The sequence below is a fragment of the Anastrepha ludens genome, chromosome 2, assembly GCF_028408465.1.
Source record: "Anastrepha ludens isolate Willacy chromosome 2, idAnaLude1.1, whole genome shotgun sequence".
NCBI lineage: Eukaryota > Metazoa > Arthropoda > Insecta > Diptera > Tephritidae > Anastrepha > Anastrepha ludens.
The window spans coordinates 31,964,147-32,025,094 of record NC_071498.1 but is presented as its reverse complement, the minus strand read 5'-3'; the positions used below and the strand labels follow the sequence as shown (position 1 = coordinate 32,025,094).

Here is a 60,948-nt window from a genome sequence, read left to right as displayed (position 1 = left end):
TCCTCTTAGAGCTCTGGCGGCGGCATTATAAAAGACAAGAGTGTTAGCTGTTTTGAATAATTAGTATAGTTCTTTTTCTTGTTTGGCGCGAGAACCGCGTACGCGATTTTGGACGAGTTTAACAAAGTTGGGAACACCAAGTGAAGCAAAGTTTAGCTTCACCTCATCTTTCCAACGCAGAGGAGGCCTTCCTTTTCCTTTGCTGGTAACGCACCGAATACTATCAGAATACTACGCTTTTGTGGTATGGTGGCGACGGAACATGGTTAAATCCACAATCCGGGAACTAAACAGGCTACAAAGAAGTGTACGTTTATGCATCACGGGTGCCATGAGTACAACCTCTGGTGATGCCCTAAATGCGATGCTTGATTTGCTCCCCCTGGATCTTAAGATACAACAGGAAGCAATAAAAGCAATGTGGAGACTCCATAAATATGGTTTCTGGCACGAAGACGGAACTTCTAGACACAGAGAAATCTTTAGGTTGCTATCTGAGCAGTATCCACTGTTTTTGGCACCTAAAGACGACCGGACACCCACAGTTTCATTTGGAAGGAAATTTGATGTCAGATTGAGCAATGTCATTGCGAGTAAATACATGTTTGGGCATCATTTGTGCACCTTTAGGCGCATTACTCTGATATTTTAGTGATATAGCGTTGTCGCGTTGCGTTGGTGGTTCAAATGGGAGTTTTTTTTTAATTTTTGATATTTTTCCTTTTTTTCTGAAAAATTATACAAAGTTTTTCAGCGTAAATTATTTTGAAAATTCCAAATTTCAAGTTCATCTCCCTTGTAAACTCTCAATTTATAAATGTATGCACACACATGCAAACATATTTGCATATGCTATTAACTATTTATCTACATATAAGTCACTTAAATGACCCACTGTTGCACTGTTGTTTCATCACAAAATTCCCGAACCCACATAGTCATAAATAAAGAAATACTACAAGAATTTCACAAGTTCACCCTTAAAATAAAAGAAGAAAATAAGCAAAAAACAAAAAACAACAAAAACAAAATATAAACAAACAAATTCACCTATTGTACGAAAAGTGTTATTTGTAATATTAAACTCTCTTATACGTATTTGTGTATATACAATATAAAAGAGTATTAGCAGATAAATAAGACCATAGAATTAAGTAAATTGAATTTAATGGAGAAAATTATAACTAATGATGTTTATATTATGTGCGTAAGAGACAAAGTGAGAAATAAAAATTAAAAAAACTGGTGTAAAAGACAATTTCATGCTGAATTAATCATGAAGTAAAATCGATAGCGTATAAAAACAAGAGAACGAATAATAATTACAGTGTGAGAAATTAAATAAAAGAAAAACAAAAAACACAAAAAATTATAAAAAATTTACAAAACAGAAATAAAAAAAATAAAAAATATTATTTAGAAAATAATACTTGGAATTTTCTTACATATATTTTTTCTATATTGAAAGGTATGTATACTTATTTATAATTGAATGATGACTGAGAAATTTTAAATTTCATATATGTACATATCTCATCTCAATACCTTATCGGAAGATTCCATTTGTGGAAAAACATCAAGACGCGCGCCACAAATAGGAGGAGGATCTCGGTCAAACATCTGAAAGAAGTTTACGCGCCAATTATTTATTTTTATTTATTCTTCTAGGAAGATTTGTAACTTTTGCAAAAGGCGTCGAACGCAAATCATATTTGGCACTTGATTTTTATTGCAAAAATAGCAACTTATAGCACATTTCATTGGAATAGCTATCAACATATGGATATCAGAGGAAATGTTAAAAAATGGTTTAATAAAAAATATTTTTTGTTGGCAATGCCTCGTGTTTTTTATTACAAACATAGCATCTTATGAGCAACTTAATGAAGCCCATTTGGATAGTTACTGAAACACGGATATCAGATGAAATGTTCAAACAAAGGTTTGGTAAAAAATATGTGTAGTTGGTGTTGCCAATTGGTATTTTTTGTTTTATGCAAATTAGCAACTTGTAGCAGATTTCATTGGAATAGGTAGTAAAATGTGGATATCAGAGGAAATGTAAAAAATTTGGCTCTTAAAAAATAGTTTTAGCTGGTGTTGCAAAAATAGCAACTTATGATGCATTTTATTTGAATAGGTACTAAAATTTGGATATCAGATGAAATTTAAAATAAACGGTTTATTAAAAAATATTTTTAGTTGACGTTGCCACATTTTTTTCAGCAAAAATTGCTATTTATCACGCATTCCATTTGAATGGGTACTAAAATCGAAATGTCAGATGAAGGGTATTGAAACAAAGGTATAAAAAAAAATGATGTTGCCACGTGATTTTTTTTTTTGCAAATATAGCAACTTATGACACATTTCATTTGAATAGGTATATTACAAAATGTGGGTGTCATATAAAATGTTAAAAAAGTGGATTAATAAAAAATATTTTTAGTTGGCGTTGCCATATGTTTATTTTTTTGGCAAAAATAGCTATTTATGATGCATTTCATTTGAATAGGTACCAAGAACGTAAATTCATAGAGAAGGCGCAGTCCCGGCCCGTTCCTCCTAACAAAATACGGGTAGGAAAATGAAGTCAGCACACGTTAACAGTAGGAAATTAATTAATATGGCTGCCAGAGAGAAATGAGAGGGAGAGAGTGATACGCAAGTGTGAAAAAATGTAGTTTACATTAGCTTACATTTGCTTGCGTACAGAACAGAGTTGTTCATTTGATATGTCCATATGATTTGTATGCATGTTTACAGATTTGTTCTTTTTGGTTTTTTTATGAAAATTGCGCGTAATTGTATGTATGATTGTTTATATACATATATTAGCAAAGGAAATATGTATATTAGCTTTACATATATGAAAATTGCGCCAAATATTGGAAAAAATGTATGATTGCATTAGATTTGATTTTGATTGGATAAATGTATATACATATGTACATATATGAAAATTGCGCCAAATTAATGAAAAGCTCTTATGATTGCTTGTAACCAATTGAACTTTGGTTTCAATGTAATTCGAAAAGAAATGCATGTATGCATGCATGTTTATATACATATTATATATTAGCATAGCATATGTATTAGGTTATGAAAATTGCGCGAAATTGTATGTATGCATGTTTATATACTTATATTATTCGAAATGTCGTGTTCGCGAGTGTTGTAGTGAACAAAATGTTCGATCGTTTGCATTTCCCAAAAATCGGGAATTATTAAAATTGTGGAAGGAGAATTTGAGGATCTCACCCTCAATGCAAATGCCAATGCACAATTCATTTGTATGCATTAAGCATTTTGAGGAGGATGCCGTGGGACCAAAATATCTCAAGAATGGAGCGGTTCCAACTTTAAACTTGGGTAAGTAAATTAATTTATTATTATGTCTCCATATATGTATGTACAGTGAAAAAAAATAAACGTCAATATTATTATTTCTTATAAATCTGTGAATATTTTTTTAAATATTAGTGTCTCAGTTTCTTTTTGGTTCACTGTACATACATAAACTGATAATCGTATGCCTGGATGTCGTTTTCAATACTTCGTGCCTATTGAAAAGCTTAATATACACATCCATGCATGCATGCAAGAAATAGAAAGCAGAGAAGGGATTTATTTATTTAGAATGCGCACTTTCTCATTATTTTATTTACATATTTATAAAAAACTTTTGAATTTAAAAGATCGGGCTTAGGATAATGCCGTATGGGCAATTTTAGGCCAAGTATAATGAAGTCGCTCGCCTAGTGCTGGCTCTGATTGGGTTTGCCCGCCCGTCACTGCAACTTATAGTAAGGTAGTTAAGCAAGTAGAAGAAGATTTAACTCTGGAAGAGTTTGAGAAATATTCGATATTAGAGGAAAACAGGCAGGCTAGTTATAGTAATCAGATCTGCGTGGACTTAGAAACCACAACCACTCGCGAACGGTTTGCTCAGTCTGCTCGCTATTATCAGAGCAACGCGGTCAAATTAAATAAACGTATTGAGGAGCTTGAAAAAGAAAATAATGACCTAAAAAATAAATATTCTGAGTTGTTGAAACGTGCAATAATTGCGGAAGAAAGTTGTAGCAGCGATGCTTTAACTTTTGCAAAAATGATCGTCAGTACCAAAAAAGGTTGGTATAATGAGGACGAAAAGGCAATGGCACAAAATTTGAACTATATGTCCACTAAAGCATATTCTTTTATGCGTGACGATCTAGGTTTTTGTTTACCACACAAATCATCTCTTTTGCGTTGGCGCCCCATCAGGTATGTTGTTCCAGGTTTCGATGCCAATGTCGTTAACAATTTAAGCAAAATTGCTAGCAAAATGTCCGGCACAGAACGCATATGCATTTTATTATTTGATGAAATTAGCATCAAGCCGGATCTTACTTATAATAAAAGTAGGGATATAATTGATGGGTTTGTGGACCATGGGGAAGGCCAACGTCAAAGCAGAATAGGGAACAGATGTTGTTTTTTTATGGTTAAAGGGTTGTGCTCTAAGTGGAAGTATGTATTTTCCTACTATATTTCCAAAAATGGTTTTAATGGTACAGAGTTACATCAAATTGTGATGAGTAACATTTCCGCAATTACGAAAGTTGGACTCAATATAAAAGTTATGATTTGCGATCAAGGGCCCGCGAATATAACTTTATTTAATCAATTGAAGATTTCAGAAATTAACACTTTTTTCATGCACGAAAACAATAAAATTTTTTGTATGTTTGACTATTGCCATCTCATAAAGTCCATCCGTAATGTATTTATGAAATATGATATTCCAACCGCCCATGGCACTGCAAGCTTTAAGGTCATTAGGAAGTTATTTGATATTGATCAAAAGAATTCAAATTTTAAAATTTGCCCAAAATTGACGGAGGCTCATATTTATCCAAGCATTTTCGAAAAAATGTGCGTTTCACGCGCTACACAAGTATTGAGCAATTCGGTAGCGTCAGGTATTGACATGATGTGTAGTCAAAATTTATTTGGTAATGACGAAAACTTGATAAATTTTGCCAAGCCCACGCAGATATTTGTTAAAGAAATGAACGATCTTTTTGATGAACTCGATGCAAAGCATTTCCAGTCAACAAATCCATTAAGGTCTCCCCTGAAGCGGGATGATAGGGGCAAAGTTGAAAGACTATTAAGTTACTTCGAGTTCTTTAGTCCGATGTCTACAATGCGTGCATATTCCACTATTAAATGTATCCAAGGCTTTCGTACTACCATAAAATCGATGCTGGAATTGTGCGAGGAACTTTTTCAACAGCATCAAAATTTAAAATTTATTTTCCTTGGAAAGTTAAACCAAGATTGTCTAGAAAATTTCTTTTATCGGGTCCGAGCTAGTCAGGGTATTAATACTCATCCCATAGCACACGAAGTACAGTACATAGTAGCGCGATTGATATCTATGAAAATTTTACGACAGCGGTTCGAAAACAAAGGCAATAATTGCGAAGATGATGATGATATTAATTTAGACTGGAATTTAGGGACTGAGGATCATCATCTGGAGGAAGAAGTAGGAGAACCGCTAAATGAGCAACTCGTTTTAGAAAATATAGAGGTAGCAGACGAGAATTTTGCCGAAGAACAAAATATAGCTGAGGTACAGGTGCAGCGTTATTACACTGGCTATGGTATTTACCAAAAATTACTGTGTAAGCTAAAATGCGACAAATGCGCCCACATTATGATGAAAACACAAGGAGACTTAAAATTGCATTCCGAAGCCCTGATAAGGTCTAAAAATTTCACGGATGACACCGATTTGAGACTGGCGAATCCTGAAGACAGGGTATTCGAAGTGTGTCGCCTTCAGATGATGTGGTACCGTCAGCTTTTTGCAAAATATGCTCACGTAGGTAATATTCGCAATCTAATGTTGCCGGTTATAAAACAAAAAACCGAAGAAGTATTTCCCCATTGGTTCCCAATATCTGGCGAATGTCAGGATCATCGCATCAAGCTACTCGATTTTTTGATATATGTACTTCTATTCAAAAATGCGAAATGGCTTTTACGGCAAGAAAATACCCAAGTCAGGTGTCAGAAGCGCAACGATAAACTAAAAAAGTTGTCGTACGTTGTAGGTCAGGGTCCAACAAGGTGAGTTGCGCAGGTCCTTAGGGTAAGTAAAACCAGCGTTTATTTATTGTTTATTCTTATATGTAGTCATTTATATTTATTTTTCCTATTTTCCAGATTTTTTTATTTTTCAGGGTTTTCTGCATCTTTCAGATTTTTCTCTATCTTTCAGGTTTTCCTTTTATCTTCTTTTTCAGGTAGCTCCTGAGCCTAGATTTTTAAACCACTACAATTTTCACTTAATCACGATGGATTGAGAGTAGTGTTTTAAAAATCAGGTAAATCGCATTGACTTAATCGATGTCAATATCGAAGTCGTGTGAGAAATTGTTATAGTATGAGAACAATTTCGTAATTCGTGCTTTCACAATTTTATATATTTTTTTTTCATTTCAGTAAATGTAAATACCTATTATTTATAGTATTGTAATATACAGTGAAATTCCCCATTACGGACAGTCCTTATAACCGGACAGCTCCAATAACCGGACAAATTTTGGGCACACTGGTTTTTCATTCATTTTTTCATACAAATATCATCCTAATAAACGGACACTCTAATAACCGGACGCGGACAAAGTATTTCAAACCATTTTCATAAAAAAATTTCTCATAAACGGACAAAATTCAAAAATATCACAAGCAAGCTTTGTTGTTCATTATAAAAATGAAATAGGTGATTCCCCTTTTAAAATGTATGCACACATTCAAACCCTGTGTTTTAAATTAAGAGTAGTTTTTAATTCAGTTTGTTAAGTCAGTTGCATGCGAATGGTTGCGTTCAAAGTTCGTAATAATATGGCGCCGAAAAAGAAGGTACTTTCTATTAAAGAAAAAATGGAAATTATTAATGTTGTCGAAAAAGATAAATTATCAGTACGTGGAATTGCAAAAAGGTAAAGTATATTGAGCCCAAAAATTTAATGGTAGGTACACGTTTCTTTTGCTTTGAAAGGTTCAATATTGGCAAAACGGCTCTGAAGGCGGCTCTGAAATAGTCAAGATGTGTTTTAATTGTTTCGCGGGTGTACCTAATTTTAATGCTTCAGATGGATGGTTAAACAAATGGCGAATAAGGAATAATGTTGCTTTCAAATGCGTATATGGTGAAGCTGCAGATGTAAACCAGGATGGTGTCGAACAGTTTAGGACAAAACTGCCATCTCTGTTGACCGGTTACAAGCCTCAAGACATTTACAACGCAGACGAAAGTGGGCTTTTTTCGTGTCTTACCTGACAAAACCCTCGCTCTTAAATCGGAAAAATGCGTGGGCGGTTAATACTAAGGAATGCAAATATTCTTTACTTCCAAAAATTTCTTTGTGTGGTATATATTTTGTGACTTCATCCCTTATAAGCGGACATCTCCCATAGCCGGACAAAAACACTGCGACGGTGAGTGTCCGGTTATAAGGAATTTCACTGTATATACATACATATACATATAAGAGTACTTATTACTTGTGAATAAAAATAAAAAATTAAAATTAAAAAAACTAGTATTTCATTTTCTTAAGGATAATAATATTTATTTGGTAAGAAGAACTTAAATGACCATATACCAATAATTTAATTCGACAGGATTTCCTTACAAAATCAATATATTCGTTCAGCTAAATCAAATGAACATCTGCATATGAAAAATCGTTCATATGGACGTGCAAAAGCAAACACGCATACACATAAATACATGCCTACAAACTTCCATAGACATACATACATATGAGGTTGCGAGCACTTGCGACAGAAATCAAGAAATCCAGCGCGCATTCATAGGCGCAGCGCACATTCATTGGCACAGCATTGTACATATACACATATTTACATACATATATTGATGCATACATATATACGGAGCCGCGGCCACTCGACTTGACAAAAATTCAAGATTTACCAAATATTGGCAAATAATTCAACGCGAAATATTCCAATATTGACTATTTTCGAATGGTCGTGAAAATTGGCATATGGACGGCTCGTTTTATGAATGAAAGTACTTTGCTCGTAGAAATATGAGCTCGAACTTATCAATGAATTTGTTTTTATTGTGCTTTTTAATATTTGAAACTGTTCAGCGCCGTCGCGGCTAAATAATCATGGCCGCAGCAGCTACTCCTAGGAATGCATTTTGTTCTTGTAGTCGCTAGGCTTAGAATTTTAGTTTTGGAAGCATACACATGTGAGGCATAAAGTAAGTATGTGCGGTTATATGTAGGTATATACGAATATTCATTGTTTTGCTTAGAATAGAAACCTTTACGTACATATGTACGTTGTCCCAACATATGTATTCATATGTATATGCATACATACATACATATGTATATGTACGCGAATACCGTTTAGATGAGTTTTTTTGCATATGTTAGGAATATGTTTGCATACGTTTGTCTATTTGCTTTTAAATTTTTATATGTAGATACATATGAGCTATGTTTTGAGGCAGGTCAAGATTTTTTTCTGCCCACATGAAATGGATGGTAGATGTTATATCTATTTAGTATATGAATATATGTATGTACATACATATGGATATAAAAATTTAAAAAGGACACATATTGTTGAATAATAACCGTTGATGCAAATGAATGGTTTACAAGCCAATTTTTTATGTGAATATTTTGAAATTATTTTGATAATGCACTTAATATCAATACAATTTAGTTAATTAGATACTTAAAATTTCACATTCATGCATGCATCTACTTAGAATTAATTTATTCATCTCACAAGAAATAATCCATTTGCGCATGCAAAATGCCTACGGGAAATAAGCATGAAAAATAAATGTGATTTTTGCATACATACATACATACATATGTATATTAGAAATATGTTTGCATACGTTTGTCTATTTGCTTTGAATTCTTTATATGCAGATGTGTATGAGAGGTGTATGAGCTGGCTTTTGAGGCAAGTCATGTTTTTTTCTGCCCACATGAATATGGATGGTAGATGTTATATTAATTCAACACTTTACTGAATAATAAACCTTGATGTAAATGAATGGTTTACAAAGTTATTTTTTGTGTTATGATATTTGAATAATTTTGATAATAGACCTAAATTCAATACAATTTAGTCAATGAGATACTTAAAATTTCATATTCGTGCATGCATATATGTACTTAGAATTATTATTATTATTATTTATTAGAGAAATATGAAATATAACACTAACTGATAGAGCACTCTAGCTACTTAGGCCTACGGTGCTATTGCGTTACTTAGAATTAATTTATTCATCTCACAAGAAATAATCCATTTGCGCATGCAAAATGCTGACGGCAAATAAGCATGAAAGAAAAATGTACAAGTCTGCTGTTATTTTCTTTTCCCTAACATCAAATCATGGCATTTTACATTTCAATGCAAACGCTCCGCTATGTTGACTACGCTCCGCTATGTTAACTCTCTACTGTTAACTACCTACCCTCGTTTTGATGTGTTTTGACATTTAACCTGCCCATTCGTTCCTGAGCCTTCTCTATGAATTTACGTTCTCTGTAGGTACTAGAATCAGAATGTCAGATGAAGAGTATTTAAACACAGGCATAATAAATAATGATGTGGCCACCTGATTTTTTTTTTTTTTGTGCACTAATAACAACTTATGACCCAGCTCATTTATTTGAATAGGTACAAAATGTGGATGTCAGATGATATGTTAAAAACAATGGTTTAATAAAAAATATGTTTAGCAGTGGTACCACCTGTGTTTTTTTTTTTTTTTGAGAAAAAGAAATTTATTAGAAAAATGTATTAATTGTAAAAAACTATACAAACATATGTCAATGCAAAGGTAAATATAGCATTTATCCAATAATATTTTTAAATGGCGTTGCAACCTAATTTTAAAGAAAACATTTTCAGTCGAGGTTGAGATATGACTATGGATTAATAAATGCTAAAAAGGGTCGCGATAATACAGAAAAAGGATTAATAGAATTACAACTATTTCTTATGGCGTTGCCACATACGTGGGTAAAGTTAGAAATAAAGATTTCTATCACTCAGAATAGTTTTTTATTTAGTAAAAAAATTATTCATAAACAAAATTGGATGTTGTACTATTTATTTCATGGATATTTATTAATTTATTTATACAAATAATAATCTAGAAATACACAACATTTCTTCCATATTATATTATGGTCTTGAATTCCTCAACCATCTGTATGATCCTACTGCTAGAAAAATGTGGCACACAGATGGCGCTTCAAGCAGTAAGAAGGCGTTGTTCCTAAGCAACGAGAGGTGGGTTAATCACCTACCCTGTCAGAAATCAAATAGATTAACGAAACCAACACAAGACTGAGTCTTGTCGAGGCCCTGTGCTCTCGAGTGGAGTGAACAAGGAAAACAAAAACCCAAAGAGTTTCTTATAGTGTAATTACTTTAGACTAAAACGTAACTTTGTACCCTAAAGAGCAACCAGCGAAAGCGGAAACATTTATAAATTATTATTCAAGCCTTAAGAAACTGAGAAAGCTATTTGGATCCCTCAGTTGCGAAAATTGAGATCACTCAGTTATGTAAATTGAGAGCGATGAGAGAATCGTGCCGCCATATGCTTAGTTTCTTTTTAATTCAGTAAACCTCCAAAATTTTTGTATGTGACATACATTTATTTGAGGTGTCATCTTAAAGGCCGTAGTTCTTTTTATCTGTCAAAAAACAAAATGTGTTATATACTTATAGTAACTATAGGAAACATATGTACAGCACAAAACAAAAATCAAATGTTGCCCGCGAAATTTGAAGTCACCTTGCCTTTTGAACACACCTCGTACATATATGTCCATATCTTAAAAGGAATTATAATTTAATTAAGTAATGTTTAATTATTTCTAAAAAAAAGTAAACTTTTTCTAGTCGCAACAAAATACGTAAGAAATCGCAAAAATTTTTTCATAAGCCATAACCCAAGAAAATCCTTTTTAATACAAGTAAGTATGATACAATTTTTAGTGAGCCGACAGCCAAGCGGCAAGTGAGTAAGCAATTAAGGCCCCTGCATCGATTAGTATGCGTTCGAAACTAGTCTGGAAATGCCAAAACTCCCTTTAGACCACAACCGAATACTTTGAAATTCAGTTCAGACCACAGGGATATCACTGGGTCAGACCACAGGGATATCACTGGATATCAATTGCTGGGCGAATGAACTAGACAGGAGGTCCGTGAGCTAGTTTGCCCGCTAAATGAGAAAATTGGGTTCATCTTAACTACCTATGGTTTGCTCCTGAAAAAATGTGCATAACCTCAACTCAGCAAGCGCTGGTCAAGGGCACCAACTTGTAAAGTCGCAAGATCGTTCTGGCGTTCAAGGGAGCTTCAAATCTCGAATTTTGTGCTTATCTTTGGCGGATACTGCCCCTTGGGCGTCCGTGCGTTTGGACTTGACATTAGCAGCAGCTGTCTAGAGGATGAGGTGGAATCATCGCAGCACCTTCGCCGGGCTAAGATTTCCGCATCTTGGCCATAACTTTTGCATTACACCCACGAATATAGCAGGTTTTGATATGACCCACTGTAAATAGTCATCAATCGGACGTTTTCATAAGCTTTCAACCCTCATTCGCCCTACTCACCAATTACCTGCTTCTTCTCTCTTTCCATTGCGTGTTTATTGTCCAAGTGGGCACTCTTTGGTAGCCAAATAACCTAACCTAATCTAGGTAATTCGACAAATTTTCTTCATAGTTGTTATTTCTGTCGAAAATACTGGTGAGCTTCCTGCTTGCCTTATTTCGTTTTTTTTTTAAGTACACCTACAAGTTAAGATCCATATTGCAACAAAACTAAGTACGTATATTAATGCTGGTATCAGGGTGTTTGAGATACATAAAAATGAAAATTTGAAATGTATATAAACGAAATAGTTTTATTAAAAGAAGTGAAAATTTTTATGACATTTGTACAAAGGATGATTTTAACGAAATGAATACGATTTTGGGTTCATATTCTTTACTTGATGGTGGTCCGCTATCCTGTTATTGATTATGTGTTGTTGTTTTAAATGTTTTTAGAAAGGACTACACAGTGTTATTTTAAAAGCAAAGATAATCGATGGCCTACGAAGGCTTAAAATTTTGTTTCCTTTTAATTTTTTTATTTAAAATTGTTCTTTTTTTAATTTGATTTAAAAAAAAAATATTTTTTTTTTTTAATTTTCTCTTTTATTCTAATTTTCTTTTTACTTTTTGTTTATTTAAAAATTGTCTTTTTATTTTTATTTAATTTTTTTTAATTTTTTGTTATTTAAAAAATGTTTTTCTTTAAATTTTTTTTTTTTTGTATTTTTTTAAATTAAAAATTATTTTTCATTCAATTTTATTTTTTTAAATTTACTGTTTTTCTAATTTTTTTTCATACATTTTTTTGTTTTTTAATATTTCTATTTTTGGTTTTTCCATAGACAATCTCCAATGTGTGTATAAAATTTGGTAGATTGCACTCCAGTTTTAGAAAAACACAAAATTGTCCGATTTATTTATACTTGCAGAAAGCTCTAATTCATCGTTTGAGAGTTGTAAAATCGCTTCTTCCACACGGCTTTCGTGGATCAACTCATTACTATCTATGTTCAAAAGGGTGGTAATAGTTTCGTCTTCATCGTCATCTCCAACAAAATCAAAACTACCCACATCTGCGGGGGTTTTTATTAGCACTTCGTTATTAATGAGTTGTTGCTGCAACATTTGCGATTGAGACTCCCATTGCGGTTCTGTTTTCAATGGCTGATATTGTTGTTGTTGAGTCGACGACAAATGCTGCTCATGGTGTTGTGGCTGTTGCTGTTGTTGCTCATGCTGAGTTATACCTGACGCAGTGGCCGCCAAAAAATTTCGCATATTGGACTCAGTGCTGTTACCGTTAAGATTGCTTAGCGCTGATGCTGCAAACAAAACAACTTTGGCGAATTGTTGCTCCCAACTGGTCTTATTTGTGCTGTTAGTGGCATTGGGTTGAGTTTGGTTCTGTGGCTGCGGTTGCTGATAGTGTTGTTGTACGATTGGCATATTTTGAGGCGGCGGCTGTTGAGTCTCCTGGAGGGCTAAGTATTGAAGCCTTGTTTGTTGTTGCTGCTGTTGTAGTTGCGGCTGTGGATTCGGCCTTCGATAGTGTTGTTGCTCGGTTGGCATATTTTGAGGCGGTGTTGCCTTTTGAGTCTCCGATACTTCTAAGTACTGAAGCCTTGTTTGGTGTTGCTGCAGTTGAAACTGCGGCTGAGGCCGCGGCTGCTGATAGTGCTGTTGTACGATTGGCATATTTTGAGGCGGTGTTGCCTGTTGAGTGTTTGAGAGTGCGAAATATTGCAGCTTTGTTTGGTGCTGTTGCTGTTGCAGCTGCGGCTGTGGCTGTGGCTGCGGCTTCCGATAGTGTTGTTGTTCGTCAAGTATATTTTGAGGCGGTGTTATCTGTTGAGCCTCCCGGAGTGCGAAATATTGCGACTTTTCGCGTTGATTCTGCTTTTGTAGCTGCGGCTGTGGCCGCGACTGCTGATAGTATTGTTGTACAATTGGCATATTTTGGGGCGGTGTTGCCTGTTGAGTATTCGAGAGTGCGAAATATTGCTGCTTTGTTTGGTGCTGCTGCTGTTGTAGCTGTGGCTGTGGCCGCGGCTGCAAATAGTGTTGTTGTACGATTGGCATATTTTGAGCCGGAGCATGTTGAGACTCCTGCGGTGATAAATATTGCAGCATTGTTTGCTGCTGTGGCTGCGGCTGCTGATAGTGTTGTTGCCCGTTTGGCATAGCCTGTGGCGGTATTGACTGTTGAAACTCCTGGAGCTCTAAATATTGCGGCTTTATTTGGTGATGTAGCTGTTGTTGCTGAAGCTGCTGGCAAGCTCCAGCCATCCCATTTGCATTAGGTCTATTCGCTGCTATAGGAACTTGTTTAGTTTCTGGTGGATCACCACCACCTCTTGCCGCGATGAAGGCGGGAATCGATGATGTATTTCTGCCCGTAACCATTGTGTGGAGTGAGGGTGAGGGTGAAGACGAAGGTAAGTATAAAGTTGAGGATGAGGATGAAGGTGAGGATGGGGCTGAGGGTGAGGATGACGATGTATTTGACGGTGACACGACTTCTGCAGGTGGAGTAAGCTGAGAGTTATTGAAATTAAAAAGTGGAAATGATACTCCGCTTGGTGCATTCCCTAATTTGAGCGGAATATTAACTTGAGGATTGAGGCCAATCCGTTCACATTTACGTCTTAATAGCATTAGATTCGATTCGGGCTCGACTGGCTTATACGTGAATTGCACAGGATCACTAGCAATACCATCCGAAACTCGTACCAGCTGTACGAATACCGTTACTGGTTTGGTGATATTGATGTTATGATACCTGGGCGTTCTCAAACGTATCGAAGATTGTTTGTGTACATCATAAATCTCAAAGGAACCAAAAGCTTCCCAAGTCCTGACGCCATTCTGGACTTCATAAAATCGCACCGAAACATCCTCTTTAACTACCCTATTGCAGAGCAATATAATTTCAGTGCAGCCCAACACTGAACCCGAGCAACAAATTTCGTGTATGGCTAGACGAAACAGAGACCTTTTGTCATAGATTGGCTTGGTAACGGCAGGCTTCAGTGGCACCGTTAAATGCCCATTCTCGTCTGCAATGAACACTTGAAAGCACAATCGCACCACGTTTAAATCTATGCAATGCGGGGACAAACGGTGCGAAAAGCCCGTTTTAAAAGGATCAACATGTATAGACTCTCGTTTTTTAAGGGCCATATCAACATCACTCCGCTTTGTACTCTTGATACCTAAACTTTGGAATTCGGCACGATGTGGTATCTGTAAGATACAAACACCGTGTATGTAACCCTCCTTGTTTAATATAGTGTGTGGATGAGGTTTATATGGAGCATCTTCTGTCACACAGGAGATTATTACCACTGCGCGCCCTTTGTAGTTGAGAATTTCGATGGCGGGGTAGGTTTCTCTTGATGGAGACCAATTCTCGCCCAACAACATGGAGGACGTCTGACTGTCGCTACTGTAACGGAATTTGAACCCTTTGGCCGCGGGATGCTCCACAATTCGAACATATAGCTTTGAGATTTCCTCATTAGTATTGCGATTTGGCGTTTGCTGTTCGCCGGGATCACAATTAGAATTTGTATTTTGCTGTGTTTGGTGCTTTAGCGTTTCGCGTAGTAGTCGTCGCGGACTTACACTCGACTTTTTGCTCATGAAAGCGGAAGCACTTCTTTTTTTGGAACTCATAGTAATGTCTATTAGAAGGGTTCCTCAAAAACCCCCTAAAGTTACTTAAATGTGGAGATTCACAATTTTCACCGAATCAAATTAGTTTTCTAATTAAACTGAACGAGAGAAATCGCACATAAAACACACGAAATTTTATAACAGGAATCAATAGTTGTGCGTCCAGTGCAGATACCAGCGCATTAAGTTTTACTTAAAATCCTACGATTCTCTCTCTCTTTTATATTCAAACTGCTCGGCATATTCTAATCGCCAATGTCGGAAGACACAGCTGCTCTTTGACAAATACTCGAAGAAGAATGCCGTTCCGAGCAACTAACAACAAAGATATTGCTTTTGTTTTTCTTCTCTATGCACTACTTTGCCTTCGCTTTTATTTTATTCGCATTCAAAGCAGGAAAAGGAATGCTCGCTAAATCGTTGAAACAGGTAGGAAGGAACTCAGTAAAGTGTGTTAAAAGCAAGCCACATTAAACAGATGGATCGAGTAAAGCAAAGTCATAAAGGGCGATGCATTTTGTTTTTGCTTTTGATCTCTCGAATGCCAAAGTCTATAAACAAAGGTTGGCGGTCAGAGAAACTTCAACAAAATTTGACAATTCAGTGACCAAATAAATAGAATAAACTCAAACTTGCGGCCCTACTGCTGCTACCTGCTTCGAGTGCCTCGGTTGAGCGGGAACTCGAATATGAAGTTGGTAACTGTTCAAGGCTCAGTACGAGAATAACCATACTTTTTAAATCGAAAAAAGATTAAAAGAAGTATTTATTGCGTATTTCTTTCTGTTTTATATAGGAAAAAGTATGAATCGTAAAAATTGTTTGTGGAAGATGCCGGCAGTTATGTTTTACTATTTGAAAATCTGAAACAAAAGGCAGCAAATAACGAGGGCAACCTGATAAGCGGAAAAAGAAAATAATAAATAAAAAATAAAATACAATACTTTATAGCGCAAATAATAATCCTTATTTGTATTCTAAACTACTCATACATTGATTTATGCGTCAGTTGGGGTCACATTCATATGATGACAAAGAAAATTTCCAGAAATCACAGGAAGCTAGGATGAAATTCATGGCTCACTCAAGGCCATCATTTTTTACTGATTGTTTTTGGTTTATAAAATTGGAATCTGAAAGGCTTACGTCTCAACAAGGTTTACAAATCGTTAAATTGCATTACGAAAATCGACGCTTCGTGAAAAGTGTTCATCGGGCGCTGGGGCCAACTCATGGTGTTCAGCGATGAGGCACATTTTGGCTTAATGGCTACTTCAATAAGTAAAATTGCCATATTTAGGCTGAAGAGCCACCCAAAGCCATTGAAGAACAGCCATTACATTCATTAAAAACAACTATTTGGTGCGGCCCATGGGCTGAAGCAATCATCGGCTCATGTTTCTGCAAAGACGAGGCTGCTGCTGATGTAACAGTGAATGGCGAACGCTAACGTGCCATGATAAACGACTTTTTGATGCCGGATACCGTCTTTTCTTTCACACCTAACCGGCTTGTAACCGCATAAATATTTGCCCTGAACGTTAGGGGAATGCTGCTGGAGCAACTGCCCTTGGTCGGATATGCACCCGAGTCGTTCCGTTAACGTAGAACCGACTGTCGTGGGAACGTCAGAGCCTGGGCATTTGTGTCCATTCGAACGAAATGACCTAGCGAGCAGAGCCGCTGAATCTCTAATCGCTGCACTACGGTCATGCCTGCGTACATCTCACACAACTTTCGTTGCATCGCCCTCGATATTCACCGTCGCCAACGCGCAAAGGTTTATAAATCCATTATTGAATCTTTCCCTCGTACACTCCAAGATCCGTTGCCTCAGGTGTTGTTATCGTCCAAGTTCATGCGCCTTACAATAACAAGGGAGTCATGAAAGGCTTTTTGAATGTAATTTTTTTCGTCGAGAGAGGCACGAGAGGAGCTCAATCGCCTACTTAGTCCAAAGTAGCACTTGTTGGATTTCAAGGCTGACGTTGTTATTGCTATAAATGGACGAAGTACTCTACTTTTCCAAATCGTTAATAGCCAAGAGTGACGAGGTCAGTAATCAATCGAGGTGTGTGATCACAGGAGATAATTCGCTTTGCCTCGTTCACCATCACTCGCCTCGTTTCTCTATCCAGCTTGAAAAGTGCAGAACCAACAGCGTCGTTGTTAAGACCGATGTTGTCTCATATGGTCATTTCCATTGTGACGGGTATGACCGTGTTACTGACATTTTTTGTTATAATTTTAGAATTTAAAACTGTTACTTAAATTAAAGGACACTAATCCCTGCCATGTGAATATTAAAGTTGTTTGATACCAAGTACATACTGAAAATGCATCATTTCCGACCATAGCTGCCATTTGAAGACTTTGACGGGTGTGACCTTACATATTTAAGCTTTCAACAAACCTCTACTTTCATTGAAGTTTTTGTAAAATTTCCCAAAGAATGCGTATAGAAATGTTGGAGGAGCACATTGTTTGAAGTCTTTCTGGTTGTATGTCATACTTACTTTTCTAAAAAAATCATATCTTTCTTAAAAAAAAAAGCTTAAAAAAAGGGACGGGTGTGACCACTCTATGTGACGGGTGTGACCTAGTATGAAAATTTAAAAATTTTGGTGAACTAAAACTTTTTATTGAATCCAATTATGAATAAAAACACATAAAACAACATTTAATTTTTTTATTCGCTATCATTGACATCACAATACTCTAGACCTGTATTTTTGAAGAAAATTTTTTTAAATTCAGATAAATATGAATAGGAAGCATATACAGATACCGCATCTGCTCTTTTAAAGGCATGCATTTTTTGAAGGTCCTTTACCATTTTAACGCTTTCCCATCTTTCGTTTAAGAAAGAACTATTCTGATCGATGTCGTCTTTTGATGCGTAAAACACATTGATCTTATTCAATTTGTGTTTTGCAACAAGATATTTGAAACAGTCCAGCGGTGTTTTCATAATACATTCTCTAGCTTTAATTGCTGTCCATAATGCTCTTTTTACTGTTGCCCCTATACCATCTACTGCGCCTTTACCATGGCCTATAGCGAAAAAATTCCATGTCACTTCTAACCCAAATCCTTAGGAGCATGACATATGTTGAAAATGTTGTACCCATTTTTGAATTGAGATGCACAACCATCTGAAAAGGTCACTTGTAATCATTTTGACGTGATAACGTCTTATAATTCGATTTAACAGGCTGCACGCACGAAAAAATGTGTCGTTACCTTGCTCATTAGTGTTACCTTGCTCATATGTCGTTACCTTGCTCATTAGTGTTACCTTGCTCATTGCCGTTGCCTTGCTCATTTGTCGTTACCTTGCTCATTGCATTGAATGAACTGCAAGCGAAAGCGCGGAACGAACGACAAAGCAAACAAAGCAAACGAACGGCAACGTTCGACATCTTGCTCTCTCCTACTTAAGTGAGCGTATATATGTAGGTATGTATATGCGCAAATGTACATATATAAATTCACGTATTTGTATTTGCATATGCCTTCTTATTGATTATTATTAATTTGATTCACTTGAAGAATTTAAAATAAAACCAAGTTTGTTAATAATACCTGTTGTTTTAATGTTATTATTATTAATTTTTTTATTATATATGAAGGAAAAAATGTATGGTAATATAATATTTACCACATACCTTATAAGATATGTTGTATACTAATATATGTATATAAACATGCATATACATATACAATTTCGCGCAATTTTCAAAAAGAATAAATCTATATGTAAAGATGCATACAAATCATATGGACATATCAAATATACGAATCTATTCCGTACGCAAGCAAATGTAAGCTAATGTGCTTGAACTGCAAGCGAGAGCGCGGAACGAACGACAAAGAGCACAATCGGTCCCCGCGTTCGGCAACGCGTGACATCTGGCTCTGTCCTACTTGAGTGAGCATATATATGTATGTATATTCGCATTTGTATATAAATTCACATACTTGTATTTGCATATGCCTTCTTCCTGTGTGCATAGTAATGAACCAATTCTCTGTTGAGAATAAACGATGATAGGAAAAATAGGAAATGAAAGGGACTGTTTCAAGTGTAATGTGTCTTGAGAAAGTCAAATCGATGATGATGCCTCTAAGTGTTGTTGACTTATTAACGTCTGATGCACAATCGAAATTGAACATATCTTTCATGAATTTGATAAATGTTTCGTCATTTTTCACGTTTGTGTAAATGTAACTTGACCTATTCCATTGCAATTCCATTTACCTCCTCCTCTATATCCATACAAAATATCTATCAAACAAATAAAATTAAAATTTTGTTTTGAAAATTGCAACCATTCCATCAGTATTTTCTTATGACGTTGTCACGTTAAACTATCGTCAGTAAACCGACTTTACAGACAACCTCCTTGTTTAAGAATGCCCAAACACTGTGTTTGTTATGAGTTAAATTATCACTGATAATAGCGTAGGATTGTGTGGGAATACCGTCTTGATATCTAACCCAGGCGCATGCTGTAAAAATAGTCAATTGTGGATGCTTCCAATGTGCACTTTGTATTTCGTCTTGGAAAAATATTGAAAAGTTTTCAGCGAAATCTACTTGCAGAACCACTTCGTTTTGGTTGCGTATCGCTTTCCTGTCTTGGAAACATTGCGCTTGCATATTGTTGACATACCAATGTGTTTTATATTGATCTAGATTTAATTGAAAAAGCTTCAAGAATTCTCCTACAGCTGCTTCCTTAGCAATTATATGGAAACGCCCTTCCTGACTTGTCCAATACTTCCACGACACTATCATATTTTCATTGTAGTTTAATGGTACCAGATCATATACCATATATTATCACAATAGAGGCATTCGTTTCTCATACATTTCTCACTATGAATATTGCAGCATGTTGACTGCAAAACTTTTGAAGGACTCTCCGGTATAGTGAAAAAGTTTTATGAGCAACATCTGTCATAAACTTAATGTTTTCATGATAGATGCCAAGGCACATAGTGAGGGGAGTTTTCGCCACTAGGCACACATTTAGCGGCCGATAATTATAAAATTGAGATTTACCAATTTTAATTGTTGGATTTTCTTCCTTAAATAAACTAAAGCACTCGCCCACAGTCATGTTGAGGTATCGTTTTTGAACTTTTTGCTTAGCGCCCGTTGATGGATTTTTCACGAATTTTACGTCTCTTATTCCAGGTGTATGTCGACTGATACCATCACGTAAATAAAAGCTTTTGGTTTTGTCAATATCGTCAATCGGAGTTTTCACTCTTGTACTTACTGAGGGCATTATAGAATTTAATGGAACGTCTTTAGCGAGTTGCTTAATAACAGCAATTCTTTTCGATTGACTACGAGGCAGGATTTTCTCAATTTTGCTGACTGTTTTTTTTTCAATAAACGACGTGATTTGAAGCTACCAAAAGTTTTTTCCTTTGTTCTCGCTTTCTGGTTTTCGAATCCATCCAAAACAAGCACTTCGCGTTTATGTGACGGGTGTGACCAAGTATTTTATATTACTGAATTGCCAAAAAGCGAAAAAAAAATTAGTAAAATGTCACCAAACTATTTACTACGCATACTTTGTTATCATTGCAAAGTATCAAGTGATTATAATGTGCACTACCAATTTAATTGAACTTTTTCAATTTTTAGTGGGACGGGTGTGACCGAAAATTTTAAAGTTTTAAAAAATCGATAAAAATTTTATTTTACAATGTACCATGTCGAAACTTTGAAAGAATGGAAGCAATAGCATATTATATTCAAATATAACGGGGTTTTGTCAATAGTCATAAAGGAAGAACAAGAAAATGTAAAATAAAGACACATCGTAAAAAGAATGTAAACTCACTTTTCAGTATAGGCGAAGTTCACAGTGTTGCCAAACTTATTAAACTTAAGGCAAAAATATAGTTTTTGATTTTCCCATACATATTATTCTCCGGCAGACATTATTTGACTGAATTTAGCTAAAAACAACAAAATTAATTTTTTCTGCATAGGACCGTTTTAGGTGGAATTTACCATATGATAGCTGGAGCCGTAAGTACGCAATTATGAGATTATTTAGTTGCTTATGCATTTTTCTTTCATCATATAAACCAGCAGACATTTACGAGGATTATCACCTTCTTGAAAGATCGTTGGAATTATTTGTGGAAAAGAAAAATATGAGCGTACTTCATAAGGTGAGGTACGTCAGCAGATCCTCTCCCGTTAATTCTAAAAGTAACCTAAGCCGTACTAACTAGTACTGCTTACAGTAATTTTAATAATTCATCCCGGCAAAGAAATGTACTTCTTATATTCATATATATATCAGATTTTAAGCAAATATTTCGTTCCTGATCGTAATATATAGATAATATGTAGCAACGTTAATGTAAGAATACCTACTTTCATGCTATAAAATAAATAAAAACTGTGTTTTATGTTTGTTGAATTTTTTTTTTTTTCTTTAAATATGAAAACTTCTTGTGCAAATTAGAAAATCCGTGATTTACTCTTTGTAATAAAATGTTGATGCATAAAATTTCTATTTGCAAAGGAGCATAGACAAATATTCAAATGATTTGCGAAATGCCGTCGGCAATTAGTCAATTTGATTGTCTACAGAAGCCTTAACCCATGCAGAGCCCACGTACATTAGTGAGAATACACTGCACTCAATTCTCTCCAGAAGTTCTCCACTGTGGCGCTTGGAGCAGTAAAATTGTCTTCGCCGGGCGCTTTCCTTTTTAACAATTCACGCTATTCGTTGTCCATGAGACCCCTTGCACGTTTTCTGCATCTTCTCGTCCTTTTTATGTTCTCTGATTTGTTTTTTATGTTGTTTGTTGTACATTTTTCACCCTCTCATTTGTTTTTCGACTCTACAACGCCCAAAAATTTAAATTTCTTGTAGTCCAGGTTACCACCACAAAATATATCTTAGTAGAGACAAACACCAAAAGTAATTATTCCTCTTCAGTTTCCGGGTCACCCTGTGCGCAAATAGCACGGAATGAATGCTATTGTGAATGTATGCTGTACTGTACGAGGCAATTTTAAATGCATTGATTTTCCGTCGTACTGTGGAATGCAATGCTAGCAGAGAATGTTAATAGAATCAGAGAATGTTAATGGAGCATTCTCTGGTGCGGATAATGTTGTTTATTTAAACAGAGAATGTTAATGTTTCATTAACATTCCTTGATTTAAATGTACGCATATGTATTTGTTTTCAAATTGGTATTTAATTATTATGAAATAAAATAAAAATAAAAAAAAATCAAGGCATAAATAAATAAGAGTTCCCATATTTAAATAAATAAGGACAGATGTTATATACGCAATTACTAAATAGTTTGGATAGTTGGGTCAGTGGAATTTTAAGGAGTGAGACGCCGCAAATAAAGCGATTAAGGAGTTTTCGCAAGGAAGTCGATGTAAAAGTCATTGAAAAGTTAAGAAGAATTATTAGCGAGGGCTTATGATAAAAATCCGATTAACCTCATATTCTGCGAATTGATGAACGTTGCCGAGGAAAAACTAGTGAAAGCTTAAAACTTAACTAAAGAAATAAATATAAAAAAGTAAATAAATTAATAAATAAATTATAAATTGTATGACAAAAAATAAAAAAGTACTTGCGGGCATAAGAAAAAAAGTCGTGCATTCGTTGTTTGGAAAAAATCTGCGCGACCTTTGAGGCACTTCAGAGTTAAATTTAGTTTCTTCTACTAAAATCTTTTTTTTTTCCTTGTTCACTCCATACGGGAGCATAGGGCCTCGACAAGGCTCAGTCTTGCGTTGGTTTCGTTAATCTATTATTGCTTTCTGACAGGGTAGGTGAGTAGTTTGCCTATTAAAATTTAATGAATGCGTACTTGAAACTTTTCTAAAAATTCTTATTAAAAATTTTGATAAAAATTTGGCGATTTTTTATAAATTTTGTGCAAAAATTCAAACTTTGATTGATGTTACATTTGTTGCAGAATGAGCAATATTATTATAAAAAAATTTTTAGAATGAAAAAAAAGCAGAAAAGTAGTCAAAACTGGTCTAAGTGTCGCCCTGCTAATTAGCTGCATGCCACGTGTGTTATTATTGCAACATGAAAAAGTACCATAAGTCCCTTTTTGGTGTATTACTTTAAATAAAATTGTATTTTCGTGAAGTAATAAAATAAAATTGGTAGCATTTGTTTGGCTTCAAATTAATGCAACTCATTTACACATTTTTTCAAAATTGAAAAAAACAATTTTATTGCTTGGCTTCAAATTGGTGCAACTCATTTATATAATATTTTTCAAAATTGAAAACAAATTTTTTATTACTACTAACATTTTTCTGCTTGCTTGTAGTCTATAAATTTTTTTTTTTTCATTTTTTCTTTTTGTAATCCAATATTCTTATCAGTAAAAGAATTTGAGTGATAACGTCGTACTCTGAGATGCATAACACACACACACACTAGCACACGGCGAGAGAAGGGTTAACTCATATACACCGCAATCAGCCGCCTTCTTATCAATATTTCATTTACTATCCATAAACCTGAGCGAAAAATTCCTTTTTGGCCATCCAGTCGAAAAAGCTGATTATCAGTCGCCAGCAAAGTTGGCAAGCGAACGCTTGTCTACGCCGGGTAATACTCATCTGTGCCCACTAACGCAATAACAAAGAAATCTGATTGCCTAAGCAACAACAAAACGAAGCATGGATAATCTCAACACAGAGTTCGATAAATATACCAAAATATGGAGCGGTCCAAAGTCTGCGAAATTCTTCGATCCGGATTGTTCGATTGGCAAAGTGATTTTCGCATTTATGCGCAATAATCCCGGAAATATATGCCAGGTAAAGGAAGCGAGCATAGCAAATCAAGTGCATAATGCATACTAACCATACTGCATACATACTATACATACAAACACACATACACGCACACACACACACATATACACATACATACATACATACATACAGTTATAGTAGATTGAGCTTTCAAAATGTGCATTGGCATTAATTTTTTATCGTCTGTTATTTGTACTTAGTTGTCAGATACCGAAGGCACAGCTCTCACAAATGGCGAGGCGATTAGTTTTGGCATTCGCTTGGCTCAGCACTTCAAGGCGATGGGCCTCAAGCAAGACGATGTGATCGGCATAGCTGGCGGCAATACAACTTATCTGCTGCCAGTGGTTTTGGGTTGCCTATTGAATTGTACACCCTTTCACGCAATAAGCCCGCACCACGACGAGTGTGAGTGTGCGTGCACAATCAAGCCTCTTCCGCATTCCGATTCGTTTGTTTGGTTTTTTGTATCGGTTTTTTTTGCTTTTAATTTCGTCTGATATCGAAACGCTTTTTGCGAAATCAAAATATTTGATGCGAATTAGAGTCCACATTATATTTATAATTAATTTGAGATCCACGCACGCTTTCGGAATCGTAAGGCGGAACAGGCTTGGATGTATTTAAGCGCATATGCAAGGTGGCGCAAAATTAATCACCCTATCGGAAGATTTGTAATTTTGGCAAATTGCATCATATGTCAATTATCTTTGACACTTATTTAGTAAAAACGCTATTAAAAAAAATAGATCGATAATTAATTTTGCGCCACCCTCTACATGCACTGCGTTGAGTAACGAAGGGACTTACTGACAAGTTTCGCCAATTTATTTGTTTTTTATTTAATTTTAATAATTTTTGTGTGAAAATAAAGTTACGATCACCCAAAAATTCTAAGCCAAACTTGGCGAAAATTTGTAGAAAAAATTGGACAGTTTTTAATAAGAACTTTTCGAAAACTCTCATATTTTTTAATCAGAATTTTTGGAAAAATTTCGAGTATGCAGCAAATTCAACAAATTTTCATTATAATTTCAAACCTTTTAAGCAGAATTTTCGGAAAAATTTTAAATTTTTCAGTCAGAATTTTTAGAAAAATTTCGAGGTCGCAGTTTTATATTAAAATCCAAAAAATTTTAATAAGAACTTTTAGAAAAATGTTTAGTATGAGGCAAATTAACAAATATTCATCATAACTTCAAACTTTTTTGATAGAATTTTTGGAAAAATTTTGAGTATGGAGTTTTATATAAAAACGTAAATATTAAAACAAAAATTTAATAAGAACTTCTAGATAAATTTCAAGCATGCAGCAAATTCAACAAATTTTCATAATAATTTCAAACTTTTTAATCACAATTTTTGGAAAAATTTGAAATTTTTCAATCAGAGTTTAGAAAATTTCGAGGACGCAGTTTTATATTAAAATCCAAAAAAATTTAAGTATGCAGCAAATTAACAAATATTCATCATAATTTCAAATTTTTTAATAGAATTTTTGGAAAATTTTTGAAAATGCAGTTTGATATAAAAATCCAAATGTGAGAATCTTTCATTTTGCATTGAAAGTAAATGAAGACTGACTACAGAAATGATCCTGTGAAGTATAGTCTTCCAAATGTTTAAAAAAAAAAATTTAATAAGAACTTCTAGACTAATTTCAAGCATGCAGCAACTCAACAAATTTTCATTATAATATCAAACTTTTTTAACAGAATTTTTAGAAGAATTTTGAGTATGCAATTTTATACAAAATACAACAATTTTCATATTTTTAATAAGCACTTTTACAACAATTTTAAGTATGCAATTTTATAGCTCATTTAATTTAAATGAAAACTAAGGCAACAATGGCAATCAACACGTTCACCAGGTATTAAAAAAGGCTGAATATAGCAACAAAAGAAATTAAACATATATTAAAAGTGGACAAGGCGGAAAAATTTGAATAACATATCGCATCACTGGGAGCTACCAGAGCTACAAACTATATACTATGGAAGGCCTGCAAAAACATCGACAACGCAGTTATGCACGAACCCTCTCTAAGGACTAGGAAAAATTCTTGAGCAAAAACACCAAAAGAAAAACCAAAAATACTCGCTGATCATTTAAAAAAAACATTTACAAATCAATACAATAACCAAGACGCTGACAATTCTGAATTTCATGCTCACCTCACAAAAAAAACATAAATACACCCATGAAGAAAATAACTTCGAAAGAAATACGAATAGCAATTGAGATAAAAATTGACGTAAATAAATCCCCAGGATATGACGGAATCACAGGAAGGATTCTTAAGGAGCTACCTGATAAAGCCACTCTCTACTTAAGAAATATATTTAACTCAGCATTACGAATGAAGTATTTTCCACTGCCTTGGAAGGTTGCTGAAATCATCGCAATACCCAAACCTAATAAAGATGCCTCTGAAGCTTCTTCATACAGACCAATTAGTTTATTACCATCATTATCCAAACTTTTTGAGAAGCTTATACTTGACCCCATACGACAGGCGCGAAACTTCTTTCCTTCACATCAATTCGGATTTCGTAGAAAACATTCAACAACAGAACAGGTACATAGAGTAACAAATAAAATATTGTCAGAAATTGATAAAAGAAATACATGCGTTGCTTTGTATCTTCATGTAGCGAAAGCTTTCGACAGCGTGTGGCACAAGGGTTTAATATTTAAACTTAAACAGTATCTTCCACTCGACTACTATTTGTTAATGAAAATCTATTTAGCAAACAGATATGTACTTTTATGTGAAATATAGAGACAAATACTCGAACATTCAACTCATGGAAGCCGGTGTACCTGAGGGCAGTGTACTAGGGCCTGTACTATATGTGCTGTACACAGCTGATATTCCTTTGCCTGCAAGTATCGACATGATAGCAACCTTTGCAGATGACACCGTCCTATTGGCAACTCATAAAACCTTAGAAGCAGCAACAAACAAGTTACAACAGATTTTGAACAAAACACTAACATGGTTTAATGCTTGGGGTATACAAATCAATAGTGGCAAGACAATTCATGTAGTTTATTCTAACAAGAAAGTAGGGCACAAGAATCTGACAATAAACAATTCAGAAATCCCGATAGACACCAAAGCAAGATACCTTGGAATGACTATTGATTCTAAACTTCTCTGGAAAGAACATATCACGTTGTAAAGAAATGAGGTAAAAAATAGATTCCGACAACTATACTGGCTACTTGGCAGGCGCTGTCAAAACTGTCGAAACTGTCATTGCTGAACAAAACCCTTAAATACAAAACTGTGATTGTGCCAATCTGGGCATACGGCATAGAAATCTTAGGAACTGCAAGTTAAAGTAACATTGACACTATTCAACGACTACAATCAAAAATACTTAGAACTATACCCAATGCACCTTGGTACGTCCCAAACGAAGATATTCATCGCGACCTCAACATCGATACAGTAGCAGAAATCATCCGCAAGCGCAGCACAAATCATATTGCCTGTTTAATGAACCATACAAATACTGACATGCGACAACTCCCATCAGCAGAAAGGGCAAACTCCAGGCGGCTCAAACGACCAACCACCCCAACTCAGCTGATAACTAGAATAATTTAAAGCTACACTTGTAAACTCACAGAAAAACTTAACCAAAATGTAGAAGCTGTAGAAAGAATTACTTAGTGCCATACGACAGGTGTAATTAATAAAGGAGGCAAAAAACAATTTAATTTCACTACAAAAAAGTGCAAGTTTTAAGTCTCTCAAATGTTGCATTGATTTTTGACATTTTTTTTTTTTTTTGCTGGCGGTTTTCCATATAAGGAAAACACGAAATTTTTTCATATATGATTTTCTCCACGCAATACCGTCAGGAAAAAAATTATCAAAAATCAATGCGATTGTCGAGTCAGTTGGAATTTGCTCTCATTTAGACTAAAATTCAATGGGCTAAGAAACTGCGTATTTGAAATTTTTTTAATAATTCCTATTTTTTAATAACTCCTTTGTATGAAAAATTGTTAATTTTTGTAGGATAACGAATTATATTTTCATAAAAAACTTATTAAAATGTAATAAAAAACAAATAAATTGTCAAAACCCATCAGTAAGTCCTAGTGTTATATTTATTTGACGCACTGTGTATAATATATATTTGCATTTATTTCATATTTATATTTATCTCTTCAGCGACCATCAAACATCTATTCTACATTACGCGCCCGCGTCTGATCTTCTGTGATGGTGGCATCTATGATCGCTTGAGCACAATCAGCAGAATATTGAAAGCCAATGTCTATACGCTGAAGGAGCATCGTAAGGATTTGCCAAGAATTGAAGATTTGCTCGAACCCACAAAGGGCGAACAGTTTTATGTGTGAGTGTAAATTGAATTATATGTGAAGAACTTTGAAAATTGTATGCTGGAAATCTGTTAACGAGGTGACTAAGCACTACAGCATCCACAGCATGATTAGACAGGTCGCGGTCCAGAAATATATTTAGGAAAATTTTACATAAATAAGAAAATTGTGTAGATGCGCTAACAAAAAGCTAAATATTTTCGGATAATGACTCTTTTGGAATACCAATCGCTTTGCTTCAGCATATACAAGGTGGCGCAAAAGTTGACTGTAATTTTTCTTATAAATCAAATATTTTGATTCTGTTTTTGGACCATTTTTACTTGGTTTCTTTGCTTTAAAACAACAAAATGATATCCGCCAAGAGACCCTCACCAGAATTGACGCCCGCTTTATGGCATTTTCTAAAACTCTTGCCATCTCCGGTGATAGGTTTTGGCATTCTTGATGAACATTCTCTTTGAGGTCCTCAAGAGTTGGACTCTTGTCGTCATGGACTCGTGACTTCGAAAAACCTTATACAAAGACTTCTAAAACGTTTAAATTAGGCGACGTAAGCAGTGAATGAAAATTGTCAAAACCAGGGATTGACTCGCAAATGCGGCCTTCAGAATTTCGAGTATGGCTCATGCAGCGTGCGCCGTTACTTCATGATGTTGGAACCACAGATTATCTAGTCCCAATTGATCCAATTACGAAAAGAGATCGTTGCTGAAGGTGGATCTCGGTATCCACAGTAGTCGTTTCAACTTTGCGCTTTCGACGAACTCGCGTGAGCTTTCGGTTCCCCAAAATCGACAATTGAACTTTTTAACGTATCTACAGCGATGGAAATAGGCCTCGCCGCTAATAATGATTTTGGCCCATTTTTACTTGGTTTCTTTGCTTTAAAACAACAAAATGATATCCACCAAGAGACCCTCACCAGAATTGACGCCCGCTTTATGGCATTTTCTAAAACTCTTGCCATCTCCGGTGATAGGTTTTGGCATTCTTGATGGACATTCTCTTTGAGGTCCTCAAGAGTTGGACTCTTGTCGTCATGGACTCGTGACTTCGAAAAACCTTATACAAAGACTTCTAAAACGTTTAAATTAGGCGACGTAAGCAGTGAATGAAAATTGTCAAAACCAGGGATTGACTCGCAAATGCGGCCTTCAGAATTTCGAGTATGGCTCATGCAGCGTGCGCCGTTACTTCATGATGTTGGAACCACAGATTATCTAGTCCCAATTGATCCAATTACGAAAAGAGATTGTTGCTGAAGGTGGATCTCGGTATCCACAGTAGTCGTTTCAACTTTGCGCTTTCGTCGACCTCGCGTGAGGTTTCGGTTCCCCAAAATCGACAATTGAACTTTTTAACGTATCTACAGCGATGGAAATAGGCCTCGCCGCTAATAATGATTTCCGATGAAAAGTTCTATTTCTCGTATTTAAGATTCAGGACAGCTTAAGCGATGGTTTCACTCATTTGGAGGAGTTAACAGTTGATACACTGTCTACTTTTGTCATGGAAACATTTTCAAGACTTTTATCAAATTTCTCTGTAAATACCGGCGATTGATGCCCAATTGCGTGGCATGTCGCCTCACTCGTGTGAGACAGAAGTTGAAGAGAGTATTGAACATCTTCTCTCTTCGCTGACTACGCTCTGGATTCTATAAGGGCAGCCAAGAAAATCTTGGAAAATATTCCATTGAACAATTTAGTTAATTACTTTGTTGCGAACAACTAACAATTTTCGGAACCGATTTATACAAAGATGTTGATAATTATTGCCAGTAGGTTAAACGCGCCATCTTCTTGCTCCAAATTACCAGCGGTTTGATTGATTTTAAGTGTAGAGAAGGAGAATAAATGAAAGACAGTCCCTACCTATAGTTGAGTTTTTACAAGAGTTTTTCTGCAACTGACTCTGGCAGCCATCCCATCCTTTCGGAAATACCTAGAAATATTCCAATATCTTTGGAGATATACCAAGAATACTAGCTGAAGCTAACATTCGTCTATTTCATCTTTACTGTTGTGGAAAGTCATGTTAGGCTCTTCAACCTTTGGTGAGGACAAAATGTTGAGTGGTGTAGTTGTTCGATAGCAAGAGACTGGAGCTGTTGCTTCTTTCAAGATTGACGGCGGTCGTGTACAGCTGAGGGGTACACTTTTCATTACATTCCATTCGAAACTTAACGTCTTTCTTTTTTTGCGGAAGCGGCAGCGAAGGCCGCAGCCGGAGCGCCCAAAAAAAAAAAAAGAATAATTTTTACGAAGCCTTCAAAATAAAATAAATTTACTTAGTAAGAATGGGTAAATCTTCTGATTCTTAAAGAGTTTATTACTCTATTTCTGTATTGGAAGGATCAAGGGGAAGAATACTTGGCTTTCCTTAGTAAATTATCTTGACAGAACTAGTGAAAGCAGTGAACTCAGAGAAAATATTTTATGGAGCATAAGTAAGAAATGCATGCAGTGAGATTAAAGAAACCGAAAAGTTATAGAAACACTCAGGCTCATATCCCATTGTGATGCCGCGAGGGAATTTTCCCTTTTGTCTCTTAAAGCCAATGTGAACCGTTCAGAAATTTGTCAAGGTTATTGATGTTCACCGCAATTAGAAGATCTCGGCCACCATAGCCGAATGAGTTGGTGCGTGACTACCACTCGGGGGTACACAGGGTCCAATATCCGTGCATGAAACACCAAATGATAAAAACAGTTTTTTCTAATAGCGGTCGCCTCTCGGCAGGCAATGGTGAAGCTCCATGTGTATTTCTTCCAGGAAAAAGCTCCTTATAAAAACCATTTGCCGTTCAGAGTGGGCTTAAAACTGTAGGTCCCTTCTTTTGTGAAACAACATCAAGACGCACATCACAAATAGGAAAAGGAGCTTGGCCAAACTCCTAAAAAGAGTGTAAGCGCGAATTATTTATTTATTTATTTATTTATTTAGAAGATCCCAGCCCTTTGAAAAAATGTCTACCAAACTTGCGTCTGGATAGAGCAGGATAGTGGCGCAAAATCGTCTCTTCCTCTTTCTCATCTAGACAGCTTCTGCAAAAGTCATGTGTCTGCACCCCATCCTCTGGGCTTGTCTACCTATTATGCGGTACCCCGTTAAAAAAGAAATCAGTGTGCTAAGACTATACTTATTTTAGCTTCGCAGAGATTCTAGGGCTTTAGCGTTGAGAGTGAATCACTATTGCCGAACGATTTTGTAGATGGGTTCCTTACGCCACCTTACGTTCGTTGTTGTTACAATTTTCTCAACAATAAATAGCTTACATGGCTGTAAGGTTATGCTTGTGTCATAGTATATATATTCATCAGTCAATTTGATGCCGAGTCGCAATGGTCAATAACCCCAATTAATTCTGTGTGGAATAGCTCAGTTGTCTCGTTAAGAGATGTGTGACATTGCACGTCTACCTTAGAGATTTTGGACTGCTTTGTGAGGGATTTTGCCGAGTTATAAGCGAAATTGTAGATGTCATCTCGAGGTATCGCACCAGTGTCACAGAGTCGCTTTTATTATTGTCATCTGTTCGGTTTGTAGAACACTACAATAGTCGGGAAGCCGAAAACTGAAGGAGATCATAGCATCGGAATATACTTTGAGCCATTTGTGTACATCTGGATGGACTCGCCCTGTCTTATATCGTCCCGCTCACATTCTTCCCTTGAGGTTGGAAGGATCGTGATGACAGTTATAGGTGGAAGTGCAGTGTCCATTATACCGGAAAGCTCCGAAATACCGGATAAGATCTCTTTGGTGGTCTAGGAAGATATCCGCATTGACTTAAATGTTAAAAGTTCTTAAGTTTTTGTTCTTTTGAAGTTAAGAAGTTCTTATTGATAACTAATAAGTCTGGCTTTCTCCATATAATAGCCACACAAAAGTCCATTCATCTACAGGTACATTAATCGTCCTTAAAGATTCTCAATTTCTGCGTGCAAAATTAAAGTAGGAATTCGAGGTCTTCACAGCTCTGACGAGCTCTTTAAATGTATTATTCAAATTAATGCTTTTAAAAAAATGAAAAAAAAATCTCTCTTTTACAGCCCAGAAACTCTAAATATCGGCGGAGATCAGACTGTAGCCGTATTATGCTCATCAGGCACCACCGGTCTACCAAAAGGCGTCTGCATTTCGAACTCTTCCTGCCTTTTCGATTATGGGTAAGTTCTTACTACAACCATTTACGTTTTCGATATTTTATTTCAATAATCTCCGATCACTTTTTGCTCAACAGTTTTGTCTCCAGCAAGGACGTGCTGCTCTCGTTCAGCACTATCGATTGGTCTACGGGTTTATTCAACATGCTCTTCAGTTGTGGACACGGTGCCACGCGCATTATAGTCGATAAACCTTACACACCAGAATATCTGCTGCAGCTCATCGACAAGTATAAGGTTACCATTCTAACGCTGGCGCCACGCCACATTGCCACACTCATCAAGTCGCCACTTTTATCCAAAGAGAAATTGGCCAGTGTGCGTTTCCTCAGCATTGGTGGTGGAAATTGTTATGTGCCGACATTGCTAAAGATGCAGGAATACCTAACCAACGGTTACATATCCTATGGTTATGCGCTCACCGAATGCGGTGGTGTTTCAGCCAACTTGGGCATCACGAAACCAAGTTCCGTCGGCAAACTGGTGCCCGGTGTGAGGGTGAAAATACTCGATGATGCTGGACGCAGTTTGGGCCATAATGAAACCGGCGAGATTCTCGTGCATAATAACAAAGTTTGGAATGGTTATTATGGCAATCCGAATGAGACAAAACGCATGCAAGACTATCAGGGTTGGTTCCATACTGGCGATTTGGGCTTCTTTGACAATGAGAACTATTTGTATGTGTTGGATCGAAAGAGGGATATACTGAAATTCCACGGTATGCAATATTGTCCACATGAGATTGAGCAGGTGGTTGCGGAGTTGCCAGATGTTGTGGAGGTGTGTGTTTTTGGTCTATGGAATGAGGTGGATGGTGATGCTGCGGCTGCGGCAGTAGTCAAGATACCAGGTAGCAAACTGTTGGAACAGGATATTGTGGAGTATGTGGCCAAGCGTTTGGTTGTGATGCATAAGCAACTGCATTGTGGTGTCTTCTTTCTGGATGAACTGCCAAAAACTGGTAGTGGTAAAATACTGCGGAACCAGGCACGCGACTTGGCGTTGGGAAAGAAGTGGGAAGTGCACAAAAATGGGCACGCGTGAAGGCATAGTGAAATACATATAATCGATTTTATAAGTGGATATTGTAAATATAAAGAGTGCTCGGATAGTCTTATATATAACCTTTGTATTTCTTTTGCCAAAATGTCAACCGGGATTAGTCCTGCAATGACGGAGGAAGCATCATCAGAAATTGTACGGAAAGCGTAGATAGTCCGCAAAGAGCTTAGCCGATAGATGGATATTATATTAGTTTTTTTCTATGACCACCGTTGTTTGGCATTTTTCGAGCCAGACAAACCTGCACACTCGATGCCTTCTTCACATTATATTCTAGGAGAGGTTCAAAGTTTAAACGACTATCAATCATCACTCCTATGTAGGTATTTAATAGCGGGTTTTGCATTGAGAGTTGCAGTCCCAACATTTACCATCATAAATTCAACTGCTTTCCTGCTGCCTATTAAAACCGCATTGATTTCGTGCTCAGCTAATTCCAGGCTCATAGACTTCAACCAAGCATTAATCCGATTGACAGATTCGCTAACGATGCTCTTAATAGCTTGGATGTGTTTTGCTCCCATCACCGCCACGATATCATCAGCGAATACAATGGATTTGACTCTAGGAGGCATACCCAATCTTAGGACAACGTCTCATATTAGGTTCTGTAGTAGTGCGCCTAAAACGGATTCTTATAGGATTTCTTATCCTGCCATTGTATTACGTTGTATTTCTAAATCCTCGGTTCTGAACCTCAGTTTACGGTCCGAAAAATAGCTCCGAATTATTCCGATAATAAGCTAGGCGCCCCTACTTTTATAGGGGCTTCTAGTATGAGTTTTATTTTTCCCCGCCACAACATCTCTTGCCCTCGACATAGCATTGATTTTGCTATGTTTATAAGGGATTTAGGTTCTCTGAATAAAAAAAGTATATTGTAAATTTGAGCTTGGGATATCTCGACTCAGGGTTTCATTAATTCGGGCAAACATGCACTCAAATTAGAGACAACAGAGCCTTCCGGGAACTTTATCCTGCATAGTTTTTTTTTTTTTGGAAAATTCGAAAACGAGCACTGAAATTCCGCCGGTTTGAAAAATGTTTTGTTTCTTTTTCAGCTTTTTTATTCTTTCTGGCATTAGTATTTAATTACGCGTCAGCATACTGGTTTAACTTTCATGTTAGCGTTATTACCTATTGAAATTTCATATCAAAGGGTTTTACTTTATCGTCTTTTTTGTTATCAAGAATTTATGGGTTTTTATGTATTGAAAATGTTGATATAAAATATATGTATGTAGATGTATATGTATTTAAAAGGTGGCGCAAAATTAAGCTTGCGCATGTTGTACAAGATGGTGCAAAATGAATCATTCAATTTTGTTTTTGAATAACTTTTTTACTATAAAATGGAAATATTTAGTTAGACCTTTATGACCTCCATTGCTCGTCTGTCAGTAAACTGCAGCTGTCTAGTTCACACGTGTCAAGTCGAGTAGGGCCCAAAGAGCTGCTGCGCATCAGGTGGCGTTCCGCAAGGATCTGTTCTTGGACCAACCCTCTGGAACGCTATGTACGATGGCATTCTTAAAATCGAAATGCCCTCTAACCCAACCATAAGGGGAAACGCCAGCGATATCGCACCTGTACCGATTGATAAACATATCGAAGAATACAAAGGTGGTTAAATAAACCAGTCTGCAACTAGTTACCCATAAACAGAACTGGTGGTGATCAGTAGGAGGAAGAAGAATGCCAGTTGGTGGCCACGAACCCCAGAAGTCTATAAAATATCTTGGCATGTACATTGATTCGAAACTAACAATCAGGGAACATCTTATAGCTGTTAGTGTAAGAAAAAAATGCTTTATACACTGACGAACTCTATTATGCTGTACGCCTCTCCAAACAAAAAGTGTAATTTTGAAAAGGTACTGCAGGTCAGTAGAACAAGTGTGTTGAGGACCGCAGTTGCCTACAGGACGTCGATAGCAATCTGCGTCATAGCTATCAACATTCCTATAAGCATTCGGGCAAATGAACAGAAAAGATTGTACTGCTAGCAAAGTTCCAAGCCTACAGGAGAATTCCAACAAGCAGAACGTTCCAACTCGATAGCTGAATGGTAATCAAAATGGGACCAGTCATCAAAAGGCCGGTAGGCGCATTAGCACGGAGATGTTGATTTTTTCCTGACGCAGCTATTAAACGCACACGGCTGCTTCCAAAAATATCTGTGCCGCCTAGACTTGGCTGGTAGTCCTTATTGCCCAGAAAGCTTGGACGAAGAGGAGGCTGCCGAACAAGTGGCCTTTTGTAGCAGAAGTTTCGCTAAGGAACACGATGACCTGGTAAAAAAACTGGTGTGTTTCTAACGCCCAATAATCTAATCTCACAAATGCTTGAATCGGATGAAAATTGGTGGACGTACAGGCTTTTAAAACACGAATTATCGTCGTGGAACTTCGCAAAATTGATTGGAGGCGAAGGAGTGTTGCTAGACGAACACAGCAGCAAGAACAACTGCCGTATTGACAAAAATGCAGTAAGAGGAAGTCTCAAATATGGCTGAGGCATCCAGTAACCTAATTATCAATTATAGAGCGGTGGCAGGAACTGCGAAATTCGACGTGTCCATAATATCTGTGTTAACTTTACAATCCCAAATTTCTATACTAGGCACTTCCTCGATCCAATTTCATCACCAGACTACTTATGTGTCCAAATAAAGATTTCTCTAGAAAATGTGTCAAATATTTATGATTTTATATGTACAAGGTGATGTCCAAAGTAAACAAGTCTGAGCTAAAATAGAAGCGACAGAAGCTTTGTTCTGATAACTTCGAGTTTATTTATTCAAAACAGTTCTCTCTAGCCTCGATACACTGATTTGCGCGATCTAAAAGCTTTTCGAAAGAGTATTTCAGGTCATTGAACGGAATATCCTTCAGGATGTCGGTACAGGCCTTTTGGATGGCCTCTACGAACGCAAAGCGTTTTCCTTTCATGGCCAAATGCAATTTTCCGAATAGGTAAACGTCACAGGGAAGACTTATACGGTGAGTGATTGATGGTTAAAATGCGATTTCTAGTCAAATTATTAGTCTCAAGACTGGATCGATGAGATGGTGCATTTCATGCAATAAGCGCCAGCTTCCTCCTTCGCGGTATTCAGGGCTAATTCGACGAATGCGAGGCAACAAACGTTTCAAAACGCCAAGGTTGACGGTTTGGCCCTTGGCACGAACTCCTTGTGGAAAATTCCTTTGGAATTATAAAAACAAATGAGCATCGACTTGATTTTTAACTTCTCCAAACGCGATTTTTTGGCTGGTGGCTCGCCTGGGCGTCCATTCGGCACTTTGACGCTTAGTTTCAGCTTCATGTTGGAAACAACACGTCTCATCACCATTTACAATGTTGTAAAGGAAGTTATCGTCTTTTCTAGGCCCTTTAATGAGGTGTTTCGATTGCTAAATTCTGAGCAATTTTTGGTCCTCAGTTAGCTTGTGCGGTATGAGACGTGTATAGACCTTTCGTAAGCACAAATGATCAGTTAAAATGTGATAAGTCGATGTTTTGTTTCCGATTTCATGAATTTCAACGATGGCTTCGGTTCATTTTTGATAAATTTACGAACAATTTCGATGAAGTTTTCGGTGATTACTGATTATGGGCGGTCTGTAAGTTCATTGTGATTTATGTCCTCATAACCATCTCTGAAACGTGTAAACCACTCATGAACTCTTGCAGGAGATAGACAATCATCGCCATAAACTTTTTCATCAATTCAAATGTTTCGGTAAACCTTTTACCGATTTTAAAACAAAACTTATTTTTACCGATGACACAAACATACTGACTCTGTAGACGCAATAACTTCGCTTCCACTGCACCGAATGCCACCAAGCTTGCACTGGAAATAAGCTAGGGATGCACCTTCCAACGCACTAACTCATCAAAAAGATGGCACTATCAAAAACATTTTTATTTTGAACTTCACCTTGCATATCAAATTAGACTAGTTTATCTCTTATAATATTGTTTATTGAATTCCGACACAATTTTTTCTAATAATTTTAAATAATTAAGTAAAAAACCTATTAGTATTATTTTAGGCCAAAAGCCTTAGCTACTCGACCCTTTCGTAATGTAATTTTTATATTTCTAATAAATAAATAAATGACTAAGGTTCGACGCCAATTCAAAAAATTATAAACGCTCCGATAGAGTGATTTATATTGCGCCACCCTGTACAAGCAAATAAATTGGCGAGGGTGGATGTGTGCCAATAAAAAAACAACTTACTAAAATTGTAAATCCAACTAATCCGATGTTACGAAATACGACCTTTTATTTTATTATCAAAAATATAGAAAATTATTTACTGATAACATTCACTGGTGGGAACTTCATTTAAGGAAGGCTGAATTGCATCGAAACACTGGAAGCTTTTGTATTCGTGCTAGCAGTTGGCAAATTGCACGATTTTTTGCCACTAGGTATGCTAAACGATTGAAGTAGCCAATTAGATTTCTGTGTAGGTTCGAAATGGCGTGGACTTGACGCAAAAACCGCGCTATTCTTTTCAGCAACTAAATTCAACCTGCCTTACTTAATTAATCAGTCTCTTTTTCTCGCCTCCTAGTATATCAAACACTTCGATGGCAGTATGATGGCATATAAGTAACAGTGCAGTTTGACCTGTTGTTTTAAGAAAGTGCTCAGAAAAAATAGCATACATAAGCGGTGATCGAGTATTTCTTCCAGTTCCTTGGTTGCATAGATAGCCGTTTAGTAGGCATATGTTGCGCTCAACAAGGCGTACTGCTCTTGGCCCTCAAAGGTTTTGATCGTGACCCATCCACGCGATATCGATAGTATTGTTAATTAATTAAATAAATACTTCTCGGAAACTCGCAAAAAGTTGGATTAACGATGCCCATTAATGAAAATTATCAGACTTTATTTACCATTAAAGAAAAGTGGAAGAATTTATTATCAGTTGATGATGATAGAGATGGATACAAACGCTCCGGCTCTGAAAGTATTCGATGCGGTACCAGCTGGTGGTAGTAGGTAAAGAGGAAGGCCTCCTCTGCGTTGGAAAGATCAGGTGGAGAAGGACTGGCTTTACTTGGTGTGTCCAATTGGCACTGGTTAGAAAAAAAAAGAAACGACTGGCGCGCTTTGTTAAACTCGGCCAAAATCGCGTAAGCGGTTATCGCGCCAATTAAGAAGAAGAAGATGATAGAGTAGAATGAATATCTTAGCTGTCATATCTAATGTGCGAAATCTTATTTTATTTAAGGAGCTCTAGTCAGAGGCTAGAAAAAATGATGATTTTTAAAATTTTTTTTAGCTAGTCAATTGCTTTATTTTACAAGAATAAAAACATAGCATTAATACATCATGTTTCGACTTGACTTTAGCTAACTTTTTAAAAAGAAAAATTAATAATTGTAAACGTTATCGCTGTTTGCGTGGAGCCCGTTTCTCCAGAAGCCCATTGCGGTGATTGTCACAAGTCCTTGGAAATTCATCTAAAATCAATCGGGTAAGAGGAATTAGTTTTATCAATAGATAATATTGTGCCTGATGGAAGTTTTTTTTTTAAATTAACAATATGGTGGCCTCAGGAAGTATTTTTCAGATTTTCGAGAAAAAACCCTACAGTTAATTGTTAAAAAAAAATCGAAATTAAAAAAAAAATTTCGATCAGGCACGAATTTTTTATGTTTTTCAAAAGCAGTAGAAATTTTATTGAAATCTACCAAGCGGTTCTTAAATTACAGCGATCACCAGTTCGAAAAACATGGTTTTGAGAAAAACTTATTTAAAGTTTTGCTATCGATTTATGTAAAGCCCGAGCGCCCTTTGTTAATTGTTGAATAACTCGAAAAGTATTTATCGGATTCACTTCAAATTTTCACACAATATTTTTAAGATACTATACTTTAAGATAATGCAAAAAAATGTTGACTACCCCTAACCCCTTAACACTATAACGACCGGGGACGCCAATTGGCGTCATATATGAAATAATCATATTGCGATATGTAATCGTGTTAAGCAATTTGACTAAAACTAGTCTAAGTAAGCGTCGTATTTAATACCGTTATCTTCACATAATTTGGCATTTTGTGAAAATTAAAACCATTAAGCTCAGTTTATGATAACCGTCGCGTGAATTGCAATTAAATACGTTTATTTGTAGAGTAGCTATCACAAAATTTGAATTAAATTTTCGTTATAAGAAAAACTAAAATTGTAAATATACTGTCTGTAATTTGGCTGTCTGTTTCACCCTTAGAATTTAAATCCTGATAACAATGGAAAACGATTACGAAAACATATTTTTAGAAGAAGAAAATTGTGCAGATGCTTTGTCAGATATTCCTGACGATTATGACCATAGTGACACTGGTGATAGTGCCAGTGAAAGTGGATTTGATAATAGTTTTTCTACAAGGCATAGTCCGCGTGTCTATAGCGATTTTGAACACGATGTTGAGTCCGACTGGAATGATGATGACCCACCCCGAAATAATCTGTCATTTGAAGGTAACCCAGGACTACCATTTAATCTAGATAAAAAGAATATAGACGATATTGTGAGTCTGTTTTTTGAAGATTATTTATTGCAAATAATTTCATCTGAAACAAATCGCTACTATCATCAGAACTCCAACGCTAGTAAATTACCCAAGAAAACTAAAAAATGGTATGATGTTACGGCTCCCGAATTAAAAATTTGGTTAGGTGTTATTATTATAATGGGACTAGAGAAGAAAAGTAAATTGAGTGATTATTGGTCTACTAATCAATTCCAGCCGATTATCGAAGGGGCAGACAATTATTGACTATTTTTCAGAAAAGTTCAAAGAGATTTATAAACCAAATGCCCCCGGTAAAAGGTCATAGGTTCATAGCAAAACTCCCCGGTCGATAAAGTGTTAATTAAATGTTTTATTTTAGGCATGAAGAAAATGAATGCCAACAACGGAATGTAACAGAGAAAATGTACATAAAATGCGCTAGCAAAGTAAGCAATGATATAAATGTAAATATTTATGTGTAAGTATATACAGGTATGCTACTACCATGTCAACGTTCATCCAGGCTAGACTTTTCGTTGCGGTTCAAGATCCAAGATTTTTTTAGTATTCATAGGAACTTAGGAGTTGTTACTCAGCACGTCTTCATGATTGGACCAGCGGTATTTTCCTTCGTTCATATTTACAATATTAGACATAAAAGACAAATCAGCTGAGGTTGTTCAAAACTTTTGTGTTGTCCAAAAAATAGGCTCAATAAACTCACGTTCTTTGTTCCTAAATTTTGCATCTTTTCATTTCTGACTACAAACTGCAAATTTCAGGTCAGCGCAGGGCAAAGGTGTACTTATACAAAAGACCAGATTCACCACAACATAAATTTGCTTATTCACAAAAAGTTCAGTCATACAATTTATGGCCATATGTTTTTGTGATGGATACATTTTGGTGGCTAAAATTTCTCTGGCACAAGTGAACTTCTCTTTTTTATCGAACTGTAACTTTGCTCTCTTAAATTGTATGAGATCGATTATTTTTTGGCGTTATTGAACACCTACATGCAAAAATTAGGAACAATTATTTCAAATTTTGGTGTTACGGAACACAACTAATGTTTTGTTGTATGTTTTTGCTTATTTTTTTGCTTTTTCTACAGTTTTAAGCCGACTCCTAACGGCAAATGGTTTTTGTGAGAAGTACAGAAGTTTTCATGGCAGAAGTATACTCGTAGGTTTGTCATTGACAGCCGAGGGGCATCCGCTAAACCCTAAAAAACCCTTTTCTATAACCTGATATTTTATACCCACGGTGGGTTTCAAATCTTGGCTCTACCGAATAGTAGGCACGCACAAACCTAATCGGCTGCGGCAGCCCCATATCTGCTTGACGATAAAAGTAAAAAAATAAAACAATGTAAATTGTGTTTAGCATTCCTTGAACCATTTTCTTGAATGTATTTTCCAAGATCTCATGGACGTCTGCCATGAATCAAAAATCCAGAATTTCGCTTCTAAATACTTTCAGCACACCAAGGCCGCTTTCGTTACTCCTCGCAGATTCTTCGATTCCTGTGCAATGCTTTTACCACTCAGTGAATGAATTCAATTAAATTTGTTGCAGACTAAGCCAAATATGTTGCATAATCCATATTGTGATTTTTTTAAACAAATTTCTTTTCATTTCGTTTTTGTAAATATTTATGTATGCAAGTAGATTGATGTACATATGTATGTATATGTGCATGTATTTGTTATGGCAGTCAGCGACCTTTTAGCAGATGAAATTGATGCGCTTCTTATCTCGATTGCATCTCCACGGCTTGTGATGCGGCAAATTCATCATTGATATGATTTTTTGCACTGCCGCAATATTCCCTTGCGTTGTTCATTTGCTATTTGCTTGTCGTTGGTGGTCGCAGAGGATTGATTGCGTTGTCTGACCGCCGATTGTGTTAATCAGATTAACAAGACTTTTATTTGATGAGATGCAGTTGCAGCGCCGACACAAGCGCAGGAAGTTGCGCGATAAGATCAATTCTGTGTGCGTTCTGTGAAATCGAATTCATGTAATAATACGAATGCAAAAAATGTAAGCAATGTGAATTCCCTAATACTGATTGATTCCATAATGCGATTGTTATATACATATCTATATTCCTTTTCTTCTTCTTCCTGATTAGGCGCAATAAGGACCCAAACGTTTTTGGATGAGATATTGATCAAATGAACCATCAGAGAGCTTCCGCTCAGGACATTGTAGTGAATGATTTTGGCTTGCGCCGTGTTGCTGCAAAGTCGGTCCCAAGTGACCTGACTTTCATACAAAAAGGAACCGAGTTGACATCACTAACGGCATGATTTGCAAGGGTGAATCCGACTCAACATTCGTCAAACGCATCACCACATGAGATGAGACGTGGGTTTACAAGTACGACACGCAATCCAGACATCAGGCGGCTAGTGATAAGCAGATAAGTAAGTAAAACAGTGTGGGGGCATCCTAAAGGCACAAATGATATTTTAGGTCGAAGTGTAGGCCATTGTTTACACTACAGATACTAAAATGTAGGCATTCCATTACCCTATTATCAAGCAAACTCTGGATTAGATCGGTCTACTTCGTTTCAGTACATGGAACACGGAGCCTACAGGTGAGGTAACCAGACAGATTAGGCAAAGAAGGAGTGAATACAGAACTAGTTCCCTCAACAACCTAGACCGGCCTTTAATTTGTGCAGTGGTTGGCATTATCACTGGGCATTGCCTAATGGGAATACATGGGAAGCGTATGGGGCTTCACTCTAATAACTTCTATAACTAATAACTTCTTCCGGTATTTGCCAGAGCGTGACTCCGTTATCTTAACTCTTACTCCTTTGGATGTCTGGAACCTGCAACTATACACAATTTTTCGTCATTTATCAGAGGTACAAAATGGTTTCACCACATCGGGAATTAGAGCGGGAAACTTATGCCCAAACAAGTGGTATCACAATGAACCTCTAGAACTAGGTGAGTGCCTCTACATTCTCAAGGAGGGTCGTACCCACCGAAACCTAACCTACCCTCGGTAAGAATGAGAATTTTGAGCCCAATCGTTTCGTTTGATATCCTTATCTTAATATTTAATTTAGTTGTGTAATTAATTTTTATTTTTCCAATAAAATAAGCTGGCGAGGTCAGCCAGAATATTCTTTCTGTTTTTTTATTTGCAAGAGATCACTCACCAATATTCATCACTATTAGAGGCGTAATAAAACAGAACGTAAGAAACTGTGCGCTTTCAAATAAGTGTACGGACTGGGAGTTCTTCAAACACAAACTTGACACCTATGTAAATATAGATACATCAATTACCAACGCGTATGACATCGAAAAGAAAACAACAGATTTTACATAGCAAATACAGAAATCTGCTTGGTTAAGCACTCCTGTATTGACCCAAAAAAAAAATTCCCTATAAATATCCTCAAATACTATGTCTTCTTAGCAAAAAGAGAAAAGTAAGAAAAAAATGGTAAACAACAGCAAACAACAGCAAACTGAGCTAAACAAACTGACCAAATTGCTCAAAGACAAAATACAAGAACATAAAAGTCGAGCGTGCAATACAAAAATACAAAATCTATCAGCAGATAAAAAAGCTGATTATTCGCTTTGGAAAAGTACAGCAAATTTAAAAAAGCCAATTATCCACAATCCTCCGATCAAAAAATAAATAATTCCCAAGCTCGGGCAAAAAGCGACATTGAGAAAGTCTTTGCGGAACATCTTGAAAAGATATTTCAACCCCACGAAAGATCCAGCGGTTCAAGAATTTTGCGAAATTGAACTATTTACACCAGAGGAAGTATCATCACAAATATCTAAATTGAAATCAAAGAAGAGTCCCGGTTACTTCGCCTTATAACTTCGGCTGTTCTTAAAAACCTAACACACAAGGCTTTAATTAAACTAACAACGATTACACTACTGTGGGCAAAAAGTAAGGTGAATTTGTTTGTCAAACTTCGCGGGATTAAAGTTTCGCTCTAGTTATTTTTTTCATGAGTTGGCAGCACTGTTAGTAACATCTGGGCCAACTTTCATGTGAATGTCATTATCAGTAATATATTTACGCTTGTGTTTACCAAACGACCAAGAGTGCATTTTTCGATTTTTACAATGACTGATTTGATTGAGCAGAGAAGTGCCATCAAATTTTGTTTGTGGAATGAAATTTCGGCTGCGGAAACGTTTAGCATGTTGCAGAAGGCATTTGGTGATTCGACCATGTCGCAGAAAAATGTTTATAAGTGGTACAAAGACTTCAAAGAGGGTCGAGAACAAGTTGATGATTTAGAGCGCTCCGGACGACCATCGACGTCAACAGATGACCAACACGTCAATAAAGTGAAGGAGTTAGTGCTCAAAAATCGTCGGTTGACTGTTAAAGACCTTACTGATATGATCGGAATATCAGAAGGATCTGTGAAAACCATTTTGAAAGACCATTTGGGCCTACGAAAAATCAAATCTCGTTTGGCACCGAAAACTCTCAATTTCTTGGAAAAAAGTCGTCGCGTTGATGTGTGTGAAACAATGCTTTCAGACTATCAGCTCAAGCTCAAATGCATCATTACGGGAGATGAAACTTGGATTTATGCTTACGACCCTGAAACAACCGACCAATCAAACGAATATCGTGCTAAAGGCGTGGCCAGACCGAAAAGAGCACGTCAAAGTCGTTCAAAAATAAAGGTCATGATGACAGTTTTTTTCGATTTTCGTGGTGTGGTGCAGTATGAATTCTTTCCACCTGGCCAAACTGTTAATAAGGAATATTATTTGAGCGTTATGCGTCGTTTACGTGAAGCAATTCGTCTAAAAAGACCAGAATTATGGGCCAACAACTCTTGGTTTTTGCATCACTATAATGCACCGTCTCACACTGCAATCGTTCTTCGTGACCATTTCGCCAAAAATTCCACGCATATCGTTCCGCCACCACCGTATGCGCCTGATTTGACTCCGTGTGACTTCTGGCTATTCCCAAAACTCAAGAGACCACTCCGGGGAACGCGTTTCGAGTCGATTGAGGAGATACTCGTAAAAGCTGAATCGAAGAAGGTGCTGATGGCTATACCGGAAATGGACTATTTGGCATGTTTCGGGGATTGGAAAAATCGTTAGCATAAGTGTATTTCATCGAGAGGGGATTATTTTGAAGGGGATGAAATTGATTTACAAGAATAAATAAAGATTTTTCATTTTACAACCAAATTCACCTTACTTTTTGCCCACAGTGTAAATGCGTGCATCAGCCTGAAATATATCCCATTACATTGGAAAATTTCAGAGATCATAATGATCCCTAAGCAGGAAAAAATGCAAACGAGGCAGCCTCATATCGCCTAATTTCATCACTACCACTCATGGGAAAACTTTTCGAGAAACTATTTGTCTTGCGCCTAAAAGAAATAATTTCACTCAAGCAACTAATTCCAACACATCAATTTGGCTTCAGAGAAAAACACTCGACGATACACCAAGTTCATCGAATATTTCACACAATAGAAGAGTCTCTGGAAAAAAATAACATCTGCTCTGCAAAGGCTTTTGATAAAGTCTGGCATGAGGGGCTGATCTATAAACTTAAGACGTTAATTCCGATGCAATTTACCGAATTATTGACTTCTTACATTGAAGATCGATATTTTCGCGTAAAACATGGACAGGCATATACCAGCCTTAGAAAAATCAATGCAGGCGTTCCGCAAGGCAGCATACTTGGGCCTGTATTGTATTTGTTGTATACTTCCGATTTGCCTGTTCCTAAATCCTGCAATATAGCGACGTTTGGGGATGATACGTGCGTCCGCGCTGTTGGCGAAAACGTGGATGAATCTACTGCGAAGCTACAGGAATTTGCTTGTTAGTTATATAACTAGGTGTAATAACATGAAATGTATCTATTTATTAATAACGTTTCAATAAAAAAAAAAAAAAAATGTACAAGAGAACCAACTATAAATAGTGATTTAATAATAAAAACCTTATGTCTATGGAAATATATCTAAATGCCTGTAATATTACATAGTTTAAGAAATTTGTTAATGGCACTGAAATTTCCATAGGTGGTAGCTTTAAGAAGGTTGGATGGTTGAAGATTCCCGAATAAAATTTTTCTGAATTGGTTCAAGTCAGGACATTCATCTAGGATGTGAATAACAGTTAGGGAGCTTGAGTTACACTGTGAGCAGTTCAGACTGTCGGAACCATTTAAAAGGTGGCAATGTGTTTTTAAAGTGTGGCCTATTCTAAGGCGAGTAAACGTTCTTAAATCTATGCATAAACAATTTGGTGGGTAGTTAGGCTTCAAACCAATAGGGTTATGTTCTTTGTAATGGTGCTGGTAGTTTCTCCACTCTAGTAGACTCTTCACATGCATACGAATATCTTTCGTTGTAATATACGTAAGCAGTTCCAGTGGTTCACTGGATGCTTCTTTAGCGCGCTCGTCTGCTAGGTGATTGTCTCGGATACCAGCGAGACCCGGAACCCACATAATTTTTATTGTGCTTTTGCAGAGATATAGGATATCGCGAGTATTGGCTATGAGGATTGAATAATTTCTCGGGCTTAGGAGAGCCTCTATTGCCGATTTACTTTCTGTGCAAATTATACATTTTTTACCTTATCGCGAGACGAAGGAAACCGCTTCATGCAGTACCGCTGCCTCTGCTGTGTATATAGAGCAGTACTGTGACAAAGCGTCAACTTTGATGGTGGTGTTCTGGTCGCTTGTGATTACAAACTTATATTTATCATAATTTGATATTTAAAAAAGAAATATATATATTTTGATTTGTTTTAATTAAGTTAATAGGACTATGAATAAGTTCGTGCGGGTTTTTTCGAAATTTGAAACTTTATTGACGTAAAATGGTTACAAATTTAATATTCAAAATATTGTCCATCGCTTACTACTACTTTTTCCCATCTTTCTGGCAATTCACGGATTCCCTTTGTGAAAAATTCGGTCGGTTTTGCCGCAATCCACGAATCGATCCATTTTTTGACTTCATCGTAATTACGGAAGTGCTGGTCAGCCAGGCCATGTTGCATCGATCGGAAGAGATAGTAATCGGATGGCGCAAGGTCTGGACTATACGGCGGGTGGGGTAGGACATCCCATTTGAGCGTTTCTAAGTATGTTTTGACCACTTGTGCAACATGTGGCCGAGCATTGTCATGTTGCAAAATAACTTTGTCGTGTCTATCGGCGTATTGCGGCCGTTTTTCTCGCAGTGCTCGGCTCAAACGCATCAATTGTCGTCGGTAGACATCCCCCGTAATCGTTTCATTCGGTTTCAGTAGCTCATAATACACAACACCCAGCTGGTCCCACCAGATACACAGCATAACCTTCAGGCCATGAATATTCTGCGCCGACGTCGATGTTGAAGCATGGCCAGGGTATCCATACGTTGCCCGACGTTTTGGATTGTCGTAATGGACCCACTTTTCATCGCCAGTCACAATTCGATGCAAAAAACCCTTTCTTTTGTGCCGTTGAAGCAGTTGTTCGCATGCCATAAAACGGCGTTCAACGTCTCTTGGCTTCAATTCATACGGCACCCAATGGCCTACCTTTCGGATCATTCCCATGGCTTTTAAACGTTTGGAAATGGTTGATTGATCAACTCCCAAAGTTTTTGCAACCTCTTCTTGCGTTTGAGCCGGATCTTGATCGAGCAATTCCTCCAATTCGGTATCCATGAACTTTGGCGGCGCACCCTCGCGTTCTTCGTCTTCCAAGCCAAAATCACCACTTTTAAAGCGTGCAAACCACTTCTGGCACGTTCGCTCAGATAGAGCATGCTCACCATAAACTTCCACCAAGATACGATGACTTTCGGCTGCTTTTTTCTTCATATTAAAATAATGAAGAAGAATTCCCCGCAAAAACACATTATTTGGCACGAAATTCGACATTTTCAAGTGTGGTAAAAATATTGTTGTTTACGCTTCAAATAAAAAACTTATACTGACGTTTGTGCCTTACGACAGTAGCTCTCCAATGAATGTTTGGAAATGTGGATCGATGGAATAATAATCAAGTTACGCCATCTGTTGTAAAACCGCACGAACTTATAAATAGACCTATTATTTGATTAAAAAAAGGAAATTCTTTTTTTTTTCTTGTAAGTTTTCGAGTCACCTTTGCTAGCAGCTTGACAGTGGAGGTAAACTGACGACAGATACAAACGCTTGAGTCTAACACTTACTACAGTAAAAAACAGAAGACAAAAGTTTATAAATATCGGATTATTCCACATTTTCCGATGTTTCATTTCCTCTACAACCGCTTGTGAACGCAGTGGATACTATAGATAGCGTAATGTCCCCTTTCGCCAACAGGAGTGAAACCTGCACGAATTTCATTTCTCGTTGAAGTGGGCCTTCTCATAAGCAACCATTTAGCTTCACCTAGCCTCACACAACCGCGAATTGCTGATGTTTTGCGAATATACACATCCCTTCCTCGTTCAATTTGTCACAAAAATAACACTTAACGATACAGCAAATTACTTTCCGCTTAAAATTGATTGCAATTCACTCACGTGACTTGCTGCGACCGCGCATGCGTAACTGATTGCATAACTTTATACGCAATGCGAGTATCTGTGTCTGTGTGTGTATGTGATAAATAGTGCATGCATGCCAACGCGGTGCTGGGCTAATACCATCACCATCAACGCCATGACCATTGCCGGCTAATGTCTAATGCTTTCAAGCAATTCCATTGCGTTTTCACAATCTTTTGGCCATAAAACAACTTAAAGAGCCGGAGAAGACATTTTATTTTGACTGCGTGCGGCGAATTTATGTACAAATCCATGCAGATACATATGTAACAACATATCCAACTACAATAACAACAACAACAAACGCTACATTGTCAGTGCAGCACTTGCAAGTGGTATATGGAGCTGCAGCGTCTAAGAATAGCTTTAGCTGGCGGTAAATCAACAGAACTGGACCGAACGCCAAAAATGGACGAGAGAAGCAATGCTGCATAAACGCAAAGTAAGTAGATATTTCTATACGTAATGCCTTTATTGCGCTTGTAGAACAACAAATAAGCTGACAAACAGCCAGCCAACAACCAACAAGTTGCAGACACCACCGTCGCCGCGCATGCTGATCGCACTGCAGCAACACGCGCGCAGGTGGGGTGGCATAGCACCGGACGAAAATTTTAGAATTCACCGATATAAAACAAGCATTTCGATGTGATAACTGACAAAGCAACATGGAAAACTAATTTATTTTCGCATGCGAAATGTCAGCTTTCTGCCGAGATAGTTAGTACAGGAAGTAAAGTCGGTGGCGCTGGTGATGGTGATGGTAATGGCCATCGTAGTGGTACTGGTAGCGATGGGGGCCGCTAGTGCAGTTGCGCCAGATTAGAACGATCAACAGTCGACCGGTACTTCGCACCACTACCATGCATGGCTGTATGTCCGTAAGCTGATGCTACTACGCGCGAGTAGTATTTACCTCTTCTGATGTATAACTGTGTAAATTCCCAATGAAAGTGCAATGCGCAATATTCCCGTCACAGCCATAACAACAAACACATTCATGGCATAGCTATTATGTACATACATCAAATGTTGTTGTCACATTGTGCCAATGTAAACAAGCGAGAAAATTATTTAAGTGGTCCTTCCTATGAGCACCTCGCGGTATTGATTCTATTCATTACTAAGTAGTATCTGCGTGTGACTTGTTTAAAGGCAGTTGGTAGTCGACCATCTGCGTGCAGGTTATGCTGCATAGCAGTGTTGCCACATTTTGTTTTTTTAACTGAATATTTCCAAAAAACTACCAAAACCAAAGCTCCAAAACGAAGAAATTTTTTAGAAAATTAAACTTTTTCAGTTTTACTAAACATAAATAATAAAAAAAGGCTGAAAGGGGGGGAAACATTTGTTCAAAATATAGTAAATTTTAGATCAAAAGCTTTTAACCATTTGCCTTAAGTCATCGTGTGGGAGACGTGATCCTACTCCCGTGTCTAAAATGAGAACGACGTATCAGAAAAATGATGTCTTTTTCTGGCCAAAAGCGAGAACCTCGTATCAAATACGAGACTGTTTTTACGCACAAGCGAAACTTTCATCGAAAGTGGCATACACAGCTTTGCGATGGCGCCGAACGATGCCATTGGAGCTCAACACACAAAATATTGGGTTGACAACTAAGTAATTGCGTATTTTTTTTTAAATCAAAGACAATTTTTTTCATGGAACTAAATAGCTTTATTCTGTAATGTATTGCCCATTTGATCACTCACCTTTTGCCATCTTTCAGGCAGCTTCATAATCCCACGTTCATAAAACTTCTGGTTTTTATTAGCAAACAACTGAATCAGGTACGATTTGACATCATCAGTATTATTGAAATTCTTACCATTCAAGGAGTTTTGTAAAGATCGAAACAAAAAGTAAACAGATGGTGCAAGGTTAGGACTATATGGCGGATGTGGCAAAACATCCCAACCAAGCTCCAATAATTTTTGCCGAGCAGCCAAAGAAATGTGTGGTCTTGCATTGTCAAAATGGAATATAACACTTTTTCGATTTGTCGGCCCGAATTGACAAATCTTTTATTCAACTGCATTGCTTAATTTCGTTAGTTGTTCAATGTAGACATCAGAATTGATCGTTCGGTTGGGTGATAAGAGTTCAAAGTAGACAATTTCTTTGTAATCCCACCAAACTGATAACAAAACCTTTTTTTGATGAATATCAGCTTTTGATGTTGCTGTGAACCAACTGGCCTGTTCCACGATCTTTTCCGCCCGATATTATTGTAAAAAACCCATTTTTGATTGCCAGTTATCAGTCGTTTTAAAAATGGATCATTTTCATTACGTTTCTTTAGCAAATCGCAGCTGTTAATGCGTTGCGTTAAATGCGTTTCTTTCAGTTCATGAGCAACCCACGTATCGAGCTTTTGAACATAGCCAAGTTGTTTTTCTTTTAAGGCTTCGTCACCATAAACAGCACATAATTTTTTATGAACTTTCGATGCGGTTTTCCCTTTGCGGAAGTAAAAAAGCAAAATATGACGAAAATATTCCTTTTGATTTTCCATTTTTCAACGAACGCCAAACGAAAACTATGGAACCGATAAAAACATTTTTTTTACTGATTGACAGCTGAATTGCCAACTATCAAATAACAAAATGTGTTTTACATTTGTACTACGTTTGCAAACCTAAAATTCAACTGAAGTCATCTATGAGTGAAATCCGCAATTACTTAGTTGCCAACCCAATAGCAACCAAAAAGCTTGAGAGCAGCAAAGCCGCAGCACGACCTGTCTGTTTTTCGTGGTAAAAATCATGCCAAGGCTATTTCCTAAACAAAGATGTCTGGTATCTTCAATTAGTCTCCTTCAAGTCCATGTTGACTAAATTCGACTTTAATACCGAAGAAGAAGTACTAAGGACTGCCAAACAGTACAGCACACGCAAGAGCTCCTGGTACGAATGAAGTGCCGAATAAATGCTTAAAGCTGGCGATCATGCAATAAACCGAAGTTTTTAGCAACTTTTTAAATGCCGGGTACCTTTCGGGCAATTTGGAAACGCCAAAATTAAATTTTGCTTTAATGGCCAGGCAAATCAGCAGTGGAGCCGTCCAGTTACAGACGAATATGTCTCATCGACTCTGCGGGTAAGGTACTCGAAGGAACTTTATTCGATAGAGTAAAAGCGGAGGTCAGTTCATAGAACTATGAAAAAAAAAAAAAAAAAATTGAAGCGGAAGTCTACGTTAGAAGCAGTTTCTTCAACAATCCAGCTCACAACGAATACAATCAGCGGTAAGCGTTGGCTAAATGGCAGAAAAGCGTACTTCTCGTTTGTGCTATTTAATTGAGTTTTATTTCCGGCTCTCTTTACCCAGGAGTTTATGCATCAGTGATGCCGACGATGTCAGCAAATGTTTAGCGGTTTCATCTTTCTCCCTACAGAACCTGCAAGTTGCACTGGAGTTCCATTGGAGTGTATTCCCCGATCAGTAAGATGATATTTAAATCTGGAATGCCCTTCTAGACATCCTGTGATGATTCTAAAATTATTCTTTTTTATTTAATTTAAATTCAAATTGAAATTCAATTGAAATTCAATTTAAATTGGTTTAGGTTAAAGTTAGCCATCGGTGATTGTAATTTCGATAAACCTGGTGCTGGTAGATTTTCCCAGTATGAACTTCTTTGATTTCCCACTGCTTGCTGAATTCGAGAGGAGGAAATAAAGGAAAGACAAAGAATATCTTACTAGAAAATGCCTCTGGGACCAAAAGTAGGGAGGCCACCCTTTTCTTGGTTAATTTCTCTGCCATTTAGTTTCCAGTAATTCTTATGTGCGCTGGAACTCATCATATAGGTACCTGGTTATCTGGCCTAAAATATTCGGTTATCAAGACATTCCAGAACCAGTTTTGTTATATTATAATACGCTCAAACCTCAGTGGAAATTTGTGAGCTTCCTCAAAGAAATAAATAATTAAGGCCGGCGGGCCAATTAGATGTCCTAAATTCAGTAGTTTTCGCGAAGCGTTGTAGGATGAGAAAAAAAACAATTAGCCAAATGAAGTTTTGGGGATAGTTTAATATACATATATTTGAACTAAAAAAAAAAATTTGTACAATCTCCAACAATATATTGTAAGCCGAGTTATCAATAGATTCCCAGAGCGCCTGTATCCAACTTTTGTACAAGATACAACTTGCAATTTTCATCTGAAAACAAAAAAAAAAGATTATTAATTTTGATGTAATTATCTTCGATGTGAACTAAGAAAATTGGGAGAAACACGTAAAATTCGAATTTTTGGGGAAGGTATATTAGAAAAAAAAAGTGGTTTTTCAAGGAAAAAAAAACTCTTCAACTGGGTAAAAAAGTCGCTTAAAAAAAGTTTTTGGATGTTTTTTTTAGTTCACATAGAAGATAATTACATCAAAATTAATAATCTTTTTTTTTTTTGTTTTCAGATGAAAATTGCAAGTTGTATCTTGTACAAAAGTTGGATACAGGCGCTCTGGGAATCTATTGATAACTCGGCTCACAATATATTGTTGGAGATTGTAGAAATTTTTTTTTTTAGTTCAAATATATATTAAACTATCCCCAAAACTTCATTTGGCTAATTGTTTTTTTTCTCATCCTACAACGCTTCGCGAAAACTACTGAATTTAGGACATCTAATTGGCCCGCCGGCCTTAAAGGGAGTTCAACTAACAAAAACGCCTCCGTCAATGCCGTGCAGAAAGAATGGCAGAAAATAATGGAGAATTATTGCCTGAATAATCTTATTCAGTCCATTCCCCATCATCTTTGGACTGTTAAGGTAGCTACAGGCCTTCGTATAAAAATTCATTTGATGGGCTAATTTTTTTCAAACAGTTAATTGACAAACTATACATTTGATCCGATATCTCAAATCCGATACCTTAATCATATTTTTTTTTCAAGAAATCCGTTGTTCTTAAGGCGACAGATACCTGTAAAATTTCGAAAAAAGAAAAAAAATTGAAAAAATTAGAAAATTCGCTCCAAAATTCATTTTTTTTTTTGAAGCATTTTATTCCGCAATTTTTTTTCCATTTTTGTTTAATTCATATAGAAACTATGACATTAATAAACAAACAAAATTTTGTTTTTTTGTATTCAGGTCACTGACGCCGATGTTACAAAGCTCGCCATTTTAAATGATTAAAATAAAAAAAAATTTATATTATTTTATGTTATAAATAAACTGTATGCCAATTTTGACAAATACATTTTCATTTTAAATAATTTTAATGCAAATCAGGGAAAATATGGCTTACAAGGATCTGTCTCCTTAAAATGCCCGTGAACGCTAGAATTTCTAATTTATTACATTCAAATTGATTTGGAATTTTTTATTGCAATTCAAAAAAAACATTAAAAATAAAAAAATTGCAGATATTTTAATTTATTCCTTCAAATCTGAAATTCTTGAAAAACTATATTTGTGTACGAACACCAGCTTATTGTAAAAATACAAGTAATACACTCTTCTTCTTCCCAATTCTCGACAGGCACACAGACACAAGTTCGAGTTTGACAAGCAGTCGAGTTTGTGATGGTGTAAGCGCTTGTGGTCTTTTGCTTTTTGCGTATTGGCGGGGTTCCTATTCCAAATTAGAAAATTTTTATGGTGACACTAGAAACAATAGAATATCGACAAAAAACAAAATAGAAAATAATAATTTTAACTTGAGCATTTTTTGAGAACTAGGTAAGAGTGTTTTTACTTATGGATCTGTATAATGCACCAGCTTAACTGAACTCTTCGAGCGATTATGTTTCATTCACTCAGTAGAGTGAACAAACCTTATGAATTAGATAAAAAAAATGTTATCGAGTGATATATTTCTCTCGATAATATACAGGGTGGGCCATATAGCGTTTGCTTTTTAAACCACCTATTTTTTTGAGAATGGTAACACAAATGACATCTCAAATGTGTTCATAATTTACTTAAAAGTTTGACATTTACGAAATGGGACGCTATACGCTTGAACAAAATTTTGATATATTGAAAACCTATTTCCAAAATGGTGAGTCTTCTTCTGTGGTTACAGTAAATGGCGAGCGTTACCGTGACATTCTCAACGAGTTGTTGTTTCCAAAAATTGAAGAGGATGACATAGACGATATTTGGTTTCAACAGGACGGTGCAACTTGTCACACTACCAAAGTTACACTCGAACTTTTGGCTACCGTTTTTCGATACCGATATCAATTGGCCGCCTCGGAGCTGTAATTTAAGCCCGTTGAACTATTTTTTGTGGGGATCCATTAAGAACAAATGCTATGCGAACGATCCAGAGACCACTGATGCTTTAAAACACGAAATCGAAGTTGCCATTCATGAAATTGGAGCCCAAACAATCGAAAATGTGCTTAAAAATTGGGTTGATCGAATGGCCTACTATAAAGCCAGTCTTGGCAGCCATTTGAACGATATTATTTTTCATTCATAAATGACAATGTTCAATCTTCAAAATAAAAAAAAAGTTTGAAAAAATATTCATTAGTTTTTTTTTATAGCCGATTCAAGAAGCAAATTTTACATGGCCCACCCTATATTAGGTGCGCAACTAAGTTCCCGCTGTTCGTCAATAGATGCCGCCAGCAGTATGTGCTAGTCGATTCTAACATAACCTAAACATCATAAACCAAGCTTAGACATATGGTAAACAATCTGCTTCGACACATTAGTGAGTTTTTTCTGGTATCATATAGATACTTTTGGTTTTGTGAAAATGTCTGATTTTGTGCCGAATAATCGTCATTTGCGGGAAGTGCTGATTTTCCTCTTTCATTCGAAAAACACGACGACTGAAGCACACCGAGAGCTACAAAAAGTTTGTGGAGATGCTGTTTTAACCCTGCTACTATGTTAGAAAAAAAATACACATGTTATGTTCGGGTCTTATTTGACCCCAAATTTTCTTATTGAGAAAATTCAAATTTGTACAGTTCAAAAATATTTTTAAGGCTTGTGATCAATGCAATATGTCGTCGTTAGAGTGGTTGTGTGTCGGTGTGACGGACAAACAGGTTTTTTGCAAGTTATGCACTCAGTAAAGGTCTTTTTTTCCTTTTTCGACGGGCAAAATTTGCACCTTTTCCGTTCACTAGCGCATTTTCGTTTTGGAGAAGGCGAATTCGTAGATGGTGATGCACTGTCTTCTTCTCGAATTCTTCGCACCAATGATGCAGAGGCTTCTGCGCGAGGAAGCCGACTACGCCTCTTGATATGTTCTTGAGCTAAAACTTCACCGAGTTGCTCTAAAAATAGGCGCCTTTTGTGCAATTTATTTTTTTGCCATTCAGGATATATTTCGGTCCAGATTATAAAAGCGTTTAGAGCAGAAATATCTAATAAATTAGAAAACAGGGCAACTGGCCACCGATTGGTTTTCCTTTTGCACGAATATGTACGAACCATTTGGTCCAATGTGTCGACTCCACCTTTTGTCGAGTTGTAGTATTCAATTATTTCCGGAATTTTTTTTGGATGATCTTCTAAAATGTTGCTATTATGGTGAAGGGTGCTAAGCAAATAAATCATTCTGTATTTTTTAGGCACATACAAAGCTACAGTTTCTTTTTCATGAAAAAAAAAATTACTTGAGTGTATTGGAGGCTTACGCAGTTCTTGTGATGTTGCATGAACCGGCAGAAAACGTTTGTTGTTCCTTACTGTGCCAACAATAGTAATTTTCTGCTTTAGCAGTTCTAATGCAAGGTTATGACTCGTAAAAAAATTATCGGTAGTCACATTTCGTCCACGATATGAAGACACTAAGTCTAGAACAACCCGTTCGCCTTGATTCCTTTCAGCGTTGTCTCCTACCTTGCCCAAGTATATTTGGAACTGTAAGCAAAATGCGGTGTCAGAATCCGCTGCTATCCACGCTTTCATGCCATATTTCCCAGGTTTACTTGGAATGTATACTTTGAAAGGACATCGACATCGGAACGGAATAAGCTGTTCGTCAATCGTTATGTTAGCACTTGGAACGTAAAGCAGCTGCAAGTTTTGAGTCCATTGCTCATAAAATATGCGAATAGGAGCAAGTTTATCTCCTCTTTGTTCTGATCTTCTTCTTTGCCTATCGTCAAATGCTAGTACACGAGAAATATTGCTAAATCGCTCCAAAGACATGATTGCTCTCAAAACCGGACGTCCATGAAACTCGTCCCACAGGGAGTTAAGACTTTCACCGTATGACCGGTAGACTCCTAATAGAATAATATGTCCGTTATATAATTATAATACAATAGGAAAAATATATTGTAAGTAAATACCAATAAGTATAAGAAGTCCCAGGTAAGCATCGAACTCAGTAGCATCTATAGCTTGAAAATTTTCGAAAACAGCACTTCCTTGCAAATTGCTGTAGTGAATTATATCCCTTTTCATAGCTTCTGTAAGGCATACATCAAAAGTATCACGAATTTTCGAAATACGATGAATAACATAAGAAGTCACTCCAGGTTTTCCGTGAAGAATATTTTCACTTGCTGCACGACTTAGACATTGCAAAGAAGGTATTGTTGTCCACTTTATCATCCGATCTTTATCAAAAACTTCTGTGCTATTAGTTACGGTCAATGAAATGAAGGCTTCTGTGCCACTGGAAATGGATTGTTCTGAAGATAAACATTCGTCTTCCTCATGTACAAAATTAGCATCACAATCATCACTTGCATCGTCTTCAAGGTCACTCAAGAATGCACCAATGTCATGCTCAGTCATTTGTCCATGCTGACATTATGGCCAAGTAAATACAACAAGGAATTTTACCGTATAAATACTAGTACGAATTTAGAAAAAAAAAAATAGATTATATATACTTATAGTATGTCTAGATTCCATGTTTTATCAAAATCTATCGTCTATAAACTTAGATTTACAATAGCAACTGATCACTACAATATTTAGCACAGAACTGAAAGTATTTGATTTCGTTGTTATTGAATGCAAAAATTATAACTGTAAGCGCATTCCAGCATTCACAACAGAGAGGTGTTCCAGAGGATATTACATAATATATTTACTATTCGTTTTACAAATATGATAGGGGTCATAAAATGACCCGAACATGATATGTGCAAGCACTTGCAATAAACAATTTTCTAAGCCTAAAATGGTGATAAAACTAATTGGATTCAATATATTTCAACAATTGATGCACTGAGTAGTAAGAACTTTCAAATATATTCCACCAGTTAGAAATACGGTGATGTTATATGCAATTTAGGTCATCAAAAGACCATAACGTAGTAGTAGGGTTAAGTGAAACAACGTGCCGAAACTAGTTCTATTGCTTCAAAGGCGGGGATTGCAATGTTGATGACCGTCCGCGTGAAGGAAGGCCAAAAACCTTCGAAGACGCTGAATTGGAGGCATTGCTCAGTGAGGATCCGTGTCAAACGCAAGAAGATCCTGCTTCAGTATTAGCAGTTACCCGCCCATCCATTTCCAAGCGATTGCATGCTTTGGGAATGATTCAAAAACAGGAGACTTATGAGTTCCTCATGAGTTAAAACCAGGGATGTTGAACATCGAATGTCGTTTTTTCGCCTGGGAAAACTGCTCCAGCGGCAAAAATGAAGGGTTTTCTTCATCGCATCGTGACGGGTGATGAAAAATGGATTCATTTCAGAAATCTAAAGAAAGGAAAGTCGTCGGGACTGCCCGGTCATGCTTTTACGTCGTCGCCTCGGCCAAATATTCACGCTGCGAAGGTTATTCTAGGTATTTGGTGAGACCAAGTTGATGTTATTTATTATGAACTCTTAAAACCAAGCGGAACCATCACTAGGGATCAGTATCGACTTCAATGGATGCGATTGAGCCGAGCACTGCGCGAGAGGCGGCCGCAATACGCGGAGAAGCATGAAAAAGTGATTCTACAGCATGACAAGGCTCGGCCTCACGTTGCCAAACCCGTTAAAACCTACCTGGAAACACTGAAATGGGAAATCCTACCCCTCTCGCCATATTCTCCAGATATTGCGCCATCCGATTATCACCTGTTCCGATCGATGGCACATGGTCTAGCTGACCAGCAGTTCCATTCATATGTGGATAGCCTCAAAAGATCGAAATTTTAGAAATTAATCTGTAAAGTAGTGTCTTAAAGGGAAAAGTGAAAGGAACCAATATTAAAGACTTTTTGGAAAAAATAATTTTAATTTATAAATTATTTATAATTTTAACTTTAATTTTATTTCAAATAAAATGTGCTTGTTTAACACGTTCATGCCGGCGCTGTTATTCATGGTCTTCGCCCACAGGCGGCAATGTTTACATCTAGGTACAGTCTAATAAAGTACCATTGGTGGTACGCGCTGCCAGATGACGCAATCTTGTGCGAGGCACCGGTGGTACACGCTGCCCCATGAAGCAATCTTGTGCGGGCCACCGGTGGTACGCGCCGCCCCATGAAGCAGACTTGTGCGGGCCACCGGTGGTACGCGCCGCCCCATGAAGCAGACTTGTGCGGGCCACCGGTGGTACGCGCCGGCGTGAACGTGTTAAGGAATGAATTAACTTAAAGGTCCTTTAAACTCCTGGTACGACTTCTATGAACAATCTTGATTGAGTGAACAATGAACGGATTGCACTGTAGTTGCCGAAAGAAACAGTAGATTTGTTTAAAAATCTATAATTTACAGCTAAATCTGTAAGTCTGGCAGCATAGCTACATAAGTACATAGTTGCACAATTGGCGCATTCCGAAGCGCATCCATATCAGCGTCTGTGTAATATGGAAGTGGAAAAGCACTTGAAGGAGATATGCTAGCCGCCTTCCCATATCCAAACTCCCCTCTGAGCAACAAACATCTGCTGATATATAAATGTTTATGTAAATGTATGTACGTAAATCATGTGTATGTATGTGTGTGATTGTATGCAATGTGCATTGGCGAACGCACTTCCATATTTGCATGTCTTAATTAAATGCCTCGTAAATGCAGGTGGACGAATTGAGTTTCATCTTTCGCCATTTCGCTTGATTCGCAGCTTCTACGATAAGATTAAACACTTTATTGGCAGATTTGTGACATGATTTCTAAGTGGCTTTTAAACCTCCATCTCTGAAAAAGGCATTTTCGCCTCAGTTAAGTTTTGACAATCAACTAAGCTGTGCACTTAGAATTTAACTGTAACTAATGGAAAGTGTTAGCTTTTAGGCGACAGGATACGACTAACTGTAAAGAGGTTTAGAGTAGTGAGTGGCACAGTAATTGTGAAATCACAAATCTTTAGTAAAAATAATAGGATATGAGCTCTGGTTAAACAATTGCTCTCTCAACTTACAATCAATTCATTCTACTACTGCGATAGTCAGGCAGCGCAGTCAGCAAATTAAGTCTCATCGAAAACAGCGCTCAAATCACAAATAACATCAAATTAACGACATGCCGGGAGTCTGTGCAGCAAAAAAATTCGCAAGGAAAGGAAACGCCTTACGCGGTAGCAATAACTTTACACACGGGCGCACTTCGGCCTAGAACAAAGTTCTTCGAATAAGCAAGCAGATGAGGACCGGAATATATCCGAGGGGATCCCTACAAAATGCTGTATATCAAAATTCTTTTCGTATGAAATACTGTATTTACAAAATTCTGTAAAAACAAAATTCTGTACTATCTTAAAAAAATTCTGTATTGACAAAATTGTGTATTGACGAAATTTTGTGTTGACAAAAGTCAACGAAAAAAGGAGTTATACGCAAAAATACGGTGGATTGCGTAGCCGGAGTTGGACTTATGAGGGTTATTTTTTTGAAGAGCGGCCGAAGGCCGCCCACGCGAAAAAGAGTTCTACGCAAAAATACGGTGGATTCTATCGAAACTGAAGAAAAAAAGTTCGCACTCTTTTTATAAAATTTGTTGAATTTCTTATCATTTACTTACAGCATTTCGTCAATACAAAATTTCGTCAATACAGAATTTTTTTAAGACAGTACAGGGTAAGACTCCGTCAGAAAATATGAGATTTGCAAGTGGTCTTTCGATTTCTTTGAAAC

The 60,948-nt window shown here is 36.7% G+C and overlaps 3 protein-coding genes, 1 long non-coding RNA gene and 1 pseudogene across 4 annotated transcripts; 3 read left to right on the top strand and 2 right to left on the bottom strand.

Moving 5' to 3' along the window:
- Positions 1–11,976: 11,976 nt before the first annotated feature.
- On the bottom strand, positions 11,977–15,625 carry LOC128867854 (dorsal-related immunity factor Dif-like). Its single transcript, XM_054109410.1, has one exon. It carries the CDS (start codon positions 15,357–15,359, stop codon positions 12,573–12,575), a length of 2,787 nt encoding a protein of 928 aa, XP_053965385.1. The 5' UTR covers positions 15,360–15,625; the 3' UTR covers positions 11,977–12,572.
- Positions 15,626–23,953: 8,328 nt separating this feature from the next.
- LOC128857087 (uncharacterized) lies at positions 23,954–33,857 on the top strand. The gene is made up of 5 exons (XM_054092661.1): positions 23,954–24,210; positions 24,408–24,615; positions 28,400–28,586; positions 32,631–32,747; positions 32,822–33,857. The coding sequence occupies exons 1-5, from the start codon at positions 24,070–24,072 to the stop codon at positions 33,789–33,791; spliced, it is 1,623 nt and encodes a 540-aa protein (XP_053948636.1). The 5' UTR covers positions 23,954–24,069; the 3' UTR covers positions 33,792–33,857.
- On the bottom strand, positions 25,729–25,821 carry LOC128856165 (small nucleolar RNA U3; annotated as a pseudogene).
- A 6,227-nt stretch (positions 33,858–40,084) lies between the features above and the next one.
- LOC128855933 (uncharacterized) lies at positions 40,085–40,615 on the top strand. Its single transcript, XM_054091227.1, has one exon. The coding sequence runs from the start codon at positions 40,085–40,087 to the stop codon at positions 40,613–40,615; it is 531 nt and encodes a 176-aa protein (XP_053947202.1).
- Positions 40,616–42,306: 1,691 nt separating this feature from the next.
- Positions 42,307–43,333, top strand: LOC128867846 (uncharacterized). Its single transcript, XR_008455033.1, has 3 exons — positions 42,307–42,397; positions 42,489–42,783; positions 42,937–43,333. It is a non-coding gene; the product is annotated as an uncharacterized LOC128867846 (long non-coding RNA).
- Positions 43,334–60,948: the final 17,615 nt, after the last annotated feature.

What these genes read in the sequence shown, in the direction of transcription:
- LOC128867854 (XM_054109410.1), bottom strand. Translation starts at nt 15,359, where the DNA reads ATGAGTTCCAAAAAAAGAAGTGCTTCCGCTTTCATGAGCAAAAAGTCG.
- LOC128857087 (XM_054092661.1), top strand. Translation starts at nt 24,070, where the DNA reads ATGGATAATCTCAACACAGAGTTCGATAAATATACCAAAATATGGAGC. An exon ending in AAGCCCGCACCACGACGAGT is followed by an intron (nt 24,616 to 28,399) that starts GTGAGTGTGCGT and finishes TTATCTCTTCAG; the next exon opens with CGACCATCAAACATCTATTC. An exon ending in AAGGGCGAACAGTTTTATGT is followed by an intron (nt 28,587 to 32,630) that starts GTGAGTGTAAAT and finishes TCTCTTTTACAG; the next exon opens with CCCAGAAACTCTAAATATCG.
- LOC128855933 (XM_054091227.1), top strand. Translation starts at nt 40,085, where the DNA reads ATGGAAAACGATTACGAAAACATATTTTTAGAAGAAGAAAATTGTGCA.